At 42.2% G+C, this 60,948-nt stretch overlaps 1 protein-coding gene across 1 annotated transcript; it reads right to left on the bottom strand.

Annotated features, from left to right (window-relative positions):
* Nucleotides 1-272: 272 nt before the first annotated feature.
* On the bottom strand, nucleotides 273-54,263 carry NMUR1 (neuromedin U receptor 1). The gene is made up of 4 exons (XM_069973403.1): nucleotides 54,174-54,263; nucleotides 36,628-36,750; nucleotides 29,222-30,163; nucleotides 273-1,142 (listed from the first exon to the last, which is right to left on the bottom strand). The coding sequence occupies exons 3-4, from the start codon at nucleotides 30,138-30,140 to the stop codon at nucleotides 745-747; spliced, it is 1,317 nt and encodes a 438-aa protein (XP_069829504.1). The 5' UTR covers nucleotides 30,141-30,163; nucleotides 36,628-36,750; nucleotides 54,174-54,263; the 3' UTR covers nucleotides 273-744.
* Between the last annotated feature and the right edge of the window lie 6,685 nt (nucleotides 54,264-60,948).

The raw sequence follows: 60,948 nt of genomic DNA, 5'->3' as shown, positions 1-60,948 counted from the left end.
TTCCAGTACTTATCAGCTGCTGTATGTTCTGCAGGAAGTGATGTATACTTTCCAGTCTGGAGAGCAGGAGAGGTTTTCTATAGAGATTTGCTGCTGCTCTGGACAGTTCCTGACATGGACAGAGGTAGCAGCAGAGAGCACTGTGTCAGACTGGAGAGAATACACCACTTCCTGCAGGACATACAGCAGCTGAGAAGTACTGGAAGACTTGAAATTTTTTATTAGAAGTAAATTACAAATCTTTTTTTTTTTTTTTTGGCTGAACTACCCCTTTAAGTCTGTACCGGCCCCACTAAAGTTATTGTCTGCGTGAGAGACTGCAATGAACAGATGACTAACTCGTCTGGCTTTTGCTTGTTGAATGTTTAGCCCAGCATTTTCTACTGACATATAAAAGTGAGAACGAGCGCGGCACTAAGAGGGTGCAGAAAATCAGTACGAAAAAGTAGGTGATAGATTTGGTATATTTTACCCAGTTATTCCTATATACTGTATAACATCACCCATCAGGTATACGTTGCCTTGTTATATACTCCTAGGACTATTAGAGGTGATTTGCTCCGGGCTGGTGTCACACAGACTATATTAGACTGGCCTAAGTGCCTGAGGTCATGTGTAGTTTTTTTTTACTTTTTTTTTAATTTGCTGCCTGGTTCCAATGGAGAAAGTTTGAAATTCAGGAAATCCCATTGAGCTAGATCACAGATACAGGATATATCACTGTCCACCAATCACGGCAGTGGTTCAAGAGAAAGACGACTGATTTTTGGCCACGTTTTCACACTCCACGTACATGTCAAATTCATCAACATCGGAAAACGGGAGTCCGTTTCCTGGCACGTGTTCACACACTGTACTCCGCGTGGTGACTCTGGTAACACTAGGGGATGATCTCCGAGAGCCTAACCTCTTCTTCCTCCCGTGACACATGACTTCCTTGAACATCTCCCGGAAACGCGTTGACAGTAGGTTGTACAGGATGGGGTTCACGGCCGAGCTGAGATAGAATAACACGCCGGAGATGATATGGATGAAGCCAAACATTTGCTGCATTTCCCCCGACCAGTCACCAATGAAGCTCCACATCAGCCGATCCGTATGGAAGGGAGCCCAGCAAATTCCGAACACTACCACAAGGATGACTGCGGGGACAAGAAGGAGAGTATATGAAAATATTCAGCTCATATATACATGCATTTCAGTTCTATTTACGTTAGGCCATTATACATTCATGTTAAAGGGGTACTCCAGCGGGAGGAAAAAAAAATATTTTAAATCAAAGATTTGTAATTTACTTCTATTAAAAAAATATCCAGTCTTCCAGTACTTATCAGCTGCTGTATGTCTTGCAGGAAGTGATGTATTCTCTTCAGTCTGACACAGCGCTCTCTGCTGCCACCTCTGTCCATGTCAGGAACTGTCCAGAGCAGCAGCAAATCTCCATAGAAAACCTCTCCTGCTCTTGACAGTTCCTGACATGGACAGAGGTGGCAGCAGAGAGCGCTGTGTCAGACTGAAGAGAATACACCACTTCCTGCAGGACATATATGATATTACATCAAAACACCATGGGGGAGATTTATCAAACTGATGTAAAGTGACACTGGCTCAGTCGCCCCTAGCAACCAATCAGATTCCACCTTTCATTCCTCACACTTTTTTAAAAATGAAAGGTGGAATCTGATTGTTTGCCGGGGGAAACTGGGCCAGTTTCATTTTACACCATGTTTGATAAATCTAAATCAACGTCTTTACATAGCACAACAATCTTTGGTTTGGTATTTTCCAATATATTACTCAGGGAATACAACAAGCTTTTTTTATTTATTTATTTTAGAGTTAAAATAGCGGCCGTTCTTGTCAGCCTGGCCGTAATTTCATGGAAATCAATGCAATGCCACATGCCTCACCAACAAACGCAGTTATTCGCCGCAGCCCTTCAAAAAAATGATCATGTTAATTAATAACGGGTGTTGTTTATGAACAGTGGCCGTTATTAATTGTCCATGCACGCACGGACTGCGTTTTTTCGTCCGTCTATGCATCATGCTAATTGATTTCTATGCACAGTGGGAATGGGCCGCATGGAAAATGACGTTTCTTCGGCTGTCATACTGGACCAAGCCAGAGTTTTCATGTTCCGATGGCCGTCAGAGCTCTAACAGCGGCCGTTGTTATACATTGTGTGAACATAGTCTTATATCGGATAATGAAGGGTTAGTATTCGGTTGCTTCCCAGGAACCAGGGCCGGACCAAAGGGTAGGCAGGGGTAGGTGATGGCCTAGGGCGCCATGTGGTGGTGAATTACAGGGGGCGCTATTCTATCCACCACATAGAAGCTTCCATAAGATTGAACCCGGTAGCAGGGTTTTTGGTATAAAAGCAAAAAGTAGAGGAGTCACAACACCACTTAGGGCCCTATTCCACAGGAACGATAATCGGCCGAATCGGCCCCATTTGGCCCGATTCGGCCGATTATCGCTCGGTGGAATAGAGAGGCCAGACCTAAAATCATTGTTCCCCCACCGCGCATCGCTACGGTGGAATAGCGGTGCACGGCGGGCGACCGACAATTTGAGAAGCAGCAGCATACATTACCTGTCAGGTCTTCTCCTTCGCTCTGTCTTCCTCCCTGGGTCCCACGCGCTCTAGCTTCAGAATGGCCTGTCAGCTGACAGAGCGCTTAGCCAATCACAGGCTGGGACCGCTGCGGCCTGTGATTGGCTGAGTGGCCTGTCAGCTGACAGGCCATTCTGAAGCTAGAGCGCATGGGACCCAGGGAGGAAGACATAGCGGAGGAGAAGACCTGCTGTATGCTGCAAGGGCTGCAAGGACATCGGTAACAATGTCCCTGCAGCCCTCGCTCAACGATCATCGGGCTGACACTGCAGCACAAGCCTACACAGCGTCATCATCAGGAAGGCCCCCTGCAGAGCTGTCTCCACTGCCTGACTATGCCTGTCCTTATCTGAGGTCCTGACCCTGCACAGCCAGGATGTCTGACAGTGAGGAGACCAGTATCAAGGAGGTTAGTGTAAAACTGAGCATGTGTATGTGCATGTATGTATGTATGAGTGAGTGAGTGAGGGTGCATGTATGTATGTATGTATGAGTGGGGGTGCATGTATGTATGTATGAAAGAATGAGTGAGTGTGTGAGGGTGCATGTATGTATGAAAGAATGAGTGAGTGTGTGAGGGTGCATGTATGTATGTATGTATGAGTGAGGTTGCATGTATGTATGAGTGAGGGTGCATGTATGTATGAGAGAGTGAGGGTGCATGTATTTATGTATGTATGAGTAAGTGAGTGAGTGAGTGAGGGTGCATGTATGTATGAGTGAGTGAGGGTGCATGTATGTATGTATGTATGAGAGAGTGAGTGTGCATGTATGTATGTAAGTATGTATGTATGTATGAGTGAGGGTGCATGTATGTAAGTATGTATTTATGTATGTATGTATGTATGAGAGAGTGAGGGTGTATGTATGAGTGAGTGAGGGTGCATGTATGTATGTGTGAGTGAGGGTGCATGTATGTATGTGTGAGTGAGCGTGAGGTTGTATGTATGTGTGAGTGAGGGTGCATGTAAGTGAGGGTGTATGTATGTGTGAGTCAGGGTGCATGTATGTATGTATGAGGGTGCATGCATGTATGTGAGTGAGGGTGCATGTATGTATGTGTGTGTGTGAGTGAGGGTGCATGTATGTATGTGTGTGTGTGAGTGAGGATGCATGTATGTATGTATGTATGAGGGTGCATGCATGTATGTGAGTGAGGGTGCATGTATGTATGTGTGTGAGTGAGGGTGCATGTATGTATGTGTGTGTGTGAGTGAGGATGCATGTATGTATGTATGTATGTGTGAGGGTGCATGCATGCATGTACGTGAGGGTGTATGTATGTGAGAGTCAGGGTGCATGTATGTATGTATGTATGAGGGTGCATGCATGTATGTGAGTGAGGGTGCATGTATGTATGTGTGAGTGAGCGTGAGGTTGTATGTATGTGTGAGTGAGGGTGTATGTATGTGTGAGTCAGGGTGCATGTATGTATGTATGAGGATGCATGTATGTGAGTGAGGGTGCATGTATGTGTGTGTGTGAGTGAGGGTGCATGTATGTGTGTGAGTGAGGATGCATGTATGTATGTATGTATGAGGGTGCATGCATGTATGTGAGTGAGGGTGCATGTATGTATGTGTGTGTGTGAGTGAGGGTGCATGTATGTATGTGTGTGTGTGAGTCAGGGTGCATGTATGTATGTATGTATGAGGGTGCATGCATGTATGTGAGTGAGGGTGCATGTATGTATGTAATTAATATTTTGGGATGGGGGCGCGATTTGCCTTCCTTGCATAGGGCACCAGATCTCCTTGTCCCGGCCCTGCCAAGAACGTACAGTTATTGTTTCAAATAGTAAAATCTGTGAGAGAATAAACCTTTTTGCGTCTAATTCTCAATCTTCCTAGAGATGTTTTAATTATCGGAACGCAGCAAATATAAAAAGACACATTGTCTGCTGAAAGATCCCGGCCCTTCTGTGAAAAGATAAATATTATTTCCCTCCCGCCTGTTGTGTTTGCAGGATTGTGCTCCATGCGCGGTTATAACATTTCTCACGGTTATCGCAGGTCGTAAAACCCTATAAAAAAAAATCCTGCAGCCCTGTGGGACGAAGGGTTAATGCCCTCCTCAGGTGTTTGTCCTAGGTTTATTGCTGGGGTATATGACAAAACCCCTCCGCACAAAGCAAACTTCCTAATAAAGGCATAATCTGACTAAAAAGACACCTACGGTTAAAAGGAGAGAAGAGCCACGAGCTGTCAGCATGAGAGAAGCCAGAGCCCCATCCAGCTGGATACAGACATCACCTGGACATGCTGCAGGGTCACACAATCCCTGGAAGTTCCTATCAATCAGAGACAGTGACAGCACGCTGCTTTCCAGATGACAAGCTGTCAGGAGGAGAGGAGGCCTCTGCAAACTAATAGAGATCGGCATCTATAAACAGGCAGAATGTATAGAAGGCCTTCAAGGGTTTCTCCATCAGCCCCAGAATTCCTGGAATACCTCCTCGCTTGCTCCATTTATAAAGGATAACAACAGAGAGGCTTCAGTTGCTGGTACCTTTTAGTGACTCTAAAACAAGGATGAAAAGAAGCAACTTAGGGCTCTTCAGGCAGGTTAGCACCTTAGTCAGAGAGTCACATACAGAATACGCAGAAGGACGTTGGAATATTGTAGTAAATTAAACTAAAATCACTAATTCTCCTTGTTGAAGGTTGGGGGTCCAATATGACCACTAACACCAGTCCTACAGGCTGTGAAGCCCAGGGAATGGAGCTAACACCAGTCCCATTGGTTATGAAGCCTGGGGAATAGAGCTAACACCAGTCCCATTGGTTATGAAGCCCGGGGAATAGAACTAAAACCAGTCCTACAGGCTGTGAAGCCCGGGGAATAGAACTAAAACCAGTCCTACAGGCTGTGAAGCCCGGGGAATAGAACTAAAACCAGTCCCATTGGTTATGAAGCCCGGGGAATGGAGCTAACACCAGTAACACAGGCTGTGAAGCCCGGGGAATAAAACTAACACCAGTCCCATTGGTTATGAAGCCCGGGGAATAAAACTAACACCAGTCCCACAGGCTGTGAAGCCTGGGGAATGGAGCTAACACCAGTCCCATTGGTTATGAAGCCCGGGGAATAGAGCTAACACCAGTCCCATTGGTTATGAAGCCCGGGGAATAGAGCTAACACTAGTCCCACAGGCTGTGAAGCCCGGGGAATAAAGCCCATTTAGGGACCTGACTAAAACTTTGCTTTTATTCAGTCAATTAAAAAAGTTCTTGTTTGAGAAATGTAACCAAAAAAGTTAAAAACACACACTCCAGTACTCCCAAATGCACCAAAAATTGGTAATATATTAGTTGTTATCACTGATTGAGATAGATATATATATATAGTATAACAGGATCACATAAAGTAGCAGTTTAAAAGAAAAAAACCCTAGCCACTTAAACATGTTTCACTGCAAGCTGCACTTTTCACTGTATGCATCGTTTTCTATGCGGCTGCATGGAATCCCGGCCGGAGTGTATACAGAGAGTACACACTCCAGCCAGGATTCCATAGGACACAATTGTGGTGTGTGCTCGGCCGGTCACTTGTTAGATGGTACGGTGTGACGGTGGAATATAGCTCAGACGGATGGTAGGTTGTCGTGGTGCCAGTGCTGACTCAGCACACAGGTATGGAGGAACACCTGCTTTTAGATTTTGAGGCTGGCTATACCCTTCCCCAATGGTCGGTGACCTGCTGGGTTGTGATGGGTCCCTTGGGCGCTTATCATGGTGGTCCGGAGTGGAGTTATGACCCACCATGACTGTCGGTACCGCCACCCACAGAAAGGGGAAATGACCCAAGGACAGTGTGACCTGTGTGTAGGTGCTGATGCAATAATTACTGAGCCCATGTAGAATAAATAAACTTCCCTTTTACTTGAGGATCTTCTGTGATACAAGTAAGCAGTATGATACAATCTGGAGTTGACTAGATCCGTACCAAGAACTGTGAGGTGGAAGCGGAACAGCAATGCTTGGTTGCGTGGTTACAAGTGTTGAGAGAGTTGAGAACAGTGGAGAAGAGTAGGTTGTGAATGTTCAGAGTAGTGCAGAGGAGTCTGTCTCGAGAGTCCCAACTCAATTTAGTACTGTACTCTGCCGGAACTTTAGAAGAAGTAGAAGAAGAATACTTGAGAATACTTGAAAGAAGAAGAATACCTGTGCCCGTGTTTCGACCTTTGTTGTCGCTGTACCACCTGTTGCCCTACAGTGTTGGGTGACCAGTCCTACTAGGGTGACACAAGCCCCAGTCCTAGTTACCTGAGTTAAGCAAAGTGTCCGAGGATGTCCCTATGTCACCTGTGTTGCAAGATAGAGTACGTAGGCTCTTGGCTGCTTTGCTCTATCTGGATCAGTTCCTCTGCTATAGGATACCGTCCTGCACTATGTTTAAGTTGTTCACGGCATGGTTAGGGGTGATCCCTGACTTGTTCTCTCTGTTAGGTGTTTAGCACTGCATAGTTAGAATAAGAGTTGCTTCAAAGAGTCTCTGTGTCTCCCATACATCTGTCTACTTCCACACTCTAGACTAGACTACAATGGACTTGGTAGGGGGACCTGGCAGAGCCAGGACCCAGCTGGACTACAGCAGGGACCATCTTCTCTTGCGTCCTCTCTCTACCGAAACTTAGATAAGACTGACTAAGTGTGTAACTACACTTCCTTTCCCCATGTGAGAACTTCCTACACAGTGTGTAACAGCTCATGTGAGTGGTGGAGAAAAGAGTGCAAAGAGAAAGAAAGATAGAGATAGGCAGAAGGAAAGAGCAGCTCTCATTGGTGGTGCAGATCCTGAACAAAACATTAACCCTTGATTCACTACAGCTGTGCAATGTACAAACATAGATATACACAATAGTGACATCTAGTGGCGAAACTTATACATGATTTCATTACCACTTAAACTTGAGTTACAGGCTTTTGCGAGGGGTGTTCAAAGCAGCAACACCCATGGTGGGACACCGCAAAATGTTATTTTAATTTTCAATAAATAGCGGCCGGATGTTATTTATTGAAAATAGACTTTGTGTGAGCATAGCCCTAAAATGTACCTCAACGGCACTTTGAACAACAGTAATTTTTCCTAATCACCATTTTAAATTTGGTGTTGGAATAGCTTTCTGAGTGCCCATCCTCCTCCCTCCGCACCACATATAATTCTGCATTAGGATACAGAGCTCCCCCCTCTCTATCTCTATAGCACTTAATGCTATGGAGATGGATGTGTAAGCTCCTAATGCACAGTTCCACGCAGCCGGCAGTGGGTAGAATAAGCTCTCGGGAAGCTACCAAGTTCAAAAACCAAGTGATTTAGAAAAATTACTATCATGTACAGTCGTTTTTTGAGTTGTTCGCTTTAAACAATTTCTTTTCTTTTTCTTTTTTTTTTTTTTGAGGCGTCCTGAGATGATAAACAGATCACTGGGTTTTCAGATCTCCTGTAATCTGAATGTGGAAACAAACATTTCTAAGTCAGACACCTTCTTTATGGCTGGATTTACACATAGTATTTTGGTCAGTATTAAAGGGATACTTCAGTGATTTTTTTTATTCTTTCAAACCAACTGGCATCAAAAAGTTATATTAATTTTTAATTTACTTCTATTTAAACATCTTAACTCTTCCAGTACTTATCAGCTGCTTTATGTTCTGCAGGAAGGGGTGGATTCTTTCCAGTCTGACACAATGCTCTCTGCTGCCACCTCTGTCTTTGTCAGGAACTGTCCGCATCTGTAGCAAATCCCCATAGAAACCTCTCCTGCTCTGGACAGTTCCTATCACAGACAGAGGAGGCACTGTGTCAGATTTAAAATAATACACCACTTCCTGCAGGACATACAACATCTGATAAGTAATGGAATATTTAAAATTTTTTAAATAGAATTAAATTACAAACCTATATAAATTTCTGAAACCGGTTGATTTGAAAGCATCCTTTTAAGTCCTTATTTTGGGTAGTTATAATAGCCAAAACTAGTAGCAAGCCCGAAACTTTTGACTAAAAATACTGAGCAAAATGAGGGCCAAATACTAACCAAAATACAATGTGTAAACTGAGCCTAAGTTTAAAGGGAATCTGTCACTAGGTTTATTCCACCTTAAATGAGGGCAGCATAAACTAGTGACAGAAATGCTGAACAGATCGGTGTATTACTTACATCATTCTGTCATCCGTTCTCCTAATATGCAGGAGAATAGGACTCTTGCCACACCCCTCCTCCCGCCCTCCAGCTGCTGATTGACAGGTGACTCCCTATACACAGCATGGCTAGATAACAGCCAATCAGCAGCTGGTGGGCGGAGTTTTCTACTTCTAATGAATATCCAAGTCTACAGGGCTGCAGCATAGTGGTCCGCTGTCCTTGGCTCCAATTCCCAGTCCCGGTCCTGGTCAGGCATGTTCAGTCAGGAACTGGGAACCAGAGCTAAGGAAAGAATGTGACATTGTGAAGGTGACCATAAAGGTGATGTTACTTTGGATAAAAAACATTGTAATCCTTAAAATGGCTTCAGCCTTGTATCTGCTTCTGGAAGAAGGAGAGGAATGCTGGCAGCACGCCTATGAGCACAGCACCTTGAACCTACATCGCAGCCACAATACAGACACAAGAAAGAGACATTGTTATATAAACAATATATGGTAAACAACAGGTTGTGCCAGCCTGACTGCTATGGATTGACCTATCAGAGTGGGATATGTATGTGTCTTGTGACTTGAAATCCCGCTTGTATTGAAAGTTTATATATTTCCTGTGAAAGCAAATAAAGTTGAGTGCGCACTCCTGACTCAGCTGAGAGAGGAGGTTATACCGCCTGGTGTCATGTCCTTGTCGCTGCATGATTTCATTACCACTTAAACTTGAGTTACAGGCTTTTGCGAGGGGTGTTCAAAGCAGCAACACCCATGGTGGGACACCGCAAAATGTTATTTTAATTTTCAATAAATAGCGGCCGGATGTTATTTATTGAAAATAGACTTTGTGTGAGCATAGCCCTAAAATGTACCTCAACGGCACTGTGCACAACAGTAATTTTTCCTAATCACCATTTTAAATTTGGTGTTGGAATAGCTTTCTGAGTGCCCATCCTCCTCCCTCCGCACCACATATAATTCTGCATTAGGATACAGAGCTCCCCCCTCTCTATCTCTATAGCACTTAATGCTATGGAGATGGATGTGTAAGCTCCTAATGCACAGTTCCACGCAGCCGGCAGTGGGTAGAATAAGCTCTCGGGAAGCTACCAAGTTCAAAAACCAAGTGATTTAGAAAAATTACTATCATGTACAGTCGTTTTTTGAGTTGTTCGCTTTAAACAATTTCTTTTCTTTTTCTTTTTTTTTTTTGAGGCGTCCCGAGATGATAAACAGATCACTGGGTTTTCAGATCTCCTGTAATCTGAATGTGGAAACAAATATTTCTAAGTCAGACACCTTCTTTGTGGCTGGATTTACACATAGTATTTTGGTCAGTATTAAAGGGATACTTCAGTGATTTTTTTTATTCTTTCAAACCAACTGGCATCAAAAAGTTATATTAATTTTTAATTTACTTCTATTTAAACATCTTAACTCTTCCAGTACTTATCAGCTGCTTTATGTTCTGCAGGAAGGGGTGGATTCTTTCCAGTCTGACACAATGCTCTCTGCTGCCACCTCTGTCTTTGTCAGGAACTGTCCGCATCTGTAGCAAATCCCCATAGAAACCTCTCCTGCTCTGGACAGTTCCTATCACAGACAGAGGAGGCACTGTGTCAGATTGAAAATAATACACCACTTCCTGCAGGACATACAACATCTGATAAGTAATGGAATATTTAAATTTTTTTAAATAGAATTAAATTACAAACCTATATAAATTTCTGAAACCGGTTGATTTGAAAGCATCCTTTTAAGTCCTTATTTTGGGTAGTTGGGTAGCCTAAGTTTAAAGGGAATCTGTCACTAGGTTTATTCCACCTTAAATGAGGGCAGCATAAACTAGTGACAGAAATGCTGAACAGATCGGTGTATTACTTACATCATTCTGTCATCCGTTCTCCTAATATGCAGGAGAATAGGACTCTTGCCACACCCCTCCTCCCGCCCTCCAGCTGCTGATTGACAGGTGACTCCCTATACACAGCATGGCTAGATAACAGCCAATCAGCAGCTGGTGGGCGGAGTTTTCTACTTCTAATGAATATCCAAGTCTACTGGGCTGCAGCATAGGGGTCCGCTGTCCTCGGCTCCAATTCCCGGTCCCGGTCCTGGTCAGGCATGTTCAGTCAGGAACTGGGAACCAGAGCTAAGGAAAGAATGTGACATTGTGAAGGTGACCATAAAGGTGATGTTACTTTGAATAAAAAACATTGTAATCCTTAAAATGGCTTCAGCCTTGTATCTGCTTCTGGAAGAAGGAGAGGAATGCTGGCAGCACGCCTATGAGCACAGCACCTTGAACCTACATCGCAGCCACAATACAGACGCAAGAAAGAGACATTGTTATATAAACAATATATGGTAAACAACAGGTTGTGCCAGCCTGACTGCTATGGATTGACCTATCAGAGTGGGATATGTATGTGTCTTGTGACTTGAAATCCCGCTTGTATTGAAAGTTTATATATTTCCTGTGAAAGCAAATAAAGTTGAGTGCGCACTCCTGACTCCGCTGAGAGAGGAGGTTATACCGCCTGGTGTCATGTCCTCGTCGCTAGCGCTTAGCTCACTTAATTTGGACAGGGATAGTCATGTGGGAATAAGGCAGGTAAAAAGCAAATCTCGCCTTATCAGCATGGGTGCTGAAACGAGAACGCCTATTCACATTTTTAGCATCTTGATAAAGATTCATATAGGAATATACACAAGTATCTGCAAGGGAAATGTCTTACACATCAAGCGCATCGAATAAGATTTACAGCAAATTCTCTGGGGTATGGATTTCTCAGCATAAAGACACGGCTGGCTATAAGATAGAAGATTCCATGTACATGCTGCAGATCAGATGCAACAGGATGCAAGCCCATTGATATATTGACGCCTCCATTAGCAAAGTCAGATCTGCCCTGAAATTACTTGCTGTAACTCAGGAACCATTCATTAGCAGATGGATTTTCCGTGTAGACGCATTAGAAATCTAAGTGCACAAACCGTATGTCAGACAATGTGTTCGTGAAGCATTGCTCAGTATAGGGCGGTGTAATGCAGCATGTTGTATCCCATAGATCTCTTACCACTTTATAGCCCAGTATAGGGCGGTGTAATGCAGCACGTTGTATCCCATAGATCTCTTACCACTTTATGGCTCAGTATAGGGCGGTGTAATGCAGCACGTTGTATCCCATAGATCTCTTACCACTTTATGGCTCAGTATAGGGCGGTGTAATGCAGCATGTTGTATCCCATAGATCTCTTACCACTTTATAGCCCAGTATAGGGCGGTGTAATGCAGCACGTTGTATCCCATAGATCTCTTACCACTTTATGGCTCAGTATAGGGCGGTGTAATGCAGCATGTTGTATCCCATAGATCTCTTACCACTTTATGGCTCAGTATAGGGCGGTGTAATGCAGCACGTTGTATCCCATAGATCTCTTACCACTTTATGGCTCAGTATAGGGCGGTGTAATGCAGCATGTTGTATCCCATAGATATCTTACCACTTTATTGCTCAGTATAGGGCGGTGTAATGCAGCATGTTGTATCCCATAGATCTCTTACCACTTTATGGCTCAGTATAGGGCGGTGTAATGCAGCATGTTGTATCCCATAGATCTCTTACCACTTTATAGCCCAGTATAGGGCGGTGTAATGCAGCACGTTGTATCCCATAGATCTCTTACCACTTTATGGCTCAGTATAGGGCGGTGTAATGCAGCATGTTGTATCCCATAGATCTCTTACCACTTTATGGCTCAGTATAGGGCGGTGTAATGCAGCACGTTGTATCCCATAGATCTCTTACCACTTTATGGCTCAGTATAGGGCGGTGTAATGCAGCATGTTGTATCCCATAGATCTCTTACCACATTATAGCTCAGTATAGGGCGGTGTAATGCAGCATGTTGTATCCCATAGATCTCTTACCACTTTATGGCTCAGTATAGGGCGGTGTAATGCAGCACGTTGTATCCCATAGATCTCTTACCACTTTATGGCTCAGTATAGGGCGGTGTAATGCAGCACGTTGTATCCCATAGATCTCTTACCACTTTATAGCTCAGTATAGGGCGGTGTAATGCAGCACGTTGTATCCCATAGATCTCTTACCACTTTATAGCTCAGTATAGGGCGGTGTAATGCAGCTCATCATATGCAGCCCCGACCTTCCTCATACATCTCTTAACACTTTACTGCTCAGCTTTTACACCATAGATATTAAAGGGGTTATTTAGCGCTACAAAAACATGGCCACTTTCTTCAAGAGACAGCACCGCTCTTGTCTCCAGCTTGGGCGGGGGTTTGCTGCTCAGTTCCATTGAAGTGAATGGAGATTAATTGCAAATTGCAAACTGTAGACAAGAGACGTGCTGTCTCTGAAAGAAAGTGGCCATGTTTTTGTAGCACTGGATAACCCCTTTAAATGCTTCCATGCTGTGAGCTCCATATATATAATATGTGTAACAAACCTCCATAAACCTCCGGAGACCAAAAACATCAAAGTCATCTATAAGCCTAATGATTTCATGTCAGCAAATGGTACATAAAGAGAATCAACTGACTAAATATACTACAAATGCAAATATCACATAATACCATTAAAAAAAAGAATTTATGCATATTACTGTGTATTATGGAGCAGCATGATTCATGCTGTTAGGGAATGATACCTACTTAAAGGGGTTGTTCATTAAAAAAAATGTTCTCTTTCAAATCAACTGGTGCCAGAAAGTGCCAGAGATTTGTAATTTACTTCTATTAAAAAATCTTAAATCTGCCAGTACTTATCAGCTGCTGTATGTCCTGCATGAAGTGATGTATTCTTTTCAGTCTAGAGAGCAGGAGAGGTTTTCTGGTTCAATGTTTTTATTAGTTTTTTTAAGAACATATTACAAAAGAGAAAATCTATAAGCACTGACTTTAGTGCCAACAGTAAACATGTTTGTACAACAAGCTAACATATGGGTTAACAAAGACTATAGAAACAACAGTAATAACATGGGGATTTGCTGCTGCTCTGGACAGTTCCTGACATGGACAGCGGTTGTATCAGAGAGCAGTGTGTCACACTGGAGAGAATACACCACTTCCTGCAGGGCATACAGCAGCTGATAAGCACTGGAAGGCTTAGGATTTTTACAAATAAATTATTTACAAATCTGTATAACTTTCTGACAGCAGTTGATTTGAGAACTATTTGTTTTTTTCAGAGTACCCACTTTAATTTTGCATCATCCTCCTGCCAGAATCACTGCAGCTGTAGAGCAAAATGTTGACCATTACTAGCTGGAGAGATCGTGAAAATAGATACAGTATATCTATATCTATCTCCTATCTATCTATCTATCTATCTATCTCTCTATCTATCTATCTATCTATCTATCTATCTATCTATCTCCTATCTATCTCCTATCTATCTATCTATCTATCTATCTATCTATCTATCTATCTATCTATCTATATCATATATCTCCCTATCTATCTATCTATCTATCTATCTATCTATCTATCTATCTATCTATCTATCTCCTATCTATCTGTCTATCTATCTCCTATCTATCTATCTATCTATCTATCTATCTATCTATCTATCTATCTATCTATCCATCCATCCATCCATCTATCTATCTATCTATCTCCTATCTATCTATCTATCTATCTATCTATCTATCTATCTATCTATCTATCCATCCATCCATCTATCTATCTATCTATCTATCTATCTATCTATCTATCTATCTCCTATCTATCTATCTATCTATCTATCTATCTATCTATCTATCTCTCTATCTCCTATCTATCTCCTATCTATCTATCTATCTCCTATCTATCTATCTATCTATCTATCTATCTATCTATCTATCTATCTATTATCTATCTATCTATCTATCTATCTATCTATCTATCTATCTATTATCTATCTCTCTATCTCCTATCTATCTCCTATCTATCTATCTATCTATCTATCTATCTATTATCTATCTATCTATCTATCTATCTATCTATCTATCTATCTATCTATTAATTCAATTCAATTCAATTCAATTCAATTCAATTCAAAAAAGCTTTATTGGCAGGTCCAAAATAAACATTTAGCATTGCCAAAGCAACAGAGTATAATAGATGGAGTGTGGGGGAGAGGGGGGGGGTCATGTGGGGAGCAGGGTGTATATGGGCTAAGGGGCAGGATTGGGGGATAATAGGGCGTATAACAGTCCATGGTATCTCATAATCCTCTCAGCCGGTGGCAGGTGGAGACATACTGGGCCGCTACTTCCATGGTGGTCTCCTCTTCCCCCAGCAGAATGTGGAGTTTCCTCTCCTCATCTATGGAGGTGAAGTCCGGGATGATGGTGGAGAGTCTCTGGAAGTAGGTGACCCTGGTGGATGAGTATTTGCTGCAGTGTAGCAAGAAGTGGGCCTCATCCTCCAGGTCTCCCTGCTCACAGTGCCGGCACATTATCTATCTATTATCTATCTATCTATCTATCTATCTATCTATCTATCTATCTATCTATCTATCTATTATCTATCTATCTATCTATCTATCTATCATCTATCTATCTATCTATCTATCATCTATCTGTCATCTATCTATCTATCTTCTATCTATCTATCTATCTATCTCCTATCTATCTATCTATCTATCGATCATCTATCTATTATCTATCTATTATCTATCTATCTATCTCCTATCTATCTATCTCCTATCTATCTATCTATCTATCTATCTATCTATCTATCTCCTATCTATCTATCATCTATCTATCTATCTATCTATCTATCTATCTATCTATCTTCTATCTATCTATCTATCTATCTCCTACCTATCTCCTATCTATCTATCTCCTATCTATCTATCTATCTCCTATCTATCTATCTATCTATCTATCTCCTATCTATCTATCATCTATCTATCTATCTATCTATCTATCTATCTATCTATCTATCTCCTATCTATCTATCTATCTATCTATCTATCTATCTATCTCCTATCTATCTATCTATCTATCTATCTATCTATCTATCTCCTATCTATCTATCTATCTATCTATCTATCTATCTATCTATCTATCTATCTCCTATCTATCTATCTCCTATCTATCTATCTATCTATCTATCTTCTTTCTATCTATTTATCTATCTATCTCCTATCTATCTATCTATCTATCTATCTATCTATCTATCTATCTCCTATCTATCTATCTATCTATCTATCTATCTATCTATCTATCTATGCCCCTTTAAACAGAAACTTGTTGATTGGACTTTTACCTGGAGACTAGACAATGTTTCTACAGTAAGTACAACAAGTACATCATGTCTCCTACCTTGGAGAAGTGGCGACACGTGTAATGAGATCACCTTTTTCAGTGAAACGGATAGTCATAAAAAATATATTTAGGATCTCTAAATAAAAGACATGTTATGCTGCATTGATACCCCGGACAGCTGGATGTCAGCCGTTCCAGATTATTATTATTATTTAACAGATGGTTCTAATGTTCTCATACTGTCTAGCCTCAAATACAGAAGTCAGAAAATCACATTATTGGTCTACAAAAATATACTATAATGTCTGGTTGATAAAATAGGCATCCGTATTCTTTATACATGGAACTAGCAGCAGAGCTGATATTGGTATAAAGGGGTAGTTCAGTAAAAAAAACAAAAACTTTTGAATCAATTGGTGACAGAAAAATGCCAGAGATTTGTAATTTACTTGTAATCTCAAGTCTTCCAATACTTATCAGCTGCTGCATGTCCTGCAGGAAGTGGTGTATTCTCTCCAGTCTGATGCAGTGCTCTCTGCTGCCACCTCTGTCCATGTCAGGAACTGTCCAGAGCAATAACAAATCCCCATAGAAACCTCTTCTGCTCTGGACAGTTCCTGACATGGACAGATGTGGCAGCAGAGAGCACTGTGTCAGACTGGAGTGAATACAGCACTTCCTGCAGGACATGCAGCAGCTGATAAGAACTTAGCATATGCTGTTACCATTTTCCAGTCTGGGGGAAAAATGCAGAATATTCCCATCAAATCAATGACCTGTGTATGCCTTGCTCTTGCTTCTATTCTCTATTGGTCTTCAGAGTGATAGAAAAATAATCTAAATTTGAAGACATAGGACACAGTCATGGCTCGGTCCGCTTTTAATTAAAAACTCCTGGGCTATCCATTACTGCTTTAATGACCTTTGTGCCTTTAGCATTGATGTCCTATGTTTTCTGTCATTAATCCTTTATATGAACTGAACAGTATGTATTGATTTAATAGCGTGCTTCACTAGATGACTTTGCTGAACCCTGTTTACTTTGATGTATCCCAGACACTTTACTTACCCTTCACGATTGTAGGAAAAAATATTCACAGTAATTCAAAATATAGACAGAGGAGCACTGCCCTGCTTCATGTACAATCTGTACTGTTACTGCCCTGCTTCATGTACAATCTGTACTGTTACTGCCCTGCTTCATGTACAATCTGTACTGTTACTGCCCTGCTTCATGTACAATCTGTACTGTTACTGCCCTGCTTCATGTACAATCTGTACTGTTACTGCCCTGCTTCATGTACAATCTGTATCATTACTGCCCTGCTTCATGTACAATCTGTATCATTACTGCCCTGCTTCATGTACAATCTGTACTGTTACTGCCCTGCTTCATGTACAATCTGTACTGTTACTGCCCTGCTTCATGTACAATCTGTACTGTTGAGTATAAACCAATATAGTGGGCTCTCTAAAAGTGGGTGATATGTTGCTAAAATGGTATTATGTTACTAAGATGGTAATTGTACACCTGAATAGCTTAATCATAACATTTAATGCTCAAATTCATATACAGTAACGATCTAAATGCATAGAAAAATTAATAAAATACATATCTAATAAAAAGAGTCAGCATGGAAAATAGAATAAAAAACACAAAATAAAAGAGTATGTATAAAAAGAGCCTGGTGATGTAAACCGCGCCGGGCCCAGCGCAGACACCTCACTTTAATAGTTTTGGCAGTGATCCCGAATCTCGATGTTTGACATGGGCTCGTATCGCTGCTGAGCCGTAATGCTTATGCTTTAGAAGGATAGTCTCTCCTTTCAGATTTATACTCATAGGAGGAAAAATAGAATAGAAGTCAAGTAAATGGTGGTGGAATATCCACCTCTCACCCTGGCGGTGGTAACTCCCACGGTCAGATGCGGTGTTGTGGCGGTAGTCCGTGCCTCGGTCTATACGGCCAACATGAGAGCTGAGCAGTCGCGGTCTAGTGCAGCATAGTATGCTATCTTGCGCTGCTGTGGCGTCCGCGTGTATGAGAGCGCGCTCTTTCAAACTGCCGCTGAGTTAGATGCCAGGGAGATACGGCTCCGGTTTGGGATCTGCACTCAAAACATTGATTTATTTGAAAAGGCTCTGTTATCCTTGATTCTTGAACGCGTTTCAGGAGATCTACTTGCTCCTTTCCTCAGCAAAGAATTCTGGATAACTCTGAGTCCGCGAGAATTCCGTAGTGTGAACCCGCCCTTACTGCCCTGCTTCATGTACAATCTGTACTGTTCCTGCCCTGCTTCATGTACAATCTGCACTGTTACTGCCCTGCTTCATGTACAATCTGTACCGTTACTGCCCTGCTTCATGTACAATCTGTACTGTTACTGCCCTGCTTCATGTACAATCTGTACTGTTACTGCCCTGCTTCATGTACAATCTGCACTGTTACTGCCCTGCTTCATGTACAATCTGCACTGTTACTGGCTGCCGTGCTTCATGTACAATCTGTACTGTTCCTGCCCTGCTTCATGTACAATCTGTACTATTACTGCCTTGCTTCATGTACAATCTGTACTATTACTGCCCTGCTTCATGTACAATCTGTACTGTTACTGCCCTGCTTCATGTACAATCTGTACTGTTACTGCCCTGCTTCATGTACAATCTGTACTGTTACTGCCCTCCCAATTTAAGGCAACTCTGATCCTTCCTAACACCACCATGACGTAGCCTGACGTCATGATAGGTTGACGGATTAAGGCAGTGTGACATGGTGATCTTTGACCCTGATGTGCTTCATAGAGCCTAGGTCACTATTTATCCATAAATGTATTTGCAACCCCTCTTCTCTTTTTATCAGATGAGACTGAATTATATAACATATAACTGTACATTTCCCAGCCATTTTCTTCTATACTCGATGTATACATTGAAATCTGATGACACCTGAGATGATTAGAGACAATGTAAGTTCCCTAATAAATGTCACCTAAAAACCCAGCAGGCAGCGCAGCATCAGCTACGTTACTAAGATATACAACACACTGGTTCTGATGACATCCACCCCAAGTTCTGCAGGAATTAAAGGAGAAGTCCGGCGGATTATAGAATCTTTCAGCTGGCAGGGGCAAGAGGGTATTTGAAAATGAGTAGGAACTTAACTCTCTCCCCGTGCCCACAGTGAGTGGCGGGACCAGCCTAGGGACCCCTGCTGGAAGGCATTTTCCCCTCCCCCCCTTCTTAGGTTATAATACTTCTCTTCTCAAATGGTGAGTCCTCCCTGGACCGTGCCGCTGCTATTAGCTGTCAGGAACCGGCTAATCGACTATTTAAATGCCATAGTCAAAAGTTACGGCGGCATTTATATGGCTTGTAAAAGCCATCCCTGGTGGTCCGGTGGTGGGATTGTGGGAAGGAATTATTCATTCTACATTATAGCTACTAAAAGTGAATAAGGTCACGCTGCTATGTTGCTGCATTCTGGATGGATTTCTGCGGGTCACAATGCTACTATTCACTTTCAGTAGCTGCAAAGCAGTGTGATTCAGTAAGTGAGATTCAGTAGGTGTGATTCAGGCAGTGAGATTCAGTAGAAGTGATTCAGGCAGTGAGATTCAGTAGAAGTGATTCAGGCAGTGAGATTCAGGCAGTGAAATTCAGTAGGTGTGATTCAGGCAGTGAGATTCAGTAGAAGTGATTCAGGCAGTGAGATTCAGTAGGTGTGATTCAGGCAGTGAGATTCAGTAGGTGTGATTCAGGCAGTGAGATTCAAGCAGTGAGATTCAGTAGGTGTGATTTAATAAGTGTGATTTATGCTGCGTTTACACGGAGCGATAATTCACCCGATCGTACGATTAACGATTTTGAAGTAACGATTTCTTTTTATAACCATCAGCGTTTAGATGGAACGATATATCGTACAGAAAATTCGTTTTGCGCACATAGGAAAAATCGGTGAACGACTGTATACACAGAACGATCTGCGAATTTTTTTGCGAACAACGATTTTAGAACATGTTGTAAGATCAAAATGAACGATTTCTCGCTCGTCGCTTGATCGTTCGCTGAGTTTACACGTACGATTATCGTTCGAATTCGATCGTTATCGTGGAAATTCACACGATAATCGCTCCGTGTAAACGCAGCATTAGTAAGTGTGATTAATTGTGCGTTTACACAGGCAGATTTATCTGACAGATGTTTGAAGCCAAAACCAGGAACAGACTATAAACAGGAATCAGGTCATAAAGGAAAGACTGAGATTTCTCCTCTTTTCAAAACCATTCCTGGCTTTGGCTTCCAAAATCTGTCAGATAAATCTGCCTGTGTAAATGCACCATAAGGCTATGTTCACACTACGTATGAGACCGGCCGTTCCGTGACTCCGGCCGGGTCACGGAACGGCCGGTCTCTGGCCGGATCATCTCGGCCGGTACTTAAGTAACGGCCGGATGATCTTTCCGTCCGCAGAGCTCTGATGCGGGCGCATCAGCGTGAACACTTTAATATACTCCATAGTCAGCACTGACAGGGTTTTCTGCGGCCGCTATTCATTGAATAGAACGGACATGTCAGTTTCTCGTAGTGCCGCTAGTAATCCCGGCCGGAGTGTATACTATGTCTAAACACTCCGGCCGGGATTCCATAGGCGGCAATGTTGCAGTCGGCAATAACGGACGTAGTTTCACGAAAATATACGTAGTGTGAACATAGCCTTACAATGTTCACACAAAGTATATTTTCGTAAAACCACAGCCGTTGTACAACGAAAATATACGCGCCATTGCTGCCTATGGAATCCCGGCCGGAGCGTATACACTTAGGCCGGGATCCCTAGCAGCACTGCAAACACCTGCATTGTCAGTTTTCTGCGGCCGCTATTCATTGAATAGTGGCCACAGAAAACCCTGTCAGTGCACACGGTGGAGTGAGCAGCTCCATAGTGTGCTGTGGGGAGTTCTGGTGCGGGGGCGCGCACGGATGAGCCTGCATCAGAACTAAGCGGCGCTAAAGATGATCCGGCCGGTACTGCAGTACCGTCCGGGATGATCTTTTTAGAGACTGGCTGTTCCGTGACCCGGCCGGGTCACGGAACGGCCAGTCTCTTAGAGAATGTGAACATAGCCTTACACTGTAATACATCCTCTATTACCGTTATATAACTGTAATCCAACAGTCAGACATTTCTGCTTTACAGTCGTCTTTTTCATTGACCTTCTCTATGGGAAACCTCTACATAATAATAATAAGGTGCTGGCTCTCTCCATCCAAAGACAATAACAGGAATCATCTGCGGACGGGTTCACTTCATATTCATGTATCTGCACATTTATTGGATGTCTGACGGCTCTTACAGATAATGACTACTTCAGATGGAAACAATGGATGCGATGGCTGTAATAGGCAATGAAGATGATGGGAGATGTTACTGTGACTGCATTGAGCCCTCATCTATAAGGATATTAGATGAATGCTACTTGGTGTATACTCACAGATTAGTATCTAATACCTGACAATAAAAACCTGAGTGATCACAATAAAAATATTTCTAGGAATCATACAAAAATCCAATAATTCCTACATCAATCATCCTTACTATTAGGCTATGTAAAATAATACGAAGATACAGTCATAGTACAAAATAAAACAATGTGTGAAAAAACGGACGTATTTTGCAAAAGCAGGTGGTAAAAAACGAGCATGTTAATTATTTTCACTGTCGCAATAAATTAATTCTATGCTGTGTGCACTGCCGGCCAATCTCCCATTGTCGTCAATGGAGCAAATTATTATATTGAAAACAAAAAAAAAACAACACAAAATTATAGCCATATTTTGCTTTTATTTTGCTGTGCGTAATCACAGGCTTGGGCTATGTTCACACTATGTAAAAACAACCCCCATTTTTCATAATAACAGCCATTGTTATGCGATACGGCCATTGGGGGAGATTTATCAAACATGGTGTATAGTGAAACTGGCTCAGTCGCCCCTAGCAACCAATCAGATTCCACCTTTCATTTTCCAAAGAGTCTGTGAGGAATGAAAGGTGGAATCTGATTGGTTGCTAGGGGCAACAGAGCCAGTTTCACTTTACACCATGTTTGATAAATTTTTTTGGGGGTGGCGTTTCTTTCTCCGTTCTGGAATTTTTAGGCTCTGTGGCAGTTTTTCTGAAACTCAGCATGCTGAGAGGGTGGCGGTTTTTGTTTTGTTTTTTGGCAAACTGTGGCATTTTTTCTCCCATAAACTTCAATGGGATTGTTCTGGTTGTCTCAAAAACACCATTGCTGTGCCTGTCCAGCAGCTAGGTCGTGTGATGACAGAGGGAAAAAAAAAGTTCAGCACACAAAAACAACTACTAAAAAAAAAGATCATTCACACATAAAAAGTAAATAACGCAAATGCATGAAAAAAAAAAAAACGCAATGGCAGTTTTTTTTGAAGGCCTGAAAAACATACTTTTATACTACAAAATCTTTTGTTTATAGTCGGTCAGATGGGTCCCTGCCATGCTTTGCAGGTTTTTCTTCTTCCTAGTAATACATCAATAACCCCTCCATTGGTTTTCATATTTCACCTCACATACTTGCGTGTACAGTAACGTCAGCGATCACAATCTCAATTCCGCTTCGTTCGCAGAGAGTGACTATGGAAATTGTATTTTCGAATTTATAGTCAAGTTATGATAGATCGGGGCCCAGACATGGTCCTTTCTCCTCAATAGTCAGTCTCACACTCTGATAGAGTTCCTGATTTATGCTCTGAGGATCTATGGACCATTATTTCAGGTTGTGGCGGTATTATGATACATATATACCCACAATCACTCCTTTGGCGGCTGTTGATGCGTATCACATATATTGCAGCTAGACAAGTGGCAGGTGTATGGAAACTAACTAAAACAAAAATAGCGAAAATAGCCAATAGCAGCCAATCACAGAGCAGCTTTCATCAGGGCTTTTAGAAAATAGAAAGCTGTATTGTGATTGGACAGTTTCGGAAATCGCTCTAATTCCATTTTACTAATTAAAGGAGAAGTCTGGCCAGGAAGTAAAAAATCATTTAGGCAGGGGGTGGGGAGAAAATAAATTCATCTGTCCTGATGCCTGCGCAGCGCCGCGTCCCATTCCTGGACCCAGCCGTCTGTCTTCCGAACTCCCCTCCAGCTACGTCATGACCCAGCTGATGGATGCCCCGCTCAGCCAGTCAGTGACTGGGGCGGGACACCGCTGCAGGCACTGATTGGCTAAGCGGGCTAAATCCCACCAGTCTGTGATGTGGAACCCGAGTCGTGACGTACCCGGGAGAAGATGACAGCCAGCGGGGTCCGGGAGCACTCTGATGGGGCACAGCGTGGGCTCGGGGACTGGTAAGCATAGTGGGGGAGATTTATCAAACATGGTGTAAAGTGAAACTGGCTCAGTTGCCCCTAGCAACCAATCAGATTCCACCCTTCATTTTCCAAACAGTCTGTGAGGAATGAAAGGTGGAATCTGATTGGTTGCTAGGGGCGACTGAGCCAGTTTCACTTTACACCATGTTTGATAAATCTCCACCAGTGTTTTTTTGTTTTTTTTTTACACAACCCCCTGCCCGTAATGATTTTTTACCCGCCCCCCAAGGGACTTCTACGTTAACTAAATTTTGTTTGTCTGCACTTGCTGAGCAGCAGGCTTGTTTTGGCCCTTATTCTAGCGTTATTTATAGTTGTGGTGCACAGGTGGGCCGTAGTTTTTTCTGTACCCCTCTTTCGTAGTGGTAAGTTTTGTGCCAAATTTGGCGAAAACCATGCGTTGTACAATATAGTAAATTAATACAGTTTCACATAACTGTACCTGCCATTCCCCCTCTTTGGAGAAAAAACAAACAACTACTTGGAGAGGTCATTAAAGGGGTTGTCCAGAGAAAATCTTTTTCTTTCAAATCAACTGGTGTCAGAAAGTTATATGGATTTGTGATTTACTTCTATTAAAAAATTTCAAGTCTTCCTATACTTTTTAGCTGCTGTATGTCCTGCAGGAAGTGTTGTTTTATTTTCAGTCTGACACAGTGCTCTCTGCTGACATCTCTGGCCGAGACAGAAACTCTGTCTCGGTTTTCTATGAAACCCCACAGAAAACCTCTCCTGTCTCCTGCAGGACATATAGTAGCTAATAAGTATTGGAAGACTTTAGATTTTTTTTAATAGAAGTAAATTACAAATCTATATAACTTTCTGACACCAGTTTATTTGAAAGAAAAAGATTTTCGCTGGATAACCCCTTTAACCCCCTTTATGGGCAACATGGTGGCTCAGTGGCTAGCACTGTAGCCTTGCAGCGCTGGAATCAGTTGGCGCTATACAAATACAAGAAAATAAATAAATGATCAAAGGTCACTGATGTCCAGGTCACAATGAATCAGCGCTCTACTAAGAGCAATTTAGAACAAAAAAAGGAAAAAAGTGACTAGGCTACATAAGGAAATTGCACACTCAAAGTCATATTAAAATTAATGCACAAACATCAAAGGAAAGTTAAAAACAATTAAAAAAGGGACCAGAAAACAGCCACCATAGAACCCCATGTACCCCTAACATACCAGGTAGGTTAATAATAACCCAACACAAAGGATCTTGCTAATGTAATGATATAAATTCACCAAGCACAAGACATACAGTAAATAATATAAGTAAATAAATACTATAACATATAATACAAAAAAAAAAACAAGCGCTCCATTTCCAAAACAGCGTGACATTCGCCCCCGTGAACACACCGGGAAAGGTAACTCTACCAGACCAGCCGTCAACTATTACCGGCAACGACGCCAAATGCAAAAATCCAAATCCAAAAAGAAACAAAGTTTAGCAAAAGCCCTTTTCTATATCAGTGCTGCCTTTCCATCGGCTTTGGAGTGGGATGTACATATATTAGTTAATGTGCATGCAGATCAGACTGTCGGTGCCAATATTTGGAATACTCGTCAGGGATCTTTTGCTACTAGACTTGTAAATCTTGAAATTGTCTTGGCAAAAACTTGCAGTGCTACAAATCAATGAATTGAATAAATGCTAATATAAAGGCCAGAGGATAAAGACAGGTGTAACAAAAACCAATTACCTGAAGAAATGGAGCGTGTCTGCTTAAAAATGAAAAATAGTCATATACTCATGGCCGAGCGTTATCTATGTATGTGGAGTCTATGAGGATTGCCAGATAATGTGGAGCGTACAGGCTACTTGTCTGACAACTCAGCTCTGTACAATATCTCGCAAAAGAGGCGTCTAAATATAAAGCATTTTAGGCATGATTCTGAAATCCTACTCACCGATACTGTTTAAAGTGTTTTTTGCAGAAATCAATAGTACAAGCGATTTTTTGCCGAAAAATGCATTTTTATCATGAAAAAGCAGTTTGAAGCTCTCCCCCCTGTCTTCATGGTTCTCTAATGGAAAGAGGAGGGGTGGAGGGAGATGAGGCACCAAAACAGGACAACAAAGAGTTAATTTACAGCTACATCACCGGGCTATCTCCTCTGAAGTCAGCACTGACCTCTCTGACCTCTGAATACCTGCTTTCACACAGCTCCCACTGCATAATCCTTTGTTGTCTGCTCTCTGCTGGCAACTAATCTCCCTCCTCTCCATAGCACAGACAGGGCCCGTCTGATGTAAAAGAGTGGAGATTTCCTGATAATGAGCAATGAAGGAGAGAGAGGAGGGGGGGACGGGACCTGGGGAAAGTCTTTTTGAATGCAGATAATGGCATATTTGCCTAATAAACCCAATTACAAAGTTTCTTAAAATCACCTATACTATTGATTTCTGGGGGGGGGGGGGGGGGGAAGGGGGGCGCGACAGTGACACTTTAAGGTCTCTAACAAAGTTTTTAAGCCCAGCTTCACATTGCCTTAAAATCTTAAAACAAAATCCTCTAAATAATGACAGATACTATTCGTTGTGACTACACTCATTGACCTGCTTATACAGGATTATCCAGTCTTCAGATTTCCCTGCTGCATGTCAATGCTTTTGGAGTGTTTACTTGTGTGCTCTTAGAATATTATTACCAATTATCATTTCAATAAAAACACGGTTACTCAAAAAATGTCAGGTCAAAAATTCCTAGCTAAAAATCTGATTTTTCAAATATTATTCTGGGTTTTTTTTCCCCAGGAACCTTTTTATGGATTTTGGAGCCTTCAACTATCAACATCAACTATAGTGACTCTCAGAATACAATGTCAGGCATCATAAATTCTGTTTTCTGTATGAACCCTGTTCTCTGCATTACTGATAGAACACTCATGCTACGGCTCATTTTAAGGTTATTGAAGATAACTAGCTGTGACCTGCGAGCACAACTTTGACAATTTACCGTATGTTCAGCTGAATTTCCTGAGGGCCCACCCTATTCTTTGTAAGCCCACTTTAACCCATTAAGTATGAGGCCAATTTTTGCATATGCATCTTTTAAGAGACATAACTTTTTAATTCTTCCATCTAAAGAGCTATTTGAGGGTTATATTCCCTGGTTCATTTATAGGGAATGTTCACACTGAGGAATAGGCGAGGAATTAAAGGGGTACTCCGGGCTGGGGGTGTTTTTAGTGTATGGCTGTGGAGGAGGAGGATGAAGACAATGACGTCTACTTACCTCCCCGGTTCCAGCGCCGGCTCCCGGATTGCGCAGCTTTGGTCTGCGGCGCCCGGCCGCTTTCTGGTCTGTGATGCAAGCTTGAGACGTGATGTTTCCAGCCCACACAGACATTCAGCGGCAGAAAGCTAAAATTGGACTCCCCTCCTCCAGGCTGTGCTGCCCTGCTCTGTGGTGAGTCTGTGCATAAGTTGGCAGACATAGAGGAGCATGTGACCATGCCCCGCCCTCCAGTGTCCACCCCTGAGCCTGTATTTGCCAATGGAGAATACTGAGGGCGGAGCATAGTCAAATGCTCCTCTGTGTCGGCCATTTTATGGACAGACTCACCACAAAGCAGGACAGCACAGCCTGCAGGAGGGGAGCCTGATTTTGGTTCTATGAAGTACACAGGGAGTCAACCCCTTTAAATGCTGCTGTCAGCTGTGACAGTGTCATTTAAACAGTTAGTATCAGGTGATATAAATTGCTCCATGCTGGCTATTAGCACTGGCTGTCTGCTGCTGAATCCAGTGGGTAGTCAATAGATATGGCGCAGGCCTGGCTGCCAAGCATAGACAGCATAATTGAGCATAGACACTATAGTGCAGAGCAGCACGTCCTCGGAAGTTGGCAGAATGATGACAGCAGTGAATAGCGGAAGACAGCGTGCGGCCTCAGGATCTAGCAGCTGCGGCGGAGCGTGACACGTAGGTATACAGCACTGTTGTGTACCCCACAACCCCGGCAGAGGAATAGTTCTGTAATAACACCTTTAATTTAAGGATCAGAACACATCCGTTTTTTTACCGTACAGAAAAAAGTGTTTTTGTACTTAAAAAAAAACAAAAAACAGTCGTGTTTTAATCTATTTTAAAAGTTTAATCTGACATTTTAATAATCTGGTGTTTGTAGTAACGGTTTTAATTTTGTCAGTAAAACAGACGCTAAGTAATATCAACTGAAGTCCTTACCAGATAAGATTTAATGACAAAAACAAGACACATATTTCACGATTTTATACTTCTCCCTAATGAATTTTCTGATGCCTCGTTGTGACTTCATCATCTTCTATTACAGCTGATTCATGAGCCGTGTTTTACGCTCAATAGAAAAGTTCCTAATTACTTCTATGTTCCTCTTCCATCAGACTGACGATACACATGGTCACATGACCTCAGTATTATACGTGTGCACGTCCATCTGCCTCCAGGAATAGTGCTCGTTCTCTCTAAAACTCGCTCCCCACAGGGAAATAAGACTCAACACAATAAAATATGTATCCAGTATTCCTGTATGTCTGCTGAGGACAACCACCGCCTAATGCTTCTATTATTCATACTCACTGAAATAGTCTTGGACTTTCTGCTGTGTCAGTTGCACAATAAATGGCACCTGGTTCGAATAAACCGCTGTGTAATTCTGAGAAATTATTCTGGTTTTACACACAGCAGTCTATCCATAGATTTGTATTTATTCTGCCCCCTTTTTTTTTGGTCTAGCACTCCTCCCCCACCCAGGTGGTTTATATATATATATATATATATATATATATATATATATGTGTAGAGGGTCTCTGCCTGGCTACCTACAGTCTCTTGGCAGCATTGGGGCTGCTGGGTGGTGGTGGTGGTCGCCACCTGGAGCTGCACTGTTTTTTAGTTAGGGACCCACACGTATCAGGAACTTTGACATGGTGTGCGGGCTTAGGCACTTTGATCAAATGTGAGTTAGGGTCCCATTACACAGAGTGATACCTTGGTTGAGTCTCTGCACTGACAGGCCGCTCAGCCAATCACTGGCCGAGACAGAACCTTAGCCAGTGATTGGCTGAGCGGCCTGTCAGTGCACAGACCGGAACAGAAGGCGGAGCTGCAGCTGCAGAGATTGGGGAAGGCCCGAGGACACCGGGGAACGTGGTACGGCACGTACATACTTCATTATTTTATACTATGCAAGGGCTGCACGGACATCGCTAACAATATATACATATATGAAGTCCTTGCTGCCCAATAGTTGGCCCATGTAATTGCTCAGTAACAATTGATCGGCGCTCGTTCAATAGGACCCTAACTCCTGATGTTAGTAGTATATAGTGCTGAGAAGCAGAGCGATCAGTCATAAGTATATGGATGTGCGACCATGTCTGTTTTTTCTCCAGCAAACTATTCTTAGATACAAAAGATTGATAGACACATTTATCAGCATCACAATGTATATGTTTTTGCCTCCACGACTGAAAGGTTATTTACTAGAGATGAGCGAACCGGGAGCATGCTGGAGTCGATCCGAACCCGATCGTTCGGCATTTGATTAGCGGGGGCTGCTGAACTTGGATAAAGCTCTAAGGTTGTCTGGAAAACATGGATACAGCCAATGACTATATCCATGATTTCCACATAGCCTTAGGGCTTTATCCAAGTTCAGCAGCCCCAGCTAATCAAATGCCGAAAGTTCGGGTTCGGATGGACTCCAGCTGCTCCAGGTTCGCTCCTCTCTATTATTTACTTATTCTTCTACCACAACATAATTCAAGTACAAAAGAAATAAGCCATAACTTACACAGCATCTTAGTCACTTGCCTTCTTCGGCTCTTCTCTTGCTGAAGTCTAACATTTTGGTAGCTATCTCCATCTCCTCCAGACTTCGCTTCTAAAACTTGCAGCATCTTCTCCTTCTTAAGTTGAAGGCCGATGAGCAGGTACAGAATACTGATAGTTCCCATCGGCAAGAAGAAAAAAAATATGGTGGTAATCTGAATAATGAGGTTGTAAATCCATTTGGGTTTTACCAAAACGCAGATGGTAGTGCCGGGTATTACTCCGAGACCAGGCACTTTCAGGTCATAGATCCCCATCAGGCAGGTGTTTGGAATAGAGCACATAATAGACAAAATCCATACAGAGATGATGACTCTCTTAGCGTGATTACGAGTTACTACGTATTTGGCCCGAAGAGGATGGACCACTGCAATGTATCTCTCCACGCTCAGCGCAGTTACATTCAAAATTGAGGCAAAGCAAACGGTCTCGAATAAGAGAGTCTTGAAGGCGCATCCACCTCTTCCAAAAATAAAGGGGTAATTACTCCAGAGCTCGTAAAGTTCAAAAGGCATCCCCAACAAGAGGACCAGCAAATCCGAAATGGCCAAACTCAAGAGGTAATAATTTGTAGGAGTCCTCATGATCTTGTGTTTGATAATGACTATGCAGGTTAAAGTATTCCCCACCGCACCAATTACGAAGATGAGAAGGTATATCACACAAATGGGGGTGAAGTAAGCCGACTGACGCGGGCCCAGGTACTTGAAAAGAAGTTGTTCTATTGTCAGGTTACAATCCTCAGGGTTTATATCACAGAGCTCCATGCTGTGGTTTATTGTACTTTGATTAGAGGTTTCAATTTGGTGAAGACTGCGAGGAATATCCTTGTGATGCTGTGATAGTCCCAGGGTGGAGAAGTTGCCCAAGGTGTAAGTCATTTCTCACTGTATGATGGCCAAAGCTATGGAAATAATAATAATAATAATAATAATAATAATAATAATAATAAAAAGAAAAAAACATTAAAAAGATTGGGGGGGGGGGAGTACTGCAAAAAGGATAGATAAATAGATAGATAGGAGATAGATAGATAGATAGATAGATAGATAGATAGATAGATAGATAGGACATAGATAGATAGATAGATAGATAGATAGATAGATAGAAAGATAGATAGGAGATAGATAGATAGATAGATAGATAGATAGATAGGAGATAGATAGATAGATAGATAGATAGATAGATAGATAGATAGATAGGAGATAGATAGATAGGAGATAGATAGATAGATAGATAGGAGATAGATAGATAGGAGATAGATAGATAGATAGATAGATAGATAGATAGATAGAAGATAGATAGATAGATAGATAGATAGATAGATAGATAGATAGATAGAAAGATAGATAGGAGATAGATAGATAGATAGATAGATAGATAGATAGGAGATAGATAGATAGATAGATAGATAGATAGATAGATAGGAGATAGATAGATAGATAGATAGATAGATAGATAGAAAGATAGATAGGAGATAGATAGATAGATAGATAGATAGATAGATAGATAGATAGGAGATAGATAGATAGGAGATAGATAGATAGATAGATAGATAGATAGATAGATAGATAGGAGATAGATAGATAGATAGATAGGAGATAGATAGATAGATAGATAGATAGATAGGACATAGATAGATAGGACATAGATAGATAGAGAGATAGATAGATAGATAGATAGATAGATAGGAGATAGATAGATAGATAGATAGATAGATAGGAGATAGATAGATAGATAGATAGATAGATAGATAGATAGGAGATAGATAGATAGATAGATAGAAAGATAGATAGGAGATAGATAGATAGATAGATAGATAGATAGATAGGAGATAGATAGATAGATAGATAGGAGATAGATAGATAGGAGATAGATAGATAGATAGATAGATAGGAGATAGATAGATAGATAGATAGATAGATAGGAGATAGATAGATAGATAGATAGATAGATAGATAGATAGGACATAGATAGATAGGACATAGATAGATAGAGAGATAGATAGATAGATAGATAGATAGATAGATAGATAGATAGATAGGAGATAGATAGATAGATAGATAGATAGGAGATAGATAGATAGATAGATAGATAGATAGATAGATAGATAGATAGATAGGACATAGATAGATAGGACATAGATAGATAGAGAGATAGATAGATAGATAGATAGATAGATAAATAGATAGGAGATAGATAGATAGATAGATAGATAGATAGGAGATAGATAGATAGATAGATAGATAGATAGGAGATAGATAGATAGATAGATAGATAGGAGATAGATAGATAGATAGATAGATAGATAAATAGATAGGAGATAGATAGATAGATAGATAGGACATAGATAGATAGGACATAGATAGATAGAGAGATAGATAGATAGATAGATAGATAGATAGATAGATAGATAGATAGATAAATAGATAGGAGATAGATAGATAGATAGATAGGACATAGATAGATAGGACATAGATAGATAGAGAGATAGATAGATAGATAGATAGATAGATAGATAGATAGATAGATAGGAGATAGATAGATAGATAGATAGATAGGAGATAGATAGATAGATAGATAGATAGATAGATAGATAGGAGATAGATAGATAGATAGATAGATAGATAGATAGATAGATAGGAGATAGATAGATAGATAGATAGATAGATAGATAGGAGATAGATAGATAGATAGATAGATAGATAGATAGATAGGAGATAGATAGATAGATAGATAGATAGATAGATAGATAGATAGGACATAGATAGATAGGACATAGATAGATAGATAGAGAGATAGATAGATAGATAGATAGATAGATAGATAGATAGATAGATAGATAAATAGATAGATAGATATATAGGAGATAGATAGATAGATAGATAAATAAATAGATAGATAGATAGATATATAGGAGATAGATAGATAGATAGATAGATAGATAGGAGATAGATAGATAGATAGATAGATACAGGCTCGGACTGGGCCACCGGGGGGCCGGGGGATCCCCCGGTGGGCCCTCCCCCCCTTAAAGGGCCCAGAGCTAGAGGTGGGCCTCATGTTCAGGATCTCCCTATAATCGGTAGATTTAGGGGCCCTCTGCTGCCTTCCACACTGCTCTAATGATGAAAGAATGGCAACAGGGCCCCTTCTTTCACACAACTACTGTAAACTCATGGGTCCCCCTCCCCCTGTACTGTAAGTGGAACGGTCCGGTCCTGATCAGCTTCGGGAGTGTCTCTCTTCCTGCCTGTCAGGAGCCCTCATCTGTGGCAGCAGGGACATGCAGAAAGCTGCACAGAGAAGCAGCAGCAGGGCCCCCTCCATCCCCCTGCAGTCATGTCTCCCCCTCCTGCTGCTGTGTGTGGAGTCGGTGCCGGGAAGAAGGGGGAGAGGCTGCAGCCTGCACGGAAGAGGAGACAGTGAAGATGGAGACTAATGGACCCCTGGAGCTTCCTGTATAAATGGTCAGTGTGTGTGTGTATATAAGTCAGTGTGTGTATATAAGTCAGTGTGTGTATATAAGTCAGTGTGTGTGTGTGTATATAAGTCAGTGTGTGTGAGTGTATATAAGTCAGTGTGTGTGAGGGTATATAAGTCAGTGTGTGTGAGGGTATATAAGTCAGTGTGTGTGAGTATATATAAGTCAGTGTGTGTATATAAGTCAGTGTGTGTATATAAGTCAGTGTGTGTGAGGGTATATATAAGTCAGTGTGTGTGAGGGTATATAAGTCAGTGTGTGTGAGGGTATATAAGTCAGTGTGTGTGAGGGTATATAAGTCAGTGTGTGTGTGAGGGTATATAAGTCAGTGTGTGTGAGGGTATATAAGTCAGTGTGTGTGAGTGTATATAAGTCAGTGTGTGTGAGGGTATATAAGTCAGTGTGTGTGAGTGTATATAAGTCAGTGTGTGTATATAAGTCAGTGTGTGTATATAAGTCAGTTTTTGTGAGGGTATATAAGTCAGTGTGTGTGAGGGTATATAAGTCAGTGTGTGTGAGGGTATATAAGTCAGTGTGTGAGTGTATATAAGTCAGTGTGTGTGAGTATATATAAGTCAGTGTGTGTGTGAGTGTATATAAGTCAGTGTGTGTGAGTGTATATAAGTCAGTGTGTGTGAGGGTATATAAGTCAGTGTGTGTGAGTGTATATAAGTCAGTGTGTGTGAGTGTATATAAGTCAGTGTGTGTATATAAGTCAGTGTGTGTATATAAGTCAGTGTGTGTGTGTATATAAGTCAGTGTGTGTGAGGGTATATATAAGTCAGTGTGTGTGAGGGTATATATAAGTCAGTGTGTGTGAGGGTATATAAGTCAGTGTGTGTGAGGGTATATAAGTCAGTGTGTGTGAGTGTATATAAGTCAGTGTGTGTGAGGGTATATAAGTCAGTGTGTGTGTGAGGGTATATAAGTCAGTGTGTGTGAGTTAGGGCTGGGCAATTAATCGAATTAATTTGATTAATTCGCCTAGATTTTAAGAATCGATTTCAATCTCTTTGAAAATCGTAAATTCGATTTTCAAAGAAAAGAAAAAAATACCCTCTGACCTGCAGGGAGGAGCAGTGGCCCTCTGGGCAAGCTGCTCCTCCTGCAGGTCAGAGTGGGACCGCACGCCAGCACCCAGAGGACCAACGCCGCCCACCTATTAGTGATCCCCGCAGCCCGCCCGATGCGTCAGTGTGTCCGCTATCCTCCCCTCCCCCGGAGCGTAAGTGTGCCCCGCAGTCTGCCCGGAGTATCAATGACATCCCCCCACGGCACGGCTTGACAGAGCCCCCCCCCCCAGCTGCCCGGAGTGTGAGTGCGCACCGATACACCCGCCCGGCACAGCGTCTCAGTGCGCCCCCCTCCTGTTCCCATCTGGAGTGCCAGTGCAAGTCCCCGTCCCGTTCCCGCCCTCAGCACGGCCTGGCGTCCAGTATTATTAGGGTCCCAGCATACAGTGTGTTATAGCTGTGCCCCCTCCCCATAGTCATATCTGTCCACAGTCTGTGCCCACTCCTACTACCACTCCCAATCCTGCCCTACTACGACCCCCAATACTGCTCCCACTACCATTGCTACTATTACCCCCACTCCTGATACTACTACTACTCCCCTTATCTACTACTACACAATCTTCTATGCTTCTGTTACTACATCCCTTATCCACTATGCCTCTACTACTACACCCATCATAATTATCAGCAAAATAAATAAATAAAAAATCGAGATTTAAATCGAGAAAAAAATCAAAAAAAAATCAAGATTTTATTTTTTGCCCATATCGCCCAGCCCTAGTGTGAGTGTTTGTACATGTATATCATGTGTCTGTTCATGTGAGTGTTATCTCTCTTTATGTGTGTGTGTGTGTAATCTGATTGTGTCTGTATGTTGGTCTTGGTGTGTTTGCATGTTTGTGTCTGTGTTATGTGCCTGTCTGTGTGTGTGCACATCTATTATGTATACAGTGTATATTATGTAGTGTGTAGTTCTATAGATGTTTAGAGACATATACAGAGAGAGAGACAGAAATAGTAGACTCTCTACAAGTTTTCTATAGATTTTATTTAAAATGTATGCAGTATGAGGCTGGGTTCACACTACGTAAGTTTCCGGCCGTAGCGCGTTCCGTGAATAAGCGGCCAGAAACTTACGTAGTTTGCATACAATGTGAAGTATACGATCTACAGCTGCACAGTTCACACTACGTACGAACTTACGCCCGGATCGTATGCGGCGCCGTAAAAAATGAACCAGACCATTATTTCGGGACGGAAATGCCGTAACTTACGCCCGTAGCGTAACATGCGGTCCCGTACGGAGTGGTGATTTCTTCATTTTTCAAGCTTTTTGTGCCGATCCAAAAGGTTCTGTGGGGTGTCCGGGGCTAGGCGAAGATTTCCAAGTAAAAGACCGCTGTCAGATCGCTACGAAGAGTGCTCAGGAAGCGTAAGTACACTACGGGCGTAAGTTTGCGTTCCGTACGTATCCGGCCGCAACTTGCGTAAAGTCCCGGAAAATATGCGGCCGGACATATACGTAGTGTGAACATAGCCTGAATGTGGACCGTACATATAAGCTTTGGGCTGCGTTCACAATACGTATATTTCAGTCAGTATATGTATATTTCAGTCAGTATTGCAACCAAAACCAGGAGTGGATAAAAAACACAGAAAGGCTATGATCACACAATGTTGAAATTGAGTGGATGGCCTCCATATAATGGCAAATATTTGCTGTTATTTTAGAACAATGGCTGTTATATTGAAATAATGGCCGTTATTTACTGTTAGGCCCCGTTCCCACTGGGGAAAGGTAGAGGAATTCCACAACGGAATTGTCCGCCGCGGAATGCCGTTAGCCTCCCGCTCATAATGGGAGTCTATGGGAGGCGCGCGCTCCTGCCCTGTCCGTGCTGAAGAATGAACATGTTCATTCTTCAGCGCGTACAGAGCAGGAGCGAGCGCCTCCCATAGACTCCCATTATGAGCGGGAGGCTAACGGCATTCCGCGGCGGACAATTCCGTCGCGGAATTCCGCTACCTTTCCTCAGTGGGAACGGGGCCTTATATGGCAGCCACCCACTCAATTTCACCATTGTGTGAACAGATCCTTTCTGTGTTTTTAATTCACTCCTGGTTTTGGTTGCAATACTGAGTGAAATATACGTAGTGTGAACCCAGCCTAAAGGGGTACTCCGGGCCAGCTGTTTAATCCGTGTACGGCCGGGGAGGGGGGGGGGGAAATAGAAGGCTCCGGTAACTTACCCCCCTGATTCCAGCGCTGGCTCCCGGATCGCGCCACCCTGTTCTCCCGTCCCTCGGCCGCTTCCTGGTGAGATCTTCGGCATGAGACTTGACGTCTCAAGGCAGCTCAGCCATTCAGCGGTCATAGCTGGCAGCTATGACAGAAACCTACAGAAACGATTGTGATTGACAGTGGGCTATGTCGCTGGTCACATACACTGCTGAATGCAATGTTGCTGTACTAAGGTTAAAGGTTTGGCGATGGTTATGTATATGTATGTAGGGTGGGCCCCTAGGATCAATTTCCCTGGTGGGCCCAAGGTACCCCAGTCCGACACTGGATAGATAGATAGATAGATAGGAGATAGATAGATAGATAGATAGATAGATAGATAGGAGATAGATAGATAGATAGATAGATAGATAGATAGATAGATAGGAGATAGATAGATAGATAGATAGATAGATAGATAGATAGATAGATAGATAGATAGATAGATAGGAGATAGATAGATAGATAGATAGGAGATAGATAGATAGATAGATAGATAGATAGATAGATAGATAGATAGATAGAGAGAACATAGTAATCCACAAACAAACTGTAATCTTATTTTAGTAAGAGAAAGTTCCTCTCACCTGCTTCAATCCTGTAGAACAGTTGTCGGATTTTACGCTCTGATGTAATAAGGTACAATCCTACTGGTCTTCTGAAGTCTTGCTAAGTGGTGGCTGAGAAGATGGCGGTGCACATGCAGAATGCTATAAAGAAAGAAAACATGTTCTAAACAACAAACAGAAAATACATTATTCTGGACACTAGGTTGACTATGGCTTTGTCATATACAGTGGTACATCGGTTTGAGGGTAACTTGGATTGGGAGCGTTTTGCAAGAAGAGCTCACAGTTTTTCAGAATTATGACTTGGTGTAAGAGCATTGCTTTGGTGTAAGAGCTCCCTGTACTGGGTGGGAGCAGGAGTGGGGGAGGGGTATGGTCTGCATAGCGGGGTCTACAGCCCTGTACTCTGACCCAGGAAGTCTCCCTCACCTTCCAAATCATGGCAGATCCAATTCAGGCTTGGGCTTACATCAGGGGACAGGACTGTGGAGGTAATCTCTTCATAGCTGTAACCCCTCTCTCCCCAGACAGAGAATGCTGCATGTATGTGCCCACATCTGCCCTGCTCATTCCTTCATGCTCCCTGCAGTCTCTGTCAGCCCTTGTGTTTCCCATCGTATCCATTCCTGCTATACTGTGCCTGCACTCACACTCAGCTATACACACTGCTGCTATAATGTGCCTGCACTTACACTCAGCCATTCACACTTCTGTATTCACACTTTGTCCTCCTGCACAACTCTGTGATTCTCACTTTCTGATTGGTCCACACTGACACCCCCCCTTCCCCACTGCTGTCATGTGACCACACAGACCTCTGACCGCAGCCCTGCTTCTCTATTCTAGCCTGCATTATGGGGATCTGCAGTTCCATCCTGTATCCACAAACTGCTGCTGTATTTGTCAGCTTTATGGCCTTGCTATACATTATACACCACGTGCTGATTTCTAGATTGTACAGTAACTTATAATATCACATATTCAGCTGTTTCACATTGTTTGTTTCATTTGTTTTATGTTTTATTCAGAATAAAAAATTATTATTTTTGGGGTGTGGAACCAATTTTTTGTATTTCAATGATTTCTTATGGGAAAACTTGCTTTGATTTAAGGGTGATTTGAATTACAAGCGCCGCCACGGAACAAATTATGCTCGTAATCCAAGGCTCCACTGTACTTATTATTCCCATGGTAGCACTTTCAATTATAAATGACAAATTCTTATTTATCAAGAGATTAGCACAGTGGTCCCTCAAGCTACAATATTAATTGGTTCCAGGACAATTTAATGTTGAAAATATTGTATCCTGAGACCAAAACTCTATGGAAAACTGGTACTTGGTTCTAAATAGACATGAACGAGTATACTATTCTCTCCAGTATGAGGGTGCTCGAAAGTATTCAATATTCTAACGAGTGTACAGTACTTGTGTAAAATGCTGTGCCCTCTATAGTAATAATGTCTCATGCAGTGCCCTCCATATATTTATATTTCTCCTGCTCTGCCCCATTGTAATAATGTTTACTGCTCTGCCCCCATAGTAATAATGTCTCCTGCTGTGTCCCCATAGTAATAATGTCTCCTGCTGTGCCCCCATAGTAATAATGTCTTCTGCTGTGCCCCCATAGTAATAATGTCTTCTGCTGTGCCCCTATAGTAATTATGTCTTCTGCTGTGCCCCCATAGAAATAATATCTCCTGCTGTGCCTCGCATAGTAATAATGTCTCCTGCTCTGCCCCATATTAATAATGTCTCCTGCTATGCCCCCATAGCAATAATGCCCCCTTCTGTGCCCGCCATAGTAGTAATGCTGTTTGATGTGCCCCTATACTTATATTGTCTCCTGCTGTGCCCCCATAGTAACAATGCTCCCTTCTGTGCCCCCCATAGTAGTAATGCTGCCTGCTGTGCCCCTATACTAATAATGTCTCCTGCTGTGCTCCATGTAGTAATTTCCGCCATGTATTTCATCACTAATCTGGAAGAGCGGCTGGTGACAGGTACACTGCAAGGTCTGGCAGGGCGCTCTATGTTCCCCTTGCATAGTTGGCAGCACCTCCTCAGCAACCCCCGCAGACAGGGCCAGCAGTACCCACTGCATGGTGACCGGGTCCCACAGGAAGCCGCCGAAGCCCAGGCACTGCAGTATACTACCTGCCTCCTCCTACTGGACCATCACAGTGCCCCACTAAGGGAACAGACAGGACCAGTACGGGAGGAAAAAGTACATTCTTTTTTTTTTTTTGTAGTAAAATATTCTGCAGCGGGGTTAAAAAAACATTCAGGGCAAGCCTTTTTTCCTTTGGGGCTTGGGACATTTAAAACAAATGCTAAGATAATTAAAAAAAACCACACACACACAAATGTCTGAAAATACTATTACAGCACATTTGGAGTTAGGCATAACAATTAGCCTTGTATTGGGGAGGGCCGGATGACATTGTACAATAGCCACATGCAATAATGCAGCTTCAATATACTACAATGGATTATGTTTTGAATTTTAGTCTTGAGCTATGTTTATCCGGAGAAGTCCGGATATTTTTCAAATCCGAGGCCCGGCAGTGGCAGAGGGGAATTTGATCAGAAGTAGGAAATTACCTCTCCCCGTGCCCGCATAGAGCCTGCTGGGCTCCGGGATCTTGGTGCTGCACATGTCATGACCGGGCTGATGGACTGGCCGCTCAGCCAGTCAGTGACTGGGGCAGGACACTGCTCCAGTCACTGATTGGCTGAGTGGTCAGTCCATCAGCCGGGACAAGCATTTTCGCCCAAGTCGGTGGGGGTCCTGAGGCCGGTCCTGCCACTCACTGCAGGTACGGGGAGAGGTAACTTGCTACTCATTATCTAATGCCCCTCTGTTCCTGCCGGATTTTAAAAATATCCAGACTTCTCCTTTAATAGATTTCAACGCAATGCATTGAAGCCTATAAAATGACGGACGTCCAATCCACATAATGTATTAAATGATGGACCTTGCCTGCATGGACGTCAGAATAATGATCACGATAATTATTTTCGGACGTTTATTGCAAACACCTGACGTTATATTTTAGTTGGTCACACACAGTTTTTCTTTTTTTCACCGTCCTTTCACCGTTTTTTACTATTAAATTCAATGGACTTTTCAATTAAAGACAAATGGCGATCAGTCCACCTGACCTAGAATAATGGAACGATTGCCGTCATCCCCAAATCGCGAAATGATGGACGTCATTTTTTCTTTTCAAAACGGAGAGGAAAAAACGTAGTGGGAACATAGCCATGAAATGTTATATCCTCACAGTCCATGGCTCTATATTCTATCCTATATATCTGGTTTTGGGTTTCATCCACCATTGATCAGCTACATGCACGCAGGCTCATCTTTGAGACTCTTTATAATTTAGAGTAAACTTGTTTTGCAGTTGAAAACCGTATCTCATCCATTTTCTTGCTCAGATGTATCAGCCGCTAATGCACTATTATTCCGCAACAGGTAGAGATCCAAAAATTCAGAGCAACTTCATAAATATTGATTTTTTTCCCAAGCCTTTTCTTGCCGTAGGGCCGGTTCCATAAATATCGATTTCCACGAAGCCCCGGATCACCTTTGGGTATTCACTGACTCTCACGGAAAACACATTTGTTAGCCGAGATATTAACAACCCTTTTCTCATAACCAAAAGATTTCTTAAACAAATTGCTGTCCTCGGATTGATCTGAACCGGACCCACATGGAACGTTTCATAGCTTTTCAATGAGATATTTTCCTGCTATGACTGATGGACTCATAATGAAGCCGTTTCGCTCGGACAATTTTTAAATTCATGACAAAATTTAGTTTCTTTTTTCTGAGTTCCATATTGAAGTGGCATTCTTTGACTAAGGCCGAGTTCACATTAAATTTTTTTTCATCCGTTCTTGTAAAAAAGCGGATGTAAAAATGATACATTTTGATCCGTTTTTCCATCGACTGAAAGTAAAAAAAAATGGATATGTTTTGATCCTTTTTTTATAATGGCAGTCAATGGAAAAATCGTTTTTTTATCCGTTTTTGTCAAAAATAGATAAAAAAAAAAATGTAGTGTGAACCCTGTCTTAATATGGCAATGATTAAAAAACCTTATGGTGCGTTTACACGGAACGATTATCGCAATAACGATTTTTCTAACGATTATTCAAACGATTTTTCTAACGATTTATTCGTCTAAATGCTAATCGTTATAAAAACCAAATTGTTGCTTCAAAATCGTTAAACAAACAATTGGGCGAATTATCGCTCCGTGTAAACGTAACATTAGACTCTAACTTACTTCAGTATAATCTGACAAATATGAGAACCCAGAACAATTTAAGGCTATGTTCATGCTATGTAAAACAATGGCCGTTGTCTGACTGACATATCGGCCACAGGAACATTGTTTTATTTCTATTTGAATTGGGGGCACATTTGAGTGTGTCTCCAATCCAAATTACCATAAGACTGTGTATTGTACGGCCATTAGAACGGTCATACATTGTGTGCAAAGAGCGAGAACAAGGCCGTTGCAAATAATTAGAAAGTCAATTATTTTTACGGCCGTAGCGGACAACAGCCATTATTCCATCCAGCATATAAACAACATCCACTGTTTGCACAGAGTTAAGTGCAGTGCATTATTTTATGGCAAGAACGGATGCTGTTTTAATAGCCAACAACGGCCGTTCTTGTCATAAAAAATACACTGTGTGAACATTTGATTTGATTCTTTGATTATAATTTGATTCTATTATATCCTGTATTTTTTTCTTTAATTCAAACGTTCTTTTTTCTTTCATGACAAGTTACTATACAGGATTTCCAAGGATAAAAATGTATCATGGTTAATAGATTAAAAACTTTATGATTAGCAACCCTGAGCCAGAGGAAGACAATCATCCACCAGTCTGCCATCAATATGGTCAACATGTCACTACAGTGGTCTATACAGTATACAGAAACAGTAAAATGTATACGATAAACGCAGTGTGAACCCGGCCTAACAGCAGCTAACGCTTGGTTTATTGTACAGTGATCCCTCAAGTTAGGGTGGTATTACACGGAAAGATTATCGTTAGAAAATTCGTCAAACCGTTTGGACTTGAATGATAATCGTTTAGTGTAATAGCAGACAACGATTAAACGACCACCGTTGGCCGTTTAAATGAATTTGGACCTATTTTAATCGTTGCATGTAATAAGACGTCATTCGGTCGTTCGCAGTAGCTACAACAGGACGAATGCAATAACGATCATAAGTAATGATCATCGTTCCGTGTAATTGGGTGTACGATTTCAGGTCGTTCGCCATAGCGGTCGTTTGAGTTTGTTTACCGTTAATCGTTGATCATCGACAAATCGCGTTGTGTAATAACTTACAATGGCCTCAAGATACAATATTTTCAACATACAATAATCCTTTCTGGACCATCGTAACTTGAGACCTGACGCAACATACAAAGCTATGGACAGTCAGGATCTGCAGCACATGTAAATAACTGGAAGATTAACCAAAGAAACTGGCCATTTTACTGGTAAATCCCCAGTATTCCTGATATACCTGCACTGGTTTACTGTCTTGTAATCAGGGCCGATTCTGGGGTCTCTGCCGCCTGAGGCAAACCTCAGACAGCCGCCCCGAGTGATGGCCAGCATCGCCCCTCTCCCCCAGCCAGCCGCTCACCTGTCCCACACTGCAGCCAGCCCGCGCTCTCTGCTGTCTCCACATCCCGTCAGGTCCCGCGACGTCACCCTGCAGCTGTCTCGGACCTCCAGGCTGTGGTGAGTGGGGTGATCGGGTCGTGCGGGGCGGCCCTGTGCAACCCGATCACCCCAGCGTGTCCCCCACCGACCCCGGGCACTCACCACAGCCTGGAGGTCCGTGACAGCTGCAGGGTGACGTCGCAGGACCTGACGGGATGTGGAGAGCGCGGGCAACTGGACAGGTGAGCAGCCGCTGTCATTTTTGTTAAGTGATACTGCCATAATGCCGCCCCCATGCCGGACCACAAAATCTGCCGCCTGAGGCGGAAGGCTCATTCCGCCTCATGGCAGAAGCGGGCCTGCTAGTAAGGATTCTCTGAGTACAGTGTGATACTACATGTCCTGTGCTGCTCTCTACCTGGGACAGTTTTCCATAGAATTCTGGTCTCAACATACAATGGTCGTCCTGGAACCAATTAATATTGTATGTTGATGGACCACTGTATATATATATATATATATATATATATATATATATATATATATATACTCACCACTTATAAATCACTCATTCTCCATCATGAAGCATATGAAGTATCATTACCAGTCTGTTAGTCCACTTTGACTTGTCAACCAAAACTGCAGAAGGTTCTTTATACTTGTACAATATTACAACTATTTACATCTATTCCTTCAGTGTTTCACACATGTTTGTCACTTGTACTTTAAAGTGACTCTGTACCCACAATCTGACCCCCCCCCCCCCCCCAAACCACTTGTACCATCAGATAGCTGCTTTTAATTCAAGATCTGTCCTGGGGTCCATTCGGCAGGTGATGCAGTTATTGTCCTAAAAAAATACTTTTAAACTCGCAGCCCTGTGCCCAACGGGAGTATCTGTGCCCTAACTTTGCACCACCCCTCCGTCCCTCCTCCCCACCCTCTTCATCATTAGGAATGCCACTGGAACATTTTCTCCTGTCTGAACACAGGTGTCTTAACGATCCAGCCCATGTGCTGGGCTGACACAGGTGATGAATAGGAGGCAATCTGCCTGGAGCATTCCTAATGATGAGGAGAGTGGGGAGGAGGGACAGAGAGGTTGTGCCAGCCTAATGCATACACAATCTAGACCAAGGCTGTTGGACACAGGGCTGCCAGTTTAAAAGTTGTTTTTTTAGGACAATAACTGCATCACCTCCTGAACGGACCCCAGGACAGATCTTGGGTTAAAAGCAGCTATCTGATGGTACAAGTGTGTGGGGGTGGGGGTTCACATTGTGGGTACGGAGTCGCTTTAAATCCCTTTCTTACTTGGAATTAAAACCACTGAGAGTTAAGGTGGAGCAGATGATTTGCACTCATAGATCGGAACCACGGAAATCCCAAACCTGCAATTACTGTTTATTGAAGGAGGAATCGTAACAGTATAATTATGACATGAACATCAGTTTGCAGCGTTCATTTACAACCCACTCTCCAGAGCTTAGCTTTCCTGGGCTCCATTCATTGTGTGTTTCTTATGGGAATCGAGAAGAGCTTTTTGCTTAGAAAACCCTGGTATATGCAATGTAGAGAGAATTTATTATACTATATAATAATAAAAATAATAATAATAATAATAATAATAATTGGAATAATAATAATTATAATTATTATTATTATTCCAAAGTCTTCTTCCGACATGCATAAGTTGCTAAAGTTTGAGCAAGCCTCATTTCGCAAAGAATTTTTTAATTTCTTTTTCAATTTTCGACTTACTTATGCCAAAATGGGAATAAATTATAACTAAAATCAAAGTGAGCAATGAGGTAGCTATGTTTAAAGATTTTGGGGGGATTTTTTGGATTTTCTTATATTGTTGATTGCAAACTTATAATTATTTGGCAGACTTTCTTTGGTTTTATGTTTAAAGGGAATGTGTCATCAGAAAATGACTTCTTATATAAACCAAAAAAAAATTTAAAATCTGTCAAAAAAAACATTGTTTTAACAAACAGATTTAAAAAAAAAAAATGTGGTCAGATTTTTTCTAATTTTCCATTTTTCTATCTATATTATAAAATAATCCTGATTTCTTGCAGTTTTCATTCTCGCCACTGTTGCTAAAACTAAGCTGAGACTTCCTGTTGTGTCTGTGGTGATAAGAGGAGGCTGCTGTAAAGTGATCTGTACAGCATTGCAGCGTCATGTAACACCAGTAGACAGAGGAGACAACAGCAGCTCCCTGTGGAATGACCTCTTCACAGGTAACAGAGCGCGCTCAGTAATGTTTTACATTGATCTCAACTGGACAGAGGCTGTATATTGTCCTCTATGTCCATGAGTCTTGCTGTAAAGCATATCACTAAATGCTGTTAAGAACAGCCCAGGAAAGATGTCTGCCCCCATAACAATGAGCAAAAAGTTAACTAAATAAAAATTACAGTCCGAAAATAGAAAGAGATTACAATAAAAAAAACAAGTTTTAATATTAGTAGAAGAAAATTTAGGTGACACATTCCCTTTAAATTCTCACAGACAGCCAAATGTAATATAAGAGGTATATCTGTTAGTACCTTTCACACATCTTTCTCCAACAAACTCCAGTTTAAAAGTACCATGTGAGACATCGGCCCCAGCGTTGTTGTGTCTTTATACATACAGTAATACTAATGGAGTGACTCACGTCTAGGTAAATAGAATAAGTAGAGAAGTTTTTCATTGGTTTCTATTGCGCCTATCTCTCCCCTGTAATGTACATGGTCGCCGTCCTCCTTCCTAATGCACACCGCTATCACGCCGCTTCCTGGACTAAATAAGCTAGTATCTCTCCTGTCTGCAATGTACACAGAAAGGTCTCCAATCCAGTCATTATCCTTTGTGTAACAAGAAGGTGACATGAGTGTTCTTACTAGAACAAACAGCAATTATTCTAGTATTTTCTTCATACTGTAGATAGTAGATTTCTTGTGGAAAATTAGAGACTTACCCAATTGCAACCAAACCCAGTTAAACTATCTGAAGGTCGGTTTGTCCTGCCAGAATACAGGGACTCTTGTGTGGTTTGGCTTGGATACGTCAGAGATAGTAAGTTACTTACAGCAGGGATATTTAAAGGGGTACTCTGGTGAAAATCTTTTTCTTTCAAATCAACTGGTTTCAGAAAGTTATATAGATTTGTAATTTACTTCTATTTAAAGATCTCAAGTCTTCCAATACTTATCAGCTGCTGTATGTGTGGTGTGCCCCCGAGGATCGGTCACTTGCTAGGTGGTGAAGTGTGACGCCACTCTGGTGGTGGTTGGCCGAGATACAGCCGGACCTTAAGATGTTACTTTGTGATGCCAGTGCCGGTTGGGCACACAGGTGTGAGGGCACGCCTGCTATTAGTTTATAAGGCCCGGTGTACCTTGTTCCCCAGTGGACAGTGTCCTGCCGGGCTGCTACGGGGTCCCTTGGGTTAGTGTAGTCACGGGTGGCCGGAGTGGTGTAATGACCCTCCCGGACTATCGGAACGGCCACCCACAGAAAGGGGAAATGTCCCAAGGTCGTGATGAACACTGTGTCGGTGTGAGGCGAAAAATCACAAAGTCTCTTTATCTTACATAAGCCTGTTTTTACTGGAAAGGTACGTGTGTAGCAGGTTATACAGTTGCGCCTTGACAGTAGAGGTTTCTCTTGAGAAGGCACTTGATAATACACTTGATAGTACTTTTGAATGAACACTGGACAGTACAGCAAAATAGATCTGTGGTAGGAATGTAGTGAGAAGTACAGTCGTGCTGACTGAGTAGCGCGCTGAGAGGTATAAAGGATCAGAGTAGCAGAGAGGAGGATGTCGTGAGAGTCTCAACCCAAGTAGTACTGTGCTTTGCAGGGATGTTGGAGGATGAGGTAGAAAAATACTTAGAAGAAGAAGAGAATATTTGTGCCCATGTATTGATCTTTAGGTTTTCACACCACCTAATGCGCACCAGTGTCGGCTGAACCGTCCTATGAGGGTGACACAAGGCCCTAGACCTTGTTACCTGGGATAAGTGGAATGCTGAGGATTTCCTGCTGACAACCGCACTGCGAGATAGAGATCCTAGGCTCTTAGCAACTTTGCTCTATCCGGATCAGTTCCTAGCTTACTGCTGTCTGTGGATACTGTCCTGCTCTGTGACTCTCCTAGTCCACGGCGTGGGTTGAGGTTCTCTCTGACTTGTCCTCTCCTGTAAGGGCTTTAACACTGCATGGTGTTGTGTGGAGCAAACTGAGGAGAAGCTGTTAGCTGTGTCTTGTCTTGCTTCCTACCCATACGGGGACGTGGCTAAGACTGAACTACACTTCCTGAGAGTAGGGGGACCTGGCAGAGGGCCAGGGCCAGAGAGGGACCACTGTAGAGAGCTGTCTAGCTTGCGGCTTCCTCTACAATGTCCAGTTCAAAAGACTCATGCGCTTCCTCTACCCATGTGACTGCTTTCCTCAGCGTATCTAAAGTGCGCTGCGAGTGGTTGAAGAGTGCAATAGAAGAAGTAAAGAGAGAGAGGATAGGAAAGAGAAAAAAGATTCCCGTAGGTTCACAGATCCGTGTGATACAAAAATAAACAATAACTCTTTCCATACTTCAGCCGCGCAGCATCTGAGTACATATACATACTACAGCGACATCTAGTGGCAAAACTTTATCACTACCTTCATCACCACTGACTAACAATAAGTACAGGCTTTTACGAAGGGTTTACCCAATAGCAACACCCGTCATGGGACACCCCGTATGTCCTGCAGGAAGTGGTGAATTTTTCCCAGTCAGACACAGTGCTCTTTGCTGCCACCTCTGTCCATCTCAGGAACTGTCCAGAGCAATAGAGGTTTTCTATGGGGATTTGCTGCTACTCTGAACCGTTCCTGACATAGACAAAGGTGGCAGCAGGAGAGAATACACCAATTCCTGCAGGACAAACAGCAGCTGATAAGCACTAGAATACTGGAGATTTTTAAATAGAAGTAAATTACAAATCCATATAACTTTCAGAAACCAGTTGATTTGAAAGAAAAATATTTTTCGCCGGAGTACTCCTTTAATAAAATCCTATCTTTCTTCTCTAGCCAAAAACATTCAATGATGGAAATAGACTGCAATTACCTAAGCCTAATAAAACGATGGCGATATTATTTGTTGTGCTGTGTTATGGCCAATGCAATGTGTACAGAATAATATAGTGACCATGAAAGAGTCTATGGTAATTTCCGTTTCAAGGATCCGTGCACGTTTTGTAATCTTCCCTTTGACATTTTGTTTTTGCCCTTGTACATTAAATTGCGCGCTAGGCAAGCGAACCAAATCAAAGCGATACAACAATCCAACTGAGGGGGTCATTTACCCAAGATGATATGTAAGAAGATCCCTATAGAACAGTGCACAAACACCATAAGCGAGCTATACTGTAATACAATGCAATCAGATTACATAGAGACACTAAACTAATATAATAGATTTACATCTGGTATAATTACGTGGATTACGTTAGATAAGAGTCAGTCAGTGTTATATATATATAAGTCACTCAGTGTTATATATATAAGTCAGTCAGTGTTAGATATAAGTCACTCAGTGTTATATATATATAAGTCACTCAGTGTTATATATATAAGTCAGTCAGTGTTAGATATAAGTAGGTCAGTGTTAGATATATGTCAGTCAGTGTTAGATATGTCAGTCAGTGTTAGATATAAGTCACTCAGTGTTAGATATATATAAGTCACTCAGTGTTAGATATAAGTCTCTCATTGGTAGATATAAGTCACTCAGTGTTATATATATAAGTCACTCAGTGTTAGATATATAAGTTAGTCAGTGTTAGATATATAAGTCAGTCAGTGTTAGATATAAGTCACTCAGTGTTATATATAAGTCAGTCAGTGTTAGATATATAAGTCACTCAGTGTTAGATATAGGTCACTCAGTGTTAGATATATAAGTCAGTCAGTGTTAGATATAAGTCACTCAATGTTAGATATAAGTCAGTCAGTATTAGATATAAGTTACTCAGTGTTATATATATAGGTCACTCTGTTATATATATATATATATAAGTCAGTCAGTGTTAGATATAAGTCAGTCAGTGTTAGATATAAGTCACTCAGTGTTATATATATAAGTCACTCAGTGTTCGATATAAGTCAGTCAGTGTTAGCTATAAGTCAGTCAGTGTTAGATATAAGTCACTCAGTGTTAGCTTTATTGATTCACTCATAGCCACAATCTGTATGAGCAGCTCAGCTGCATGAACTATAGAGAGACGGGCAGCGTGGAATCAGTCTCCTCATCCGATTCCGCGTCCCTGAACTGTTACACCGCAGTTTTATCTCTTCCCGTCAGCTGCCACATACAAGGCGGGCACAGGCGCGGGTCATGGAGAGATGGTTCTCAATGCAGGATAAGAAAATGATTATAAACTACCAATATCTAAACTGCTAGGGAGTAAAAGAAGAGACTCAGATACAAAGAACACATAAGAAGGAAGGAAAGGATAACTAAGTTTACTTAAATCCATATTAAGGCTGTGTTCACACACAGTATTTTTTTTACATTTGAGTTGTAAAAAGTGTGTTCCGTTCAAATCAATTGAATGGTTTAACGATTTTGAAGCAACGATTTGGTTTTTATAACGATCAGCGTTTCTATGAATAAATCGTTAGAAAAATTGTTAGAAAATCCATAAGAAAAATCGTTATTGCGATCGTTTTTAAGATCGCTTAAGCCCATCTCACACATAGGGTGAATCTTTGAAAAGCTGTTTACACAAAGCGATCTGCCAACGATAAACGATGATTTGAGAACATGTTGAAAAATCAAAATGAACAACTTCTCGCTCGTCGCTTGATCCTTTGCTGTGTTTACATGAGCCGATTATCGCTCAAATGCCATCGTTATTGCGCAAATTCAAACAATAATTGTTCCGTGTAAACGCAGCATGAGTGTCTATAATGTCTGCCAAAATTATTGTGCACACCCTTTCCCCTATTGTCTGTAGAAACTAAACTGCATGCACTGGTCTCCATCACCCATGTCTTAAATAGACTCTGTCAGTAGTTATATGGCGTCCTATCTCAGGGTAGCATACACTAGTGACAGAGAAGCTGAACAGAATGATATATCACTTACATTGTTCTGTGCAGCTGATCCAGAGATCTCCTCCTGAATAACATGGACAATAAGTAGTCCTCTCCATTATGTGCATGAGCCCAGTAGTCCTGGATATTCATGAGAAGCAGAAAACTCCGCCCACCAGCTGCTGATTGGCAGTTATCTATCCATGCTGTGTATAGGCAGTCACCTGTCAATCAGCAGCTGGGGTGTGGGGGAGGGGTGCGGCAAGAATCCAATTCTCCTGCATATTAGGAGAACGGCTGAACATAATGATGGAAGTAATACACCGATCTGTTCAGAATTGACCCATGTAATTGACCCTTTACATCTACTGCTGTTTTTTCTTTCTCTGTATAAACACTACCAAGTGCCCTCAATGAGTCGGGTAATAGATCTGTGCAGGCTGCAGTGGCCATTTTGGGTCTCTTACGTTGCACCTTTTTTTGTGAACTTCCCCTTTAATCACATTGGTCCTCATCCCCAACAAGGCTCACCACCTAAAGTTCAAAATGACATATCAGTATGTACACAAACACAGAGAAAACATACAGAGTCCTGGAAGATGTTGGTGGGATCTCTGAGTGAATCACTTAGCCAATAAGCTATAAGTATTAGAAATATTAATTGTTAGAAAAGAGTCAAGAAAAATGTTCGAATTTCCCCTAAACTGAGATAAATGAACAGTAGCTGCTGTTCAAAGGCCGAACTCTCCAAGTGTTCCGTGTTATCCTCATCCCATGACCCCACATGATGATATCCATCTAATTTAGAGGGACAATAATCATATGCCACAACAGCTTCCATCAGGCTTGGATAGTTGGATTCCAATCTACTATGTAGAAGGCCGGAGCTGAATATTCCTGTTTATTCTAGTTAGAGGAAATTATAATAATATTTCGAGACGTTTATTTCACTAATTCCCCTGGATATTTCAGATATCTTCTTATCTGACCTTATTGCTGGTTTTCTTTAGTAAATGACTTCCAGCATTCTAATTAGTTCATAAGCAGCGCTGCTGTATATCTTGGAACTTGGTGCAAATTTAAAGGGGAACTCCAGATAGAGAACATTAGTAACAGCACGCTCTCCATCTGCTGCCCCCTCTCCTCAAGAGACAAAGATCATGTGACCTCTGTCTCATATTTAGTTTGTTTGCTGAGCACAGACTTAGGTGGCAGACATGACAGGGGGCGGGGCATGGGTAGAGAGGGGCGGGGCATGGACGGAGAGGGGCGGGGCATGAACAGAGAGGGCCCCAGGAGGAGAAGAGCATGGGCAGGAGGGGGTATGGTTATAGGGGGTTGGAGAAACAGGATGCTCAACATGTGCACTGCAAAGACTACTGGGAAATGTAGTCTTATAGCAGAACACCGGAAGAGGAACAGCCAGAGAGGCGGAGCGGGCAGAAAACGGCAGAGGAGCGCAACTACTGTGAAACCACATGACAGCTGTCAGGGAGGAACATAGGTAAGAACCTCGCATTGTTTGGAAATTTATTTAATTTTTAACATTATTTACTGGAGTTCCCCTTTAAATTGTCCTTCTAGGAGACATCTGTAATCTTTTTTTCATTTTCTACACACCTGTTCATTTGCTGCCTAAGGGTATGTTCACACTGAGGAAAAGAGGTGGAAATTCTGAGAATCCTCTGCCCAGAATTCCGCTTTCCTCAGCGCCCGTCTCCGCTCTCCACGGCTCTCCGCTCAAAGTATTGACATGAATTGTTAGCAGAGTCCGCGGCTGGGATTGTCTTCGGAATGAAGAGGAAAGTTTTATGCTTAAAGTGTTCTTTTCTTCAGCTCTGGCAGAATAGGTGCGGAATGCGAACGGAAAGCGGAAATTAAATGACTTCTGTGGGATTTCTCTAGCGGACATGTCAATTCTTTAGGTAGAAACCGGATCCGTGGTGGAACATTCCGCGTGTAAATTCCGCCATGTGAACAGCAGAGCGCAAATCCAATTGAACACAATGGGCGATTGCTATGTTACTAATTTACGGAGTGGAATACGTGGAAAATGAGACGCAGATTCTGCTTCTAATTCCTCAGTGTGAACATACCCTTATATATTGTCACCCTTGACAATGGGATGATATGATTCCCATCCCCATAAGTGGCTATAATGTTACAGCTGGTCAGTTTCTATGGCTTTATGCCGCCTAGGATACGAGGTTTTCCACTTTCTTAAATACTTTGCCTTCCGCGCTCTGCAGTGTTCCTGCAATCCTCTCACTGTTATAGTCTTACTTCGCAAAGCGGTCAGCACAACCTTTAAAAGATTCCCATCTCACATGCTTAAAGGGGTACTCCAGCGAAAATCTTTTTCTTTCAAATCAACTGGTTTCAGGAAGTTATACAGATTTGTAATTTACTTCTTTTAAAAAATCTCAAGTCTTCCAGTACTTATCAGCTGCTGTATGTCCTGTAAGAAGTGATGTATTCTTTCCAGTCTGTAGAGCAGGAGAGGTTTTCTATTGGGATTTGCTGCTGCTCTGGACAGTTCCTGACATGGACAGAGGTGGCAGCAGAGAGCACTGTGTCAGACTGGAGAAAATACACCACTTCGTTCAGGACATACAGCAGCTGATAAGTACTGGAAGACTAGAGATTTTTAAATAGAAGTAAATTCCAAATCTATATAACTTGATTTAAAAGAAAAAGATTTTCGCCAGAGTACCCCTTTAGAAAAATGATGAAATGATCTTACCACTGCAAACCACTCTTTACACGTGTTCTGTTAGAACCATTGAAGATTTTCGGCAGAATAAGCCCCCTAGTCTATCTAGTCCGCCCTGTCAGTGTTTCCCTTCTTATTCTCTTAGGCTGCATTCACACTTTCTGTGTTCCCTTGGAACACGGACGTGGAGTGCCTGTAACGGACTCTCCCCCCGCCCGGGCAGCTTCTGTAATTAGATGCTGGGAGCGGGGGAACTGTACAGATATGCGCCACGCTGTAATGACAGAACCATGCAGCTGATCCATTACAGCGTGGCGCATATCTGTACAGTTCCCCCGATCCCAGCATCTAATTACAGAAGCTGCCCGGGCGGGGGGAGAGTAGGGGAGGTTTTCTATGGGGATTTGCTGCTGCTCTGGACAGTTCTTGACATGGACAGAGGTGGCAGCAGAGAGCACTGTGTCAGACTGGAGAGAATACACCACTTCCTGCAGGGCATACAGCAGCTGATAAGTACTGGAAGACTAGAGATTTTAAAAGAGAAGTAAATTACAAATCTATATAACAATGATTATACAATCTATACAATCTATAAACAATGATTGCAATCTTCCTGGGATACGTATAATCCACAATGATCTTTACTAAAGAGACCAGGAGACGGCATCTGCATATAAGACTGGGGGGATGTATTTGTACGGTTACACAGGTGCATGGAAATGCTGCTTGGTGGCAAATATTTATGAATGGGCAGATATGTGTGTATGTGTGTGTATGTGTGTGTATATATATATATGTGTGTGTGTGTGTGTGTGTGCGTGTGTGTGTGTGTGTATATATATATATGTGTGTGTGTGTGTGTGCGTGTGTGTGTGTGTGTGTGTATATATGCGTGTTTGTATATATTTATATATATATATGTGTGTATGTGTGTGTACATATATATATATATATATATGTATATATATATATAATGTGTGTGTGTGTATATATATGTGTGTGTGTGTGTGTGTGTATATATATATATATATATATATTTGTGTGTGTGTGTGTGTGTGTATATATATATAATTATATTAAGCGCTGCGGAATCTGTTGGCGCTATACAAATAAATATTATTATTATGTATATTCATCAAGCAATGACTATTTGTGTTGTACAATGCAAATATATGTAACATCCATTGTCTCAGCTGTATATACAGTAGGACACAGCAGATTATGGACAGGTCTCTCTGTCTCCTTCCCATGTCTCTGTACTAATAATGACCTGTCTTTTCCTAATCTGTTTGATCTTTAGAAATTCTGCCACACTCTATTACTCTCTGTTATCAGCCTCTCTTTAAAGTTCATAGAAGACGTTGATTATGTCCATTAGTCAGTATATATCAGCCGGCAGCGGTGTGACCTGTAGCCTCATCCTGACCCCTCAGTAGGTGTGTAAGGGTCTCTTCCTTCACAGCTGTCATCTCCAGAGCTTCTCACTGGTGGCAGGTGTAACATTTGTGAGACCCTCAGGGGAAGGGGACCTGGGCGCTACAGCTGCTGCAAAACTACAACTCCCATCATGCCTGGGTAGGTAAAGCTTTAGCTTTGGCTGTCCAGGCATGATGGGAGTTGTAGTTTTGCAACAGCTGGAGAGCCCAGGGTTCCATCCTCGTCCCACCTCTCCCTGTGATAAGTGTCGTATATATATATATATATATATATATATATATATATATAAAGCCTGTGCACATATATATATATATATATATATATATATATATATATATATATATATATAACACTATAACATCTATGTCATTACATCCAGCCAAGTTTTCCTCTTTGCACATCTATTTCTTTATTACTATGCCACCTGCTGACTACATTATATATATATATATATATATATATATATATATATATATATATATATATATATATATATACCACACTAACAGCATCTTCACAATCATTACATAATGGAGATTTGTTGGAAATTGCACTTTTTGCCTTCAGATCATTCAAACTTAAAACTAAACTAGAATATAGCTGACAGTGAGAATAGTAACACACTTACCTTAGTATTCCTTCAGTTTGTCATGTGCTTGCAGGTGTTTGCTGACACTCCAGGACACCCACTGCTGGATCAGTGTCCTCACATCCTGCACAGTCCTGAATGTGCTCTGCTCAGCCCGGCACCTTTTATTAAAGCTCCAGCAGAGGGCGGTGCTGAGCTCAGAGGACAGCCCAGCATCCATCCAGACCCCAGCTGCTGCTCTGTGGGTGACACTATGTGCAGCAGCTCTGATGGACATGAGATTGCTTGGATTTTTTTTTTCTTATACTACTCATTACTCTTGTATTTCATTCTTTATGGGATGATATAGTGTTTTATTGATCTTATTGATTATAGTGTATGTATGAATGATCATGTGCAGGATTTCATTATAAGGGACATCACAGCTTGTCACATCTCCTGGCTTGTCCTGTATGTGTTTGCCTTATATTGTGACAATGGATCAAATTATAACATGTCACAAAATTGCAACTTTCTATCTATAATACTTTTTAACTATATATATATATATATATATATATATATATATATATATATATACAAATAGAACTGTATTGGTTGAGGTGCGGTTCTAAGGCTGGGTTCACACAAGGTTCTTGCAATCTATTTTTTCATCCGTTTTTGCAAAAAAAAAAAAAACGATGCCTCTGTGTGCTTCCGTTTTGATACGTTTTTCCATTGACTTCCACACAAATACATCCGTTTTTCCATCCGTTTTTTGGCAGAAACAGATGAAGAAAAAAAAGGATCATAAAAATGTAATGTGAACCCAGCCTTAGACTGGGTCCACACCTTGTTTTTTTTCATCCTTTTTTTTCATCCGTTTTTGCAAAAAACAAATGAAAAATGGATGGAAAAATCGGATGCAGTTGTGTGCGTACGTTTTGATCTGTTTTTCAATTGACTTTCATTATAAAAAAAAAAAAACAGAGCAAAATTTTAACGTACACAAAAACGTAGCTGGCCTTACTTTTGTGTACATTAAAAAAAAAACGTTTTGATCCGTTTTTTTTTTATATAATGGAACGGATCCTGCATCCGTTTTTTCTATCCATTTTTCATTCTTTTTTTTTTTTTTTTTTTTTTACCAAAATTGGATGAACAAAATGGATTGCAAAGACATAGTGTGGAGCCAGCCTTACCTGTTTACCTGAATAGGATTGAGCTGCAGTACAGCACACAAACTGAGAACAAGCGGGGCGCTGTTTCTGGAATAAATCAGCTATCTAATCCTGATAACCCCTTTAACTTGGCCATACACAGCCAAACAATCTTGTAGCCGGCAGCTGCCTCTCCCAATCCCCCATACAGATGCAGACGTAGCCGGCTTACATGTGTTATATATGGAGAGAGGAGAGAAAGCAAATGGCAGAATTCTGCAGCAATTCTATCTCCTTGAGGGGGATTGGTTGAGATCCAAAATGGCCGATCCTTCTCTCCCCCCAACATCTGTCATCAGAGGACGGAGTCTAAAGGCCGCCATACTCATTAAACGCTTAGTCTGTTCTGGTGAAATCATTGCGTTCTGCCAAAAAAATCTACTGTTAGAAGGAACAGACAACTAAAGGTTTTCACCAAAATTGTTTTCTTTCAAATCAACTGGTGTCAGAAAGTTATATAGATTTGTAATTTACTTCTATTAAAAAATCTCCAGTCTTCCACTACTTATCAGCTGCTGTATGTCCTGCAGGAAGTGGTGTATTCTCTCCAGTCTGACACAGTGCTCTCTGCTGCCACCTCTGTCCATGTCAGGAACTGTCCAGAGCAGCAGCAAATCCCCATAGAAAACTTCTTCTCTCCAGACTAGAAAGAATACATCACTTCCTGCAAGAGACATACAGCAGCTGATAAGTACTGGAAGACTTTTTTTTTTAAATAGAAGTTAATTACAAATCTCTGGGAATTTCTGACACCAGTTAATGTATCATTACCTATCAGCCCATGTGTACACCTCGTAGCCTGCAGATGGTCAGACAGATTCCCTTTAACAGCATTCAGTGATCTGCTTTACAGCAAGCCCCATGGGCATAGACACAATGAATATCTCCAGACTCTATTTCTTGTATGGGACATGTTTATAGGCACGCTCTGTGACCTGTGCAGAAGTCATTCTAACATGAACATAGTTTTAACATTTACCACCTGAGTCTATCACCGTTTGAATTTCCCGCTGTTTGCAGGTCCCTGAAGCTCTAGTTGGTGTCTTAATTTTTTCTTTACTTCCTGGTTTGGGCTTTCCCATGATGCACTTTGTCTCCTGTGATGTCTAACTGACTCTGTAGAACTGTTAGATGGCTTACATCTTGTTCAGCCAATCAGAGCTGAGCAACCTGAGTCATGTGACAAAGGGAGGCTGGCCTAACAGGGCTTAGACCCGCTCCCCTCATTATGATGTCATTGTCACAAAATGGCTGCCACAGAAAAACCTGGGGTCAACAGTCATTGGGTAAGAATGAGTTTACTTCACTTCCTGGTGGGGGAAAAGATAGGGAAGGGGGGCAGATGGGTGATTGAAGCATATTACAAGCATATAACTTTGTAATGTGTTTCAATTACTGGGAAAAAGCTTTTCGCTGGAGTACCCCTTTAACCCCTTGCCTCTAAAACCTGTTTTGGCCTTAATGACCAGGCTCATTTTTCAAAATCTGACCTGTCTCACTTTATGCGCTTATAGCTCAGTGATGCTTTAACGTATGCTAGCGATTCTGAGATTGTTTTTTCGTCACATATGGCACTTTATATTAGTAGCAAAATTTGGTCACTACTTTGTGTATTTTTTGTGAAAAACATCAAAATATCAAGAAAAATTTGAAAATTTAGCATTTTATGAACTTCTGAAATTCTCTGCTTCTAAAAAAGGAAGTCATAGCACATAAATTAGTTACTAAATCACATTACCAATATGTCCTCTTTATTCTGGCATAATTTGGGAAACATATTTTACTTTTTTAGGGTGTTACGGGGCTTAGAAATTTATGAGCAAATTATCACATTTTGTGAAAATTTCCAAAACTGATTTTTTTTAGGGACCAGTTCTTTTTTTAAATGGATTTAGAAGGCTTGTATACAGAAAACCCCCATAAGTGACCCCATTTTGGAAACTAGACACCTTAAAGAATTAATCTAGGGGTATAATGAGCATTTTAACCCTACAGGGGCTGGAGGAAAGTATTTACAATTAGGCCGTAAAAAAATCGAAAATTTAAATTTTCAAATAATATATACGTTTAGATTAAAGTTTCTCATTTTCAAAAGGAACATGAGAAAAAAAGCATGCCAAAATTTGTAACGCAGGTTCTCCTGAATACAACGGTACCCCAGATGTGGGCGTAAACCACTGTATGGACACACAGCCGGGCACAGAAGTAAAGGAGCGCCAATTAGCTTTTTTAATGCAGATTTTGCTGAAGAAGTTTCTGAGCGCCAGGTGCATTTGCAGAGCCCCTGTAGTGTCCGCAGAATAGAATCCCCCCAAAAGTCACCCCATTTTCGAAAGTACACCCCTCAAAGAAATCATCTTGGGGTAGGATGAGCATTTTGACCCCACAGGTATTAGAGGAAAATATTCAAAATTAGACAGTAAAAATGAAAAACACGAATTTTTCCAATAATATGTTTGTTTAGTTTGAAATTTCTCAATTTCACGAGGAACAAGAGAAAAAAAGTACCCCAAAATTTGTAAAGAAGGTTCTCCTGAATACAACGGTACCCCATATGTGGGTGTAAACCACTCTATGGGCACACAGCCGGGCTCAGAAGAAAAGGAGCGCCAATTAGCTTTTTCAATGCAGATTTTGCTGAAGAAGTTTCTGAGCGCCAGGTGCATTTGCAGCGCCCCTGTAGTGTCCGCAGAAGAGAAACCCCCCAAAAGTCACCCCATTTTGGAAAGTACACCCCTCAAAGAATTCATCTTGGGGTGTGGTGACCATTTTGACCCCACAGGTATTAGAGGAAAGTATTTAAAATTAGATAGTAAAAATGAAAAACTTGAATTTTTCCTATAATATGTTTGTTTAGTTTGAAATTTCTCAATTTCACGAGGAACAAGAGAAAAAAAGTACCCCCAAATTTGTAAAGAAGGTTCTCCTGAATACAACGGTACCCCATATGTGGGCATAAACCACTGCATGGCCACACAGGAGGGCTCAGAAAGAAGGGAGCGCCAATTAGCATTTTCAGTTCAGATTTTGCTGAAGAAATTTCTGAGCGCCAGGTGCGTTTGCAGCGCCCCTGTAGTGTCCGCAGAAGAGAACCCCCCCAAAAGTCCCCCCATTTTGGAAATTACACCCCTCAAAGAATTCATCTTGGGGTGTGGTGACCATTTTGACCCCAAAGGTATTAGAGGAAAGTATTCAAAATAAGACAGTAAAATTGAAAAACTAGAATTTTTCCAATAATATGTTCGTTTAGTTTGAAATTTCTCAATTTCACTAGGAACAGGGGAGAGGCTGCATGCCCAAATCTGTAACGCAGGTTCCCCTGAGTAGAACGGTACCCCATATGTGGGCATAAACCACTGTATGGGCACACAGCCGGGCTCAGAAGGGAAGGAGCGCCAATTAGCATTTTCAGTGCAGATTTTTCCGAAGAAGTTTCTGAGCGCCAGGTTCGTTTGCAGAGCCCCTGTAGTGTCAGCAGAAGAGAACCCCCCCAAAAGTCACCCCATTTAGGAAAGTACACCCCTGAAAGAATTCATCTTGGGGTGCAGTGAGCGGTTTGACCCCACAGGTATTAGAGGAAAGTATTCAAAATAAGACAGTAAAAATGAAAAACTCGAATTTTTCCAATAATATGTTCGTTTAGTTTAAAATTTCTTAATTTCACGAGGAACAGGAGAGAAAACGTACCCCAAAATCTGTAACGCAGCTTCTTCTGAGTAAAACGGTACCCCATATGTGGGCATAAACCACAGTATGGGCACACAGCCGGGCTCAGAAGGAAGGGAGCGCCAATTTGCTGGAGCAAAACCGCAGCTAGTAATAGTTATTAGAATAGCGCAGTTACTAAAATACAATAAAAAATTAGATTACAGGTAATGTGGGGTGGTTACGGGCAACCTGGGGTGGTCACAGGCAACCTGGGGTGGTCACGGGCAACCTGGGGTGGTCACGGGCAACCTGGGGTGGTTATGGGCAACCTTGGGTGGTTACAGAGAATCTGGGGTGGTTACAGGCAACATGGGGTGGTTACGGGCAACGCGGGGTGGTTACGGGCAACGTGGGGTGGTAACGGGCAACGTGGGGTGGTTACGGATAAACTGAAGTGCTTATAGGTAATCTGGGATGGATACCTGTAATCTGGCGTGGTTACGGGCAATCTGGAGAGGGTCACTGGCAATTTGGGGTGGTTAGAGGCAACGTGCGGTGGTTAGAGGCAACCTGCGGTGGTCAGAGGCAACGTGCGGTGGTCAGGGGCAACGTGCGGTGGTCAGAGGCAACGTGCGGTGGTCAGAGGCAACGTGCGGTGGTTAGAGGCAACGTGCGGTGGTTAGAGGCAACGTGCGGTGGTTAAGGGCACTGTGCGGTGGTTAGAGGCAACGTGCGGTGGTTAGAGGCAACCTGCGGTGGTTAGAGGCAACCTGCGGTGGTCAGGGGCAACGTGCGGTGGTCAGGGGCAACGTGCGGTGGTCAGGGGCAACCTGCGGTGGTCAGAGGCAACGTGCGGTGGTCAGAGGCAACGTGCGGTGATCAGAGGCAACGTGCGGTGGTCAGAGGCAACGTGCGGTGGTCAGAGGCAACCTGCGATGGTCAGGGGCAACCTGCGGTGGTCAGAGGCAACGTGCGGTGGTCAGAGGCAACGTGCGGTGGTCAGAGGCAACGTGCGGTGGTCAGAGGCAACGTGCGGTGGTCAGAGGCAACGTGCGGTGGTCAGAGGCAACGTGCGGTGGTTAGAGGCAACGTGCGGTGGTTAGAGGCAACGTGCGGTGGTTAGAGGCAACGTGCGGTGGTTAGAGGCAACGTGCGGTGGTCAGAGGCAGCGTGCGGTGGTCAGAGGCAGCGTGCGGTGGTCAGAGGCAGCGTGCGGTGGTCAATGGCAACGTGCGGTGGTCAGAGGCAGCGTGCGGTGGTCAGGGGCAACGTGCTGTGGTCAGGGGCAACGTGCTGTGGTCAGGGGCAACGTGCTGTGGTCAGAGGCAGCGTGCGGTAGTTACGGGCAATCTGGAGGGGGTCACTGGCAATTTGGGGTGGTTACGGTCAAGATGTGGTGGTTATGGGCAACGTGCGGTGGTTACATGTAATCTGGCGTGTTTACGGGCAACCTGCGGCGGTTACGGGCAAACTGGGGCGGATACGGGCAACCTGCGGTGGTTACGGGCAAACTGGGGCGGATATGGGCAACCTGCGGTGGTTACGGGTAATCTGGGAGTAAAACGCAATTATAATAAAAAGTGTGTTTTATTTTGTTTGTATGTTTTTCACTTTTTCACATTTACACTTTTTCACTTGTACTTTTTTCACTTTCATTTTCACTGTATTACTATGATTACTGTGATATTTTCTATCACAGTAATCATAGTTTAGTGACAGAGACCAAATTGGTCTCTGTCACTTTAAATTTTCAGAGCTAACTGCTTCTGACGCGCATGCGCACATCAGAAGCAGTCAGGACGTCGAGGAGGACGGAGCTCCAGGATCCGGTAACGTATGTGGGGAAGGGGGGGTGACTGGGGGACGGGGGTGACTGGGGGGGTGGGGGGCGACTTGGGGGGGGGCACGGTGACACTTTTTATCCCCTGTCACCAATGATTTATGGTGACAGGGGATAAAAAGTGCCG

The sequence above is a fragment of the Dendropsophus ebraccatus genome, chromosome 6 (genome assembly GCF_027789765.1).
Source record: "Dendropsophus ebraccatus isolate aDenEbr1 chromosome 6, aDenEbr1.pat, whole genome shotgun sequence".
In the NCBI taxonomy this organism is placed as follows: Eukaryota; Metazoa; Chordata; class Amphibia; order Anura; family Hylidae; genus Dendropsophus; species Dendropsophus ebraccatus.
Note: the sequence above shows the minus strand (reverse complement) of the source record. Positions and strands in the feature narration are given on the sequence as shown.

What these genes read in the sequence shown, in the direction of transcription:
- NMUR1 (XM_069973403.1), bottom strand. Translation starts at nt 30,140, where the DNA reads ATGACTTACACCTTGGGCAACTTCTCCACCCTGGGACTATCACAGCAT. An exon ending in GCAAGTGACTAAGATGCTGT is followed by an intron (nt 1,143 to 29,221) that starts GTAAGTTATGGC and finishes TTGTCCCCGCAG; the next exon opens with TCATCCTTGTGGTAGTGTTC.